Genomic DNA, 72089 nt, shown 5'->3' on the forward strand with positions numbered 1-72089 from the left:
TATTGACCAAAAGCGGGATATTGTCTGAGAATTGAGACATGCGGCGCAAATAATACTTCAGATGGGCCTTAAGACATCCGGTCCCATTATACTTCCTCACAAAATCAGGTTCTTTGTAATTAGAAGGAACCTAGATTTTCTCGAATGGCTTCACTTTATCAAATCGAGAGAGTTCGTATCCTTAACTAGCCAAGCATTCTTTGATCTTGGTGAGCTTCTTAATCTCTTCCTCCATCTTGAGGGCTTGTTTTTCTTTCTTTTCTAGATCAATCACAACCGGAGGGTCCTTAGGTGGCCGTTCCGGATTTGAAGAAGGGTTCACAACAGGCGCCGGATTAGTACTTGTACCATCTAATGCGTTCGGAGGAGCTTAAGAATTCAGATCAATGGGATATTTTCCTTGACCGGCAATCAGCATTGCCTTCATCTCTACCACCATTGTGGCGATCATGTTCATCTAGTTCTCCAGATTACTCACGCGAGACGCGAGTTCTTCTTGCTCCATTCTTATAAGTCGCATTTTGCTACTAATTCTCATGATTTTGAGTCACCTGTTTTTCATGACATTAATCAGTATTGAGAGCATTCAAAATTTGAAAGGATTGATCCGTGGTAATTGTATTTCCTATATGATGATGCATATGCATGCAACGCGCATAAAAGAAATAAGTTGCATTCATCACAACTCAAATTTGTTCCAAAGTGTTTAAGAGATAACAAATATGAAAAACTAAATGGGGAAATTGATCTATCTGAGCCGAGGACGTTTGCATTCTTCTTGTTCCTCCGACCCATCGGAATCCCACAAATAAGGATCTTCTCCCTCTTCGGACATCCAAAGCTCCGGATCTTCGGGGATGTACGGCTCCACTCCCGGGACATACGGTACTATGTACTCGGGTACATAGGACTCCACTTCTTCAATGCGGGGAGATACGCACTCAAGTACATAAGGCTCGACCAATGATCTGCGGTACTCCTTGAACTTTTGAATATACTCCTTAGAAGCCCTATGGATGTTCATCTCATCATCTAAGTAGTCGGGCCATTCAACTTGTTGCAATGGGAAATTCTTCAGAGCATGAAGGATAAGCTTGATTTGGGCCCGATAGAGCTTCTTTGCTTCTTTGGTGAGCTTTCCATGTGACATGTCAAATGAGAAGATCCCAAGACAAGTATTTGGTGCCACTTGTTGTAAAATGCCGAATTGCCTCACCACGCGAATAAGATAATATGCTACTTCACCGATATATCCTAGTAGAGGAATAGGGCTATCATCAATGCCACTAATGCGGGCCTCCAGGATCTTAGGCCAAGTCGGACGCCATCGGATATGCTCGGGCTCCAGATCTCTCAAAAGCTCAACCCATTTCTTGAAGGAATGCTTAGGTAGATGGATTGGCACTTAAGGAAGGATTTTAGAGGGTATACATGTTCATTGATCTCATAACATCCCACTCGGAGTTGAAAAGTTTTTATGTGAGAAACGAACCACATGTGAAGTAGTCCGTTGGATGCTTGAAAAATAGCTTTTTTGGAAGTTTTAAAACGATTTAGAGAGAGGAAAGTTTCAGCTAGGATCATGTAGAAGTAGTTCCATCGGCAACGGGCTTGTCGAGCTATGTGGAGTATGGAAGGATCAAAAGTAGTCCTAGAAGTGAAATAGGACAAATGCAAAGAAAGTTAGAACGAACACCTTTCCCGATTTATGACCGGTTTCGGCAGATAGAGAAGAATAATTATCGAAAAGAAATGAGAAAGTGAATCCGGTGGAGTTGGATTTGTAGACCTTTTCTATCTCGGAAGTTTTGAGGCGGAGGAAACTCGATAGAGAAAGGGTAGGGTCCATGTATAGAGGAGGTTGAGCTATATGATCATCAAAATTGTCCCTGTTGATAGCAGAATATTCTTCGAGCGTAGGGGTAATCTCGAGGCCTTGAAAGTTGAACGTCATCGTGTGCATATCCCATGTCTTGGCCAAAGCTTGAATAAGGGCCGGTTGATACTCCACTCTAATCGGATTCACTAGTCGGCCTAATCGTCCTTCAACATATGCTTTGTTGACCGGATTGAGGCGATCCCACCATTGAGAGAGTTCTTTGCGAGGCACCAGAATGATCTTGATATCTCCATTCCCCATGATCTAAAACATGCAAAATGATGATTCTAATGTCAATTACCATAGATTATGATGGGTATGCATGAAATGTAATGCAAATGCACTAACCAAATTCCATGTCATCCTTTAGTAAAATAAGGGTCAACTACTCCCATTTGACCAAAATAAATCAAATAGGGTAGCTATAGACCAAATCCCACCTAAAGATAGCATGTAATTGATTATGATCGTTTAAGTGTAATCGGGGGAGAAAATCACTATTACAACTTTGAACTTGACAACTCACGAAGCTCACAATTCTAACACGGTTAAGTTCAAAGAAACAAGATGTAAAGATACCTAAAGATGTTCGACCAATACATGTCAAAGAAAAATACGCAAACAACTCAGGGGGAATGTAATAAACCCTAAAAATGCCCCAAAGTCCAACTAAAACTAACTAGTCGAAGCGACATCTTCATCCGACGATATCTCTATCAACTCGAGAGGATCAACTTCTTTTTCATCATCGGAGGATATGAGGACAATTTATCTCTTCTTGCTTGGAAAGTAACTCGGGACCGTCTTGATCGCGCGAGGCCACCTCATCAATTTTGCGTATAGCTCTCGAATCCTTTCCTTTCCCCATTTGAACTCCAAATGTCGTGCGCAACTTGTATAGTCACAGTTTTCACCACAGATGCAGTTGTGTCCATTAAGTTCCCTCCCAAGGATAAATCCGAAGACTTGGAAGGTATCCGGCTCTCAATCCTTGCGTCGAATGCTCCTTCGCTCCCACATGAACATATTGGGGACATCGGTCCAACCTTAGGGCGTCATCTAAAAAATTGACCTTCAACCCCAATCACTTAAACTATCTTACAATTTTTGATGATACGATTGTGAAAATGCATGCTATGCATAATTTAAATTTACAAGTTCAAAAGGAAAAAAGTCTTACCAACCAATGTTACTCTTTTTTTTTGGTTTTTGGTTTTAGGTATACCAACCTCCCATTCACATGCGCATGAGACAAGTAAGGTTTGACTCTAAAGAAATCAAAAAGGCTCGAGTATGGACCTAAAAAGGTTCTCGCTATACGAATTGATGAGCCGCCCATAAACGCAATCAAACAACCAAGTGAGTAGAATCATAACCTCGCATAGCGAGCGGGATTAAATATGGTCAACCCCAGTGCAATCAAACACATGAGCTTTGCATACCAATCCCTATCTAAGGCGACCTAAAAGGGTGATTCACGGCTTGGGTTTAGGCGCTTGTGTGTGCAGTGTCGTGATCCTCAAAATATGCAATACATGTACAATAGTTTATATCAAAACACCGCTTCAACATGTGCATAAATAAACATTCAAAACCCAAAATACCTTATTTACAAAATAAAATTGGTTAGCATAAACGTCATCCCTTATAACTCCCATCTGCATCAACATTTAACACTTATTGTTAGTGAACATACCTTGCCTTCAAGAGCATCTGTAGAAAACAAGGTCATAAAAATACTCTACTTTTTATCGGCTTAAGTCCTTTTAATGATTTCGCAACCATTCTTCCCCAACGGAGTCGCCGGTCTGTCGCGACCCTCTACCGGTGATTGAGGCGAGCGAGGTTAACGAGCCGCGCTTCCAACCCGGTTGGAAAGTGGATCTTAGCGCGTAGGTCCCTCCCGAGACTCATTACTCGAATCGCGATGTGAAGAAGATTTTTGATATCGGGGATCGACCTTAGTGTGGTCTGGCAACATGTGCATAGTGTACATGCATATGGAGTCGCCACCGATCAATTTTTGGAGGGTATGACTGGGAACCCTATCAAGCGATCGGGAGAAACCATTCGATTCTACGAGAACCGGAGATTTGGGTCCGGGGACTTGGTTACATCGAGATTCGAATCGACGCCCTTTCGGTTACCGAAGTTGAGTGATTTTTCTAACCTAAGAATTCATGCAGATAAAATTTAGGACGAGGTAGGCTCTAACAATCTAAGGTATCATGCAAACGAGAATTTGCTAACCTATCAGTCACAATCAAGAATATGAAAGCGCAATCAAGATAATCGCAATCAAATTAGTCAATCAATCAAAACGAGCATAGCACGTCTAATATGGCCCTATTGACCCATAGAAAGACCTACTCGAGTTCCGGGGTGGTTTGGAAAATTTTTGGGGCCAAATGCCCGGAAGGGTAAAATGGTCATTTTGAGAGTTCAAGACCCAAAAGCCACAAAATAGGGTCGGGCCAGTTGAATGTCGCCATTTCCCATTTTTGGTGATTTTCTAGAATGTTTTTGAATGCTTTTGGAATTTTCACTTATTTATTGAAAATCGGTAATTTTTCGAATCGATACAAATCGGCCCTCAGAATTTCAAAATTTCTCGATCCAGACTATAAGAGTCCCAAATTGACCTAAACATTTTTTAGAAATTTTTTGGAAAATTTTGGGTATTTTTATGAATTTTTTATGAATTTTATTGATTTTTTTAAAATTTTAGAAAATTTTTATCAATTTTTTATTAATATTTCGGACCGGATCAACCCGACCCAAACCCGGATCAGACCTGCTTGACACTAAAACGACACCGTATCCTATTTATCTAATATTTTCCAATTTTTCAAAAACTATTTCCTAATATTCAAAAATACAGAAAATAAACGGATGGCTAAGATTAATCCTAGAAATGATCTCGACCATCCATTCACTCGAGCCCACGTATACCTCGCCGCACCAGATTGCGTCTGCCCCGTGTGCTAAAACGACGTCGCGTTATGACTAAAGGGACGACCACGATCTAATCCTAGGTCTAATCTCGACCGTCGACTCACTCTTAATCAAAACGGCGCTCGCTGACACCTAAATTTTGATTTTTCTTAAATTATTCATTTTTCATAAAAAAAAATGAGAATTAACTTTAGTTCTCGCCAAAAATAATTTTCATGCATAACATATTTAATTTTTCTCAAGCATTGCATTAACATTTATCCTGGATCGACGGCAGAAAAATGGAGCTTAAATTGACAAGCAGTGGACCCGAGTTTCCATGTAATTTTTAGCAATAATTGGAGGAAATCCTCGAAATTTACAATGCCATTAGGGGGTTACTTTCATTGTCGGTATATAGCCACACAAAAAAAAAAATTGAGAGGACGGAAAGAAATATTGCATAGACATAATTCACCCTATTATTTGAGCAATACATCTTTTATGAAAGCATGGCACGTTCTTCTTGTGGGCATATGGACTTGCAATACACAAAAAAATAAAATAAAGAAAAGAGATATCTTCACGTGTCCATGGGCTTGAGCAGAAAGAAAAAAAGCCACAAAAGGAAACAAAATCTTCTTTCTTTCTCATTAACCTACACTCTGCTGCTTATAAAAGAGACCCATGAGCGATTGAAGAGGGGATTTTTTTATCAAAGATACACATCCAAAAGGATATGTGAATATTGCATTCTTGCCCATCAAGCTAGGCCAATTCTCTCTATAAATACAAGGTCCTAGGAAGAGGTTAGGGGGATGGCAGAGGCACTAAGAAAAATTCCGTTCGAGAGCTCGGGTAAGAAACACACGAGCGACAAAAGAGCGAGAGTTGTGGATTCAAAGCCTCCTTTGAAAGAGTTTGCCCAAGTTCCTCTCGACGGATTCCTTTTTTGCTATGGCCATCATCTCGTCCCTTCTCGACGATCTCCCTTGGTGGTCTTGACATCTCAATCGTGGGACCAATCCAACCACGAGTCTTAAAGTTGACGTTCTCGCTGTCCCGGAGAAGACAAAACCGTGAATAGAAGCCATTGTTTTTGCCCAATATTGCTACCGCACCTTCCCGATCTTGCCATTGTCAAAGGTTTGATGTTGCTCGAGAATTTTTCTGCTATTGATCGTGTCTTCTAGTGCTGTTTTTGCAAGTGATCTATTGGTGCCCACCATTATCCAAGACGCCAAAATATTGTTGTGGCTTCAATTCAATTTTGGAGCCCCTATACTAGCTCTTGGACTTATTGGTCACCACTGCCTTTACATGCTATTTGAGTTATCGATCTTGCAGCAATCATCCATGTTGTCAAGCCGGCCGTAGATCAAGGTCCAGCCTCGCGTGTTCCCATAGTTAATCGGTCCAAAGGTACAAAGATTGGAGTGTGATTTTCGCGTGGAATTCAAATTAGGAAATTGAATTTTGCAAAACAAGGTAAATTTCCTATCTTGAACTTTCATATATTCACTTGCTTATTTTGTGATTTATTTGCATATCCTGAATATTGCATCGAAGTGGATATTTTTTTTCAAAATACAAGTTGATTAGGAAAATTTTCTTTCCTAATCCGCAACTTGTCACACGATCGAGAACGTCCACCTTTAAGATTATTGATAGAATACTCGATTAGGCAAGGATTTGATTTCAATCGTTAATCGTAGGATTACGAATTAAAGATTGACTCAAATATTCGCGAAATATTTCAAAATGTGATTGATATATCCACTTTTCTTGATTGGCATTGATTGACATATTCACTTTCCTATTTTGACTTGATTGTTTGATTGTCATATTTTTTTTAGAATAAGTCCGTCGCATGATGTAATCTTGAAAATTCTAAAAAAATTGCATTCATTCACTTTGCATATCTGAAAATTGTATCTTTAAAAAAATAACATCATATAGATATTGCATATCTATTTTTTTTTTATGTAGGTAAGATTGCATACTAGGATAGAAATTACATGTTTAAATAGAATCTTATGTTTAAAATAATATATCTTCAATATATTAGGGGTTAGGTCAATATAAACTCTAAAATATGCAAGATAAAAATTATTTTGGCATAGTTCTATTTTAGGAAATAAATCCATCCGAAAATAAAAAAATTCATCTTTGCCACGTCATCTTGCCATGTCATCCATGCCACGTCATACACGCCACGTCATTCATCTTTGCTATGTCATCTCATACCATGTCATATAGGTTGCATGCATTGCATGTAAAATTGTATGCTTAGGTTAATTTAATTGATTCCAACATCACGTAATCAATTTAATTAAACTATGAGCATATATTTATACATTAGTTTAAAGTTGCATGTTTAGAAGTTTAATTAATTCATACATCACGAAGTTAATTTTCATATGCATGTCATTTTTTGTATCTCATCTAGTTTAGTCTTGCATTTAATTCATAACATTGCATCGCATATAGTATAGTTTTTCATGCATTCATATAAAAAAATCAAAAATAAAAGAACTATCTTGTGTGGCGCATGCTCCCTTGATTATATTGATTTCTGGATGTTCATTAATTGATTGTGCACTCGCATGATAACCTTTGTTAGTGACTTAGGTTAAAATCAATTAATGTTGCCTTCTTAAATGATTTTTCATGAAATAAAATGGTACCGAAAGGGCGTTAGAGTAATCTGGCGTAATCAAGTCCCCGAACTCTTAATCTCTGGTTCGTAGAAATAAAATAGTTCTCCCGCTATTTTATTTAGGTTCCTAATCGACCTACCATAATTGATTAGTGGCGACTCTAAAATTAAAATACATTGCACATTAATCAATTCAATCTCAAGTTGCGATTTGGTATGGACCTAGGAGAGTCCGAGTTAGGTTAGTTAAATAATTAACCCGATAATCAATTAGCCTGGAAAATTTTCTAAATTTTTAGGTCGCGGCAGCGACGCATCTACCTCCCTGCTCTAAATGACACCGCATCACGCCTAAGGGGGACGGTCACGATTTAAACCTAGACTCGATCTAAACCGTTGGTTCGCCTAATCTGCAAAACGACGCCACATCTACCTCGGCTACCAAATGACGTCACCCACGACTTATACAAAACATCATTGTTTCCCATTTTTTATTTTCTATCTAATATTCAAAAAATTAAAAATCTGATCTAACGATCCACAATCAAACTAGCCTATTTATCGTGATTGTTGGATCGGATCTGAGTCGCCTTATTCGCGCTAACGGCTAAGCGGATTTGGACACGAGCTGGACCAATTGCAGCTTGCCAACTTAAACGCTGACCTATTGACCTACCACCTCAACATCATCTTCAACCTCTCGACAATGACGCAACCAACGGCCGACACTTCTCTGGTGAGATCTAACGGTGAGATCTCCCCGGAATGACACAAAACCAGCATCGGTCAACTCGGCTGAACTTCCTCTACAACATATCCTAAGATTGTACAATTACACCGGCCAAACCACGAGATACATACTACGCACAATCAACCATTGCAGAGTTCATACAAACAGATTCGGAGCATATCATAACAATTCCTTCACAGGCAAGCATAATCGGAGGTTTAGAAGACTTACCTCGAGCTCCGATCGAGCTCGCGGTGGCTAGAAATGCCTGGTCGGTGTTCGACCGGACCGAGGTGTGTTGGAGGTTCGACTTGAGGTACTCAAGCAAAATCAATGCGAAAATAGGATACGATTGTGGTTAGTGATGTTCTAGAAGTAAAACGCACACATCAATTGCAAGAATCAGGTCCGAGGAGATATAATGCCATGAATGCACAGTAATGAAATTTGAAGCTCGACTTACCGATTTAGGAGATCGCAGACCAATTGAGCTGGTGCGATTGCTTCCTCCTAAGGCAAGCGAGCTTCCGGTGATGATTCGCCGCCTCGATTTGGCCTGGATTGGCCGGGCTAAAGTTGCGGAATCTCGGTTGAAGCTCCGGCTATAGCGTCGCGTGAGAGCTTCTCTCTCTACTTTTCTCTCTTTCTCTCTCTATTCCGTTGCTCGGCGAGCACAAACGAGCCTCTCCTCCGATTCGCGAAGCTTCTCATCCTTTTATACCTATTTTGAAATTGAGAGCGCACGGGAGGAACTCGCCGACTCACTTCGCACGTACTCACGCGTGCGAAGTGAGTTGGACGGCGTCTGGAACGGAACAGGATTCCGTCCGGTTCCGTTTGGCACTCCGGCGATACGAATTGAGCACGAATTTCACTCGTTTTTGAAAATGTTGACTTTTTCGTGCACCAAGGCTTTGACTGCTCCGTCCGCCGCACTCCGGCGACCATTGGCTGTGATATTGGTGGCGATCGACGAGTATTGACCTAAGGAACAAAACACCCAAGGTAATTGGTTCGGTTATGATCGATTAGCCTATTGTTGATACCTGATTCTTAGTTAAGTTTTCATTAGTTTTATTTTCTAAAATTCACAAAATTTCACAAAAAAAATCAAAAAATTGAAAAATCAAGTTTGGTAGCCTTGGCCAAGCATAAGGAACCATTTTTGAACAAAAAATTATTTTTCATATTTTTCACATTTTTTAATATTTTCGAAAAATAGGAAAATACTAGAAAATTCATAAAAAATACTTCCCGAGGTCACAAAAATATAGAAAAATGTCCAATATTTTTATTTTAATTCTCTCTTCATATTGACCTCAAGAAAACTCAAAAATTGAATTCAATTTTAGGTGTTCCTTCACAACACTAAAAATTGAATTTGCCTAAAAAATACAATTTGAGTCTTTTTATTTGCAATTTTTGCACATCTTAAGTCAAGACATTCAATTTCAGTCCTTTGTAGCTTCAATTTGATCAATTGCACCTCCAATTACACGAATTGCACGAATTGGGCAAGAATTCCTAAAATTTTTGCAATTTAATCCCTCAACTTTCTAATTTTTTAAATTATTTTTAATCTAGGGACTTGCAATTCAAAATTGCACTTCCCCCTAAGGTTTTCACATATTCTGAATCGAATGGTGGGGGTGGTTTGATCCAATTTGACCAATTTGGCACTCAATTGAAGTTTTCCCCAATTTGCATTTTAGAAAAATTTGGGGTTTTTATAGAAATTGATGAAAACTTTTGGGCAAAACCACATTTCTAGATAATATTCAGGCCCCTAAGTGTAATTTTGAGGTTTAATTGTGAAAATTCCCCACTGATTTTGATTAATTTCGAAAATTGCATGTATGAACCGGTTCAGACCGGTCGGATCGGTCGAACCGGTCCCGAGCAGTGTCGTCTTCCCCAACTCACTCACCCAATTCTGTAGATTTAACGATAGATTTCAACGACCAAATTGAGGATCAATTCGGCCCTAATTGAATCAATTACCTTGGACATTTTACTCCTTAGGTCAAGACGCATCGATTGCTACCGGTGGCATGGTCAATGGTCGCCGGAGCACGGCGGAGGAGCCGATCAAAGCCCCGGTGCTCGGAAAGTCAACATTCTTGAAACCGTGAACAATTTGTACTCATTTGTGGTCAACGGAGGCCTAACGGACTTGGACGAAATCACAACCGATTCCGTTACCGTTCGGCGACCTAATCGCACGTGATTTCACGTGTGATTGAGTCGGCGAGCCCTTCCCCGACGAGCCAAATTTTCAAAAACAAGGATAAATAGCCCGAGGAAGATTCGCGAGAAAGGAGGGTTCATTGTGCTTGCAACCAACTTAGAAAGCTAGAGAGAGAGAGAGAGAGAAAGCGAGAGGGAGCTCGTCTTCTCGCCCGTGCGATCGAAGACTTGAGCTTGGATTGTGAGTTCTTCGCGGTAGCAATCCAAGGAGAATCAAGGCCTACCGCCACTTCCCGAAGCTTGTCCGCACCTCCAGGAAGCGATCACACTAGCTCAATCGACTTGTGAGCTTCGAAATCGGTGAGTCAACCTCTCGGTCTCGGCTCTGCACGTTCATGGCATCGCACTGTTACGGGCACGATTCTTGCAATTATTGTGTGCGTTTTAGTCCTTGAGCATTGTTGACCATCTTTGCATCTTCATTTTGCTTCGATTTCGCATAAAAACCACCAATCGAGTCCGTCAACTTTGGCCTCCATTGCCGACTATTGTCGAAGCCTATCTAGGCGATTCTAGACCAAACCAAGTCAATTTGACCCGTAGGTAAGGTTCCTAAACTTCATTCGAGTGTTCCCGTGATTCAATTGGCCTATTATGCATGACATGGTGTGATCGAACTTTGTGACATTGATACTGTGCGAAGCTTGTTATTCACGATTTAGCCCATAGAGATGCTCAAATCTGAGATATGTTGATCTAGAGGTTACGGCGAGTCGATTCGCGGTGGTCCCGTGTCATTCCGGCGAGATCCCACCATTGGATCTCGCCGGAGAAGTGTCGACCGTCCATTTGGTGTCGTCGCGAGGAAGAAGACAAAGTCGACGTGGCGGTCAACATGTCAAAGAGTCTGAGGTGTCGTGATGTTATTGGTCCAGCTTGAGTCCTGTCAACTCGGCCGTTGGCGCGAGCGAGCCGACTTGGCTCGGATCCAACGGCCGAGATAGTTAGGTAGATTTGATTCTCGGCCGTTGGATCAATTTTTTGTATTTTCTAATATTATGTTTATTAGATAGAAAATAAATAAAATCAAAAGCGTCGTCGTTTAGGCGTTAATAGGGACGAACGGCCCGGATCGAGTCCGGGATTAAATCGGGGCCGTTCACTAAGTCCCAAAGCGGCGTCGTTCGGAGGGCCGAGTCAAATGCGTCGTCGTTTGAGGTTCGGGTGAAGCGAACGGTCCGGATTAGATCTAGGTTTGAATCGTGGCCATTCGTTTGTTAATTGATGTGGTGTTGTTTTGTGTGAGGGGGCTAGAAGCGTCGTCGTTTTGGTCTGCAGGTGAGTAGACGGCCTAGATCGAGTCTGTGAGATTTAATCGTGGCCATCCGTTCGATTTAATTAATGCGGTGTCGTTTAAGGTTTAAGCCAAGCATGTCATCGTTTTGTTCCTGAGTGAATCGACCAGTGAGATCAATTTCGAGATTGATCTTGATCGTCCATTTATTTTCTTTATATTCAGATAATAGGAAATCAGTATAAAAAAATCAAAAATAAATAAAAATAAATACGATACGGTGCCGTTTTTGGTGTCGAGTGAGTGCGACCGGGTCTAGGTTGGGTTGATCGGTTGTTGACCGGTTTGACTCGGTCTGAAATATTAATAAAAAATAAATAAAAATACTTAAAATTTTCTAAAAATCCAAAAAAAAATAATAAAATTCATAGAAAATCCATAAAAATTCCCGGATTTTCCCAAAAAAATTTCTAAAAATATCTAGGTCGATTCGGGACTCTTATAGTCTGGATCGAGAAATTTTGAAGTTTCAAGGGTCGATCCAAATTGATCCGAAAAATTCCTGACTTTGAGAAAATAAATCAAAATTCCAAAAAAATTAGAAAAATTCCAAAAAATTCTAAAAAATCACAAAAAATGGGAAATGACCACGTTCAATTGGCCCGACCCTATTTTGTGGTTTTTGGGTCCTGAACCCCCAAAATGACCATTTTACTCTTCTTGGCCATTCACCCTAAAATTTTTCCGAACCATCCCGACACTTGATTGGATTTTTCTATCGGCCGATATGGCTATTCTAAACATGTTTATCTTGATTGATTGATTTGATTGCAATTACTTTAATTGCGCATTTAAATTCTTGATTGTGAGTGATAGGTTAAAAAATTCTCGTCTGCATGATATTCTTATATCGTTAGAGCCTACCTCACCCTAAATTTCATCTTCATGAATTCTTAGGTTAGAAAATTACTCAACTTCGGTAACCGAAAGGGCGTCGATGTAAATCTCGGCGTAACCAAGTCTCCGGACCCAAATCTCTGGTTCTTGTAGAATCGAACGGTTTCTCCCGACCACTCGATAGGGTTCCCGATCATACCCTCCAAGAATTGATTAGTGGCGACTCCGTATGCATATACACTATGCACATGTCACCCGACCATACTAAGGTCGACCCCGATAAAAATTTTCTTGACATCGCGATTCAAGTAATGGGTCTTGGGAGGGACCCGCGCGCCAAGATCCACTTCCCAACCGGGTCGAAAGCGCGGCTCGTTAACCTTCCCTCAACCCCATATTCGCCCGGAAGCGGAGGGTCACGACAGACCGGCGACTCCGCTTGGGACTCGAATGGTTGCTAAACCATTAAGAGGACTTAAGCCGATAAAAAAGTTGAGTGTTTTCTAACCTCATTTTCTGCAGATGCTCTTGAAGGTGAGGTACGTCCACTAACAAAAAGTGTTAAATGTTGATGCAGATGGGAGTTATAAGGGGTGGCGTCTATGCTAACCAATTTTGTGCAGATTTGGTGTTTTGGATTTTGAATGTTTATTTATGCACATATTGAAGCAGTGTTTTGATATACACTGCTGTGCATGTATTGCATATTCCGAGGATCACGACACTGCACATACAAACGCCTAAACCCAAGCCGTGAATCACCCTTTTAGGTCACCTTAGATAGGGATTGGTATGCAAAGCTCCCTGTGTTCGATTGCTTGGGGTTGACCATATTTAATCCCGCTCGCTATGCGATGTTGATGATCCTACCCACTTGTTGTTTGATTGTGCTTGTGGGCGGCTCATCAATTCGTATAGCAAGAGCCTTTTTAGGTCTTTACACGAGCCTTTTTTATTTCTTTAAAGTTAAACAACACTTGTCTCATGCGCATATGAATGGAAGGTTGGTATACCTAAAACCAAAAAACCAAAAAAAAAAGAGTAACATCGGTTGGTAAGGTTTTTTACCCTTTTTATTTTGAACTTGTAAATTTAATTTGTGCATAACATCCATTCTCACGAACATATCATCAAAATTTGTAAGATCGTTTAAGTGATCGGGGTTGAAGGTCAATTTTCCTTTTTTAGGATAGATGACGCCCCATGGTCAAATCAATGTCCCTAACATGTTCACGTGGGAGCGAAGGACCATACGATGCAAGGACCGAGCACCCGATACCTTCCAAGTCTTTGGATTTGTCCATGGAAGGGAACTCAACGAACGTAACCGCATCCGTGGTGAAAAATGTGATTATACAAGTTGCGTACGACGTTTGGAGCTCAAGCGGGGAAAAGAGAGGATCCAAGAGTTATACACAAAATTGATGAGGTGACCTTGAGCAATCAAAATGGCCCCGAATCATTCTCCAATCAAGAAGAAGGAAGTCATTGTTATATCTTCCGATGATGAGGAAGAAGTGGATCCTCCCAAGTTGATAGAGATATCGTCAAATGAGGACGTCGCCTCGACTAGTTAGTTTAGTTGGACTTTAGGGGCCATTTCTAGGGTTTATTATATTCCTTTTGAGTCGTTTGTGTGCTTTCCTTTCACATGTATTGGTCGAATATTTCTAGATATTTTTATCTTGTATTATTAGACTTGTGAATTTTGTGAGTTCCCAAATTTAAAGTTGTAATAGTGGTTTTTTTCCCCGATTACACTTAAACGATCCTAATCAATTACATGCCATCTTTGGGTGAGATTTGGTCCATAATAGCCTCATTTGATTCATTCGGGTCAAATGGGAGCAATTGACCCTCATGTTACCAAAAGATAACATGAAATTTGGTTAGTGCATTTGCATCACATTCCATACATATTCATCATAATCCGTGGTAATTGACATTAGAATCATCATTTTGCATATTATAGATCATGGGGAATGGAGATATCAAGATCATTCCGGTGCCTCGCAAAGAACTCTCTCAATGGTGGGATCGCCTCAACTCAATCAACAAAGCATATGTTGAGGGACGTTTGGGCCGACTGGTGGATTTGATTAGAGTGGAGTATCAGTCGGCCCTTATTCAAGCTTTGGCCAAGACTTGGGATACGCACACGATGACGTTCAACTTTCAAGTTCTTGAGTTGACTCCTACGCTCGAGGAATATTCTGCTATCATTGGGGGCTAACTTTGATGATCATATGGCTCAACCCCCTTTAGACATGGATTCTACCCGTTCTCTATCGAGCTTCCTCCGCCTCAAAACTTCCGAGATAGAGAAAGTCTACAAATCCAACTCTGGTAGATTCACTTTCTCATTCCTTTTTGACAATTACTCTTCTCTACCCGTCGAAACCGGTCATAAATCGGGAAAGGTGTTTATCTTAGCCTTCTTTGCATTCGTTCTATTTCCCACTTTCATGACTACTTTTGATCATTCCATAGCTCATATAGCTCGTCAAGTATGTTGCCGATGGAATTACTCCTACATGATTCTAGCTGAAACTTTCCTCTCTCTAAACCGTTTAAAACTTCTAAAAAAGCCATTTTTCAAGCTTCCAACGGACTACTTCATATGTGGTTCGTTTGTCACATAAAAACTTTCCAACTTTGAGTAGGGTGTTATGAGATCAATGAACACGTACATCCTCTTAAATCCTTCCTCAAATGTCAATCTCTCATACCTAAACACTCTTTCAAGAAATGGGTTGAGCTATTGAGTGATTTGAAGCCCGAGCATATCCGATGGTGTTTGACTTGGCCTAAGATTTTGGAGGCTCGCATTATCGGTATTGATGATAGCCTTATTCCTCTACTAGGATGTCTTGGCGCGGTGGCTTATTATCATATTCGTGTGGTGAAGCAATTCGGTGTTTTACAACAAGTGCCACCAGATGTTTGTCCTGGGATTTTCTTATTCGATATGGCACATGGAAAGCTCACCAAAGAAGCAAAGAAGCTTTATCGGGCCCGAATCAAGCTTATCCTTCATGCCTCGAAGAATTCTCCGTTGCAACAAGTTGAATGGCCCGATTATCTGGATGATGAAATGAATATCTATAGGGCTTCTAAGGAGTTTATTCTCAAGTTCAAGGAGTATCGCAGATCATTGGTTGAGCATACGTACCTAAGTGCGTATCTCCTCGTATTGAAGAAGTGGAGTCCTATGTACCCGAGTACATAGTACCGTACGTCCCGGGAGTGGAGCCATACATTCCGGAAGATCCGGAGCTTTGGATGTCTAAGGAAAGAGAGGAACCTTATCTCGTGGGATTCGATGGATCGGAGGAGCAAGAAGAATGCAAATGTCATCGGCTTGAATAGATCCGTTCCCTATTTAGTCTAGCATATTTATCATCTTTTTGATACTTTTGAACAATTTGGGTGACTGTTAAACACGAGGACTCATAGCAAGACGCGCCTGCCGAGAATGGAACAAGAAGAGCTCGCACCTCGTGTGGGTAATCTAGAGAATCAAATGAACATGATAGCTACAATGGTAGCAGAGATGAAGGCGATGCTGATCGCTAGTCAGGGGAGATATCCCATTGATCCAAATTCTCAAGCTCCTTCGGGCTCGTCGGATGGTACAAATGCTAATTCGGCCCCTCCTACCGTGAACACCGCTTCAAATCCGGAGCGACCGCCTAAGGAGCTTCCAATTGTGATTGACTTGGAGAAGAAAGAGAAACAGACCCTCAAGATGTATGACGAAATTAAAAGACTCGCCAAGATCGAAGAATGTTTGGCTAGTCGGGGATATGAACTCTCTAGATTTGACAAGGTGACACCGTTCGAGAAAATCGAGGTTCCTTCCGATTATAAGGAACCAGACTTTGTGAGGAAGTATAATGGGACCGGCTGTCCCAAGACGCATTTGAAGTATTATCTGCGCCGCATGTCTCAATTCTCGGATAATATTCCACTATTGGTTAATACTTTCCAAGAGAGTCTATCCGAGGTAGCTTTGGCGTGGTTTATTGAACTGAAACCCTAAAGGCTCGCCGATTGGGACAAACTAGCCGACGAGTTCCTTCGATAGTACAAGTTTAATACTTTGACAACCCTTACTAGAGAAGACCTCTTGGGGACCACTAAAGGGAAGAACAAAGTTGTTCATGCCTACACTCAAAGGTGGAGAGCCTTAACTGTCCAAGTGAAACCACCTGTACCTAAAGAAGAACTGGTAGACCTCTTCCTCAAGGCATTGCCCTTCGAGTATTTTGATAAATTAAACACCTCTGGGTGTCAAACATTCGCACACTTGATAAAGGTGGCAGAACGTCATGAATGGGTGTTGCGGGAGAAGAAGATACCCGAATCACCTTTTAGACGCCAATACCCCGTAAGGAGAGATAGGGAACAAAGCGGCGATGTGGCGTTCGTCCCTAACCCACCTAAACCCAAAAAGTTTTCACCTTCTACCCCTACTCAAGGAACTTCTTCCTGGACCGCTCCTAAACCGCCGTAACCAAGAAGAAGGAACCAACCTGTCTTTACTCCACTACCTCGACCTTTGTCTAAACCGCTACCCATCTTGCTGGAAAATCGATTGGTTGCTAAAGAGCCTCCAAGAGCGAATCCCCCTAGGTTCGTTGGGTTTGATGAGACTCGGACTTATATGTACCATATGGGAGAAAGGGGGCACAATGTGGACAACTGTCTCGCTCTCAAGTATAAGGTGCAAGCTTTGATTGACGGTAAAGTCCTGGAATTCAATAGGATCGAACCAAATGTGCAACAGAATCCATTACCAAAACATCGCGAGGTAAACGCGATATTTGAGAGTGAAGATGAAGAAACTCTAGAATTCATAATGGATGTGGATAAAATGCAAGACATCCTAGCGCTGGCTTCACAATACCCTAATGGAGAGACTGTTTCCAAGGAAGAAAAGAAGGCATGTCTGGATCGGCTGATTGATCTAGGTGTCATTGGGAGAATGGAAGATACTACATTCAAGGGAACTTATGTGACCATTGACATGGCGGCTGAGGAGTTCATGATGAGAGCTACTAGAGGAAAGACCTAGAAGGTTCCTTCGGGATACTTGACGAACGTCCGAGGTGGCAAAGAAATTGAAGAACTAGATGATTATGAAGTTCGCCTTGAGAAAGCTCGCCGAGGTGACAGAAGATTCATGTAGAAAGCCCTTGAAAGAGGCAAGATAGTTGACAATCTCGGAGAAGATAGCGGCGGTTACAACTTTAAAGTCTTGTATTCAGCACCGCCAAGCTTTTTCGTTCATTCGGGAGATATAGTTCCCAATAGTTGGGGTGGCATGGATGACCCAAATAGCGAAGAATTCGCGAGAATAGTTGAGGAAGTCAAGAAACAAGAGGCCCCTCGGAATGAACAAAAGAATCAAGAGTCCGACATGCGAATTTCTAATCTGGAGACCCACATACTCCATTTGACGAATATGGTGGCGGAATTATCTCAATTGGTGGCCAAGAATAGCACCACGGTAGTAGAAGAAAATATGCAAATATTGGAGATATAAAGAACTATTGAAGCACGGAATCGACGGATCATGTTGCTACAAGAGCAAAGCGATGATGTGTCAAGGAAGATAGATGAATTTAAAGAGATGATCGTGCCAATCACCCAAGTTAGAAATGTTACGCCCCAAGGCGTGAACCCGAGAGTGACTTTCCATGTGAAATATGATGGTGCTGGGTGTCCTTTAGCACATATTTCGTATTATCTCCGCCAAATGGTGGGTCATCATGAAGACGACGAAACGCTAATCCAGAATTTTAAGCATAGTTTAAGCGGCCACGCATTGGCTTGGTTCCAATCGATTGACCTGGAATGGGTTCCAAACCGGGAAGAATTATCAGAGCATTTCATACGGCACTTTGAAGCTGGAATCGGATGTTACTTCACCAAAGCCAACTTGCTGAATATTAGAAAAGGGGAGGATGAGAGTTTTGAACTCTTTGCTAGGAGGTGGAAGAAGCATGCTATGATGGTACAACCGCCGTTATTGGAAAGGGAAATGCTGGAGTTCATGCTCAAGTCGCTGTCGGCAGAGTATTTTGACCGTATATATGCATACATGTATTCCTCCTTTCAACACATGGTGGATGTTGGTATGAGAATAGAGGGCATCATCATGAGAATCAAGAGGGAAAGGCAAAGGCGCTTTGATGAAGAGAACATCACTAATGCAACACCTGCGAGGCCAGGTCCCGAACACAATCCTGAAAGCGTCCATGAAAATGAAATGATTGGGATGGTGGATCTCCCGATCCGTTTTGTAATCGATCCGAACAAGGTAGATAACTGGGAAGCTTCTAGTTCGGAAAAACCGCCAACATTGGAATCACCTCATGAGGAAGTTAAGCTGGTAAAGATCAAACTCCCACCTGTAGAGGAATATGACCCAAAGGCGGTACACTAGGATTATGGGACTGGTGAGATTGACGCTATCATGAGGTCTGGAAGATGTTATCCTCCGAGGGAGGCGGATTCCGAGAAGAAAGCACCAACCGCGGAAGAAGTTGAAAAGCTACAATCCATTGTGAGAACCGGTGAGTACGAAGTCGTAGATCAACTTCGGAAGATGCCCGTACAAATCTCTTTGCTAGACCTCTTCAAGAATTCAGAGAAGCATAAGAATGCCCTCTTGAAGGTGCTAGATGAAGTTCATGTTCTGAAGACCATTAACGAAGTTCAGGTGAGAGACTTCATGGGTGTCATCCTTTTGAAGGACAAGATCTCTTTCTCGGATGAAGATTTCTCGAGGGAAGGGCGTGTTCACAACAAAGCCCTCTATATCACCGTAAGGTGCCATGGAAAGGAGGTACCTTATGTTTTAATTGACAACGGCTCAGCTTTTAATCTGTGTCCTCTAAGCACTCTGAAGAGCTTAGGGATAACTAAGGATTTCATCAAGACATCCAAAGCCACTAATATGTCATTCGAGGGAGTTTCCAAGAATGTGGTGGGAGAGATTGAACTGGACGTCTCCATTGGACCGGTAACCTTTTCCATATCGTTCCAAGTATTGGATATTCCTAATGCCTTCACCTTGGTTCTTGGAAGATCGTGAATTCACATATCGGGAGCAGTACCTTCTTCCCTACATTAGAAGGTTAAATTTGTGGTCAGAGGCCAAGCGATCACTATTCATGGTGAGATAGGACATCGTGCTTCATTAAAAGGAATGGTTCCATACATTGAACCCTCAAAAGAGGATGACCTGAGCTATCACACCTTTGACATCGTATATGTCATGCATGTAACATTTGATGCGAAAATAGCTACTCCGGAGCTGTCGAAACCCGCAACTATGGCGGGAAAAGTACTCCTCACTAACGGTTTTATTCCTGGCACCGGGTTGGGAAAATATGGTCGGGGAATCCGTAACGCCTTAAATCTTGATTCGAATGACCACAAGGTTGGTATGGGATATAAGAGAATGATGAAGTATGATACGGGTCGAAGCCGAGGTCGAAACAAGTGTTATGGAGACCAAGGATGCTGTCGACACCGAAATGGTCATTTTATCGGTACCGATACATGGAGAGCTAGAGGGAAAATGTTCGGTAATCCCTTATTTGAAGTATTCTCCAAGGGAGGAAAATGGCTGGAAGATGAAGATATTTCGAAGGCTGCGGAACTAGACCTGTTTAACCCATTTTTGGACAATCGAGTGAATGTGATCATTGAGTGGCCCGATGACGACTTTCCCACCCCCGAGTAAAAGGCTCTTTTTTAACTTTACTTTTCAATGCATTTCAATTACGCATTTGTTTCTTACAGACTAAAGCTTTTCACTATTTCTTCTCTTTAGCACCCTTTGGGTCTCATACTGTGATCTAAGAAGTGCGATATTGTATTGCCATTAGTTGTATCTATCAATGAAAATTATCTCTAGTTTTATTAAGGATATATAGAACAACAGATTGGTCCAATGATGACAATTGTCCCGACCATATAACTTGAGGTCCGATCCGCCATATGATCCCGAGTTTTAAAATGGTACTTTGAGAACCAGGATGTCCGAAATGTCAAGGACTAGTTCTCTTTCCGGTTCTTTTCCTTCAAAAAGTGAATTCGAAAATGTTTTCCTATCAAAATAGATCATGCATTCTTTAATTTTGTAATTTTTGTATACTAACCTTTCTTGATGCATTTCGGGCATATCATTCCACCCATGCATAACAGGTTAATATGTGACTCGGATAAGCTCGATGACTACTCATATGAAATTGATGAAGAAGAAGCAGATGTGAGTGACATCAAGAAAGAATGAGATTGTTTTGAAGAGTCTAAACCTCTTATCTCTGAAGAACCCATTACTATTAATCTAGGAGATTCAGTCTGTGTTAACGAGGTAAAAATAGGGGGCACCTATCTCGAACGGATGTTTCAAAGATGGCAGCATTGTTGAAAGAATATCAAGATATCTTCGCCTGGTCATATGCTGACATGCCGGGGTTAGACCATGAAATAGTGGAACATGCCTTGCCCACAAATCCTACTTGCACACCAGTTAACCAACCATGTAGGAGAATGAACCCTGAATTGTCTAATAAGATTAAAGAAGAAGTGATGAAGCTTCTCAAAGTAGGGTTCATTGAGGCCGTCCTATACGTTGATTAGGTGGCCAACATCGTACCGGTTAAGAAGAAGGATGGGAGAATCCGGATATGTGTAGACTACCGGGATCTAAACAAAGCCAATCCAAAAGATGATTTCCCTTTACCGCATATTGATGTGCTCGTTCATAGCACCGCGGGTTTTGAATTATTCTCATTCATGGATGGTTTCTCGGGATATAACCAGATCATGCTTAAAGAAGAAGACAAGATCAAGACCTCATTTGTCACCCAATGGGGAATTTTCTGCTATAAAGTTATGCCTTTCGGATTAAAAAATGCGGGGGCAACATATCGTAGAGCTATGGTGACTCTATTTCACAATATGATACACAAAGAGGTAGAGGTCTATGTGGATGATATGATCGCCAAATCCAAACTTGGAGAAGACCACGTTCGAGTCTTGAGAAAGTTATTTGATCGGTTGAGGAAGTATAAGCTCAAGCTGAACCCCGCAAATTGCGTATTCGGCGCCAGATCTGGAAAACTACTTGGATTTATCGTAAGCGGTCGTGGTATTGAAATTGACCATTCTAAAATCAAAGCCATATAGGAAATAGGGACTCCCTCCATTGTTAAAGAAGTAAGGGGTCCACTTGGAAGACTGAATTACATATCCGGATTCATATCGTAACTGTCAGAAACAATGAAGCCCTTCTTCAAACTTCTAAAGAAAGGTACAAAAGTGAAATGGGATTCCGAATGTCAGCAAGCATTCGAGAAGATCAAGGAATATTTGGTACAACCTCCAGTCTTGGTACCTCCTACCCCCAATGTTCCGTTGAGTTTATATTTAACAGTTCATGATGAGTCCTTGGGAGCTTTCTTGGCCCAAACAAACCCCAAGGATCAAAAAGAACAAGCCATCTACTATCTGAGCAAAAATTTTACCACATCTGAAGCCAAATACTCATCGGTGGAGAGAACCTGCGTAGCATTGGTATGGGTTCTCCATAGACTAAGGCAGTATACCTTGCATTATCATATCTAATTGGTCACTGAAAATGACCCTATCAAGTACCTCTTAGAAAAACCTGCTTTGTTGGGAAAGATGGCCAAATGGTAAGTGCTCCTTTCGGAATTCGACATCAAAACCTCTCCCCAAAAATCTGTCAAGGGAAGAGCGATCGCCGACATGTTGGCCAAAAATCCTCCTAAGGATATTCCAGAGCAAAATGGGGGAGGTCAAATCTTGAACATATCTGAAGACAAATGAACAATGTACTTTGAATGAGCTGTAAATCTCTTTGGATCGTGTACCGGAGCGGTTCTGATATCCCCCGAAGATCAGCATTATCCTGTCTCGGCCAATTTGGTATTTCCATGCACCAACAACATCTCCGAATATGAAGCTTGCATCCTTAGGTTACTGCTGGCTATTTCATTGAAAGTAAAGAAGCTGCTGGTGTATGGAGATTCTATGCTCATCATCTTACAAACCTAGGGAGAGTGGAAAACAAAGGATCCTAAACTTATCCCTTATCATAAATTTCTTAAAGAGCTGATACAACATTTTGAGGATGTCACATTTGAGTATCTACCAAGAACTCGGAACCACTTCGCTGATTCTTTGGCCACACTATCAGCCATGTTACAAGTACAAGATGGTCTTGAAATAGAGCCGTTGAGGATCGATATCCTTAATCAACCAGCATCTTGCATGGTCATTGAAGAAGAACCTGACAAGGAACCATGGTATCATGATATTAAGAATTATCTACTGAAAGGCGAGTTCCCACAAGACAGCCAGCCGGAAGATAAAAAGTACATCAGCAAGATGTCTTCTAAATTCTTCCTCGGTGGCCGGATCCTATACAAGAGATTCTTTGATTCAACCTTGCTAAGGTGCATAAACTCCAACGAAGCAAATCTCATTATGAAAGAGATCCATGAGGGAGAATGCGGACCGCACATGAACGGTCATCTCCTCGCCAAGAAGATCATGAGACTCGGGTATTCTTGGATGACTATCGAGTTAGATTGCAATCAACATGTCGGATCTTGTCATCAATGCCAGGTATATGGCGACAAGATAAATGTGCCGCCAAATGAACCGCACTAGATGTCAGAACCTTAGCCATTCTCTATGTGGGGGATTTACATGATTGGTCCAATCAACCCAAAGGCCTCAAATGGACATCGTTTTATTCTGGTGGCAATTGATTACTTCACCAAATGGATTGAAGCCAGCTCATATGCCAACGTCACCGCAAATAGTGTGGCTAAATTCATCGGACGGGATATCATCTCGAGATATGGAGTTCCAAGAGCTATCATTACAGACAATGGCTCAAATTTGAACAACAAGGTGGTCGATCACTTATTGGATCAATTTAAGATACGACACCTCAATTCTTCACCTTACTGCCCACAAATGAATGGAGTCGTAGAAGCGGCAAACAAGAACATCAAGAAAATATTAGCCAAAACCGCTGAGAAATATCGAGACTGGCATGAAAGATTGCCATATGCGCTCATGGCCTATCGAACATCGATTTGTACTTCAACCGGGGCAACTCCTTATTGTTGACACCTGAATTTTTAGTCGATTTTCCTTTAGTTTTATTTTCCAAAATTCATTAAAAATTCACAAAAAATCAAAAAATTAAAAAATCAACATTGGAAGCCTTGGCCAAGCTTAAGGAACCAATTTGGAACAAAAAATAATTTTTCATATTTCTCGCATTTTTTTTTAATATTTTCGAAAATAGGAAAATACTTGAAAAAATTCATAAAAAATACTTTTCGAGGTCGCAAAAATACATAAAAATGTTCAATATTTTTTCTTTTAATTCCCTTTTAATATTGACCTCAATAAAAATCAAAAATTGAGTTTAATCTTAGGTGTTTCTTCACAACGCCTAAGGTTGAATTTGCACAAAAAATACCAATTGAGTCTCTTTATTTGCAATTTTTGCACATTTGTTGTCTAGACATTCAATTGCAGTCCCTTTGAACTTTAATTTGATCAATTCCACCCTCAATTGCACGAATTGCACGAATTAGGCAAAATCCCCAAAATATTTTCAATTTAGTCCCTCAATCGGTCAATTTTTGAAATTACTTTTAATTGAGGGACTATCATTGCAAAATCGGACTGTCACCCTATGTTTTCATGCATTCTAAATCGATTGGAATGGGTTTCGGGATCCAATTTGGTCAAATTGACACTCAATTGAACATTTCCCCAATTTGGGATTTTAGAAAAATTTGGGGTTTTTGTGCAAATTGATAAGAAATTTTGGGCGAAATTGCATTTCTAGATAATATCCAGGCCCTAAGTGCAATTTTCAAATTTAATTGCAAAAATTCCAAGTCAATTTTGTTTAATTTTGAAAATTACGCGAAGTTCATTGTCTCGAACCGGTTCGGACCGGTCCGATCACGGCCGGTCGGACCGGTCGAACCGGTCCCGGCTGAAGGCTTCGTCTTCCTCGTAACGCCCGTGCATATGAACAGTGAATGGCATGATTTGGACGATCAAATTGACAGGCCAATTGGTGATAATCGAAGCAATTAATTTAGGCGTTTTGTTCCCCCAGGTTGATACGCGTTGATTGAGCCAAGTATCAAGATCAATGGCCGCCGGAGGAGCTCCGGCGAGCCGATCAAAGTCACGGCGACATGAAAAAGTCAACAGCCCGCAAATCAAGTGCAATTCGCGCGTAATTGACATCGCCGGAGCACCAAACGGAGTCCAACGGAATTGCATTCCGTTCTTGACGCCGTTTAGACCATTTGGCACACTTGAGCACGTGCGGAGGAAGCTCGGCCAGCTCACATTCGACGCGCGCAAATTCGAAAGTGGGTATAAATAGCTGGGAAGCTTCGCGAATGAGGGAGGTTCATTTGCTCGCCCGGGCAACAGAATAGAGATAGAGAGAGAGAGAAAGCGAAGGAGAGCTCACCTTCTCGCCCGAGCGATCGAAGGTTTGAGCTCGGTCGCGTGAGTTCTTCGCGAAGGCAATCCGGAGAGAATCGAACCTCGCCGCTACTTCGGGAAGCTTGCCCGAACCTTGGAGAAGCGATCGCGGCCTCTGGATTAGCTCGAAACCTTCAAAATCGGTGAGTCGACTTCTCAAGCTTCTTCTTGTGCAATCATGGCGTCGCATCATCCCGAGCATGATTGTTGCAATTAGTTTGTGCGTTTTACTCCTTGAGCATCACTCGACCACAATCGCACTTCGTTTTTGCATCGATTTCCCTCGAATCACGCGAGTCGAACCCCCAACCTTGCTCGGTCGGCCGAACACCGGCCAGGCTATTTCGGACCTTGCGAGCTCGATTCGAGCTCGAGGTAAGTTCACTTACCTCTTATTACGCTTCGTGTGATATGATTTGATTGTTATGCTATATGCTTTGTGCGTTTGAAGTTCGGGTTGTCGCGATTGTGATTGATCCGATTCTCGCGATTTAGTGGATAAAATACTTAGATTTTTGGATATGTTATAGAGGAGGTTCGGGTGAGTTGTTTGGCGTTGGTTTCACGTTATTCCGGCGAGATCTCACCGTCGGATCTCGCCGGAGGGATGTCGGCCCGTCCGTTTAGTGGTCGTCGCGAGGAAGAAGAAGAAGGTGACGTGGCGGTCAACGTGGTCGGCGGTCGACGTGTCGGGCGCTGGTTGGTCCAGCTACGTCGGCCGACTCGGCTCGGCCGTTGGCGCGGACGAGCCGAGTCAGATCTCATCCAACGGCCCGGATTATTAGTTGAGTTTGATTACGGGCCGTTGGATCTTTATTTTTATATTTTTGGATATTAGATATATTAGATTAGAAAATAGAAAATGTAAAACGGTGTCGTTTAATGTAGGCGATTCGGCGTCGTTTTGGCTATAGAATGGATGGACGGTCCAGATCAAGTCTAGGTTAGATCATGACCGTTCATGCATTTAACTGATCCGGCGTCGTTTTAGCAAGAGTAGGACGAATGGCTGAGATGAGATCTAGGTTAGATCTCGGCCGTTCATTCGATAAGCGGATACGTCGTCGTTTTGGTTCCGAAAAGATTGGACGGTGCGGATCGAGGTTTAGAATTAATCGCAGCCGTTCATTGCTATAAGTGATGCGGCGCCGTTTAGACTAAGACCCGGAAGCGTCGTCGTTTTGATTAGGGTAGAGTCAATGGCTGAGATTGATTTAAGAGTTGATCTCGGCCGTCCATTTCTTTTATATATTTTCGAATAATAGGAAATTAGTTTAGAAAATAAAAAAAATCAAATAAATAGCATACGGCGCCGTTTTTTAGTCAGTAGAGGGGTTCGCGAGCGGTCGGACCGGGTTGACCGGCCGTTGACCGGTTTGACCCGGTCCGGTTCATTAATAAAAAATAATAAAAAATAAAAAGAAATTTCAAAAATCCAAAAAAATTGTAAAAATACTTAGAAAATTCATAAAAATTCCCTGATTTTCACAAAAAATTTCTAAAAATTCCTAGATCGATTCGGGACTCATAAAGTCTGGATCGAAAATTTTTGAGACTTCAAGGGTCGATTAATTTCGATCCGGAAAATTTCCAATATTTTTTAAAAATAAATAAAAATTCCAAAAAATAGAAAAAATTAGAAAAATTCAAGAAAATCACAAAAAATGAGAAATGGCCACATTCAACTGGCCAAATCGAAATTTTGTGATTTTCGGTCCCGAACCCCAAAAAATGACCATTCTACCCTTCCGGGCCATTCGCCCCAAATTTTTACCAAATCACCCCGATACCCAAAATTGATTTTTGTGTGGGCCGATAGGGCCATTTTAGACATATCAAACCCTGATTGATTGATTTGATTGCTTGTAATGATTTTGACTGCGCGTTAATTCCTCGATTGTGATTGATTAGGATAGAAAAATCCCATCCGTATGAATACTTAGATTTTTTAGGACCTACCTCATCTTATATCGCATCCGCATGAAATCTTAGGTTAGAAAAAACAATCAACATCGGTAACCGAAAGGGCGTCAAATATGAAACTTGGCGTAACCAAATCCCCGGACCCAAAATCTCGGTTTTCGCGGAACCGAACGGTTTCTCCCGACCGCTCGGTAAGGTTTTCCGATCGTACCTTCCAATAAATCGATCGGTGGCGACTCCAAATTGCATGTACATCTCGCACATGCCACCCGACCACACAAGGTCAATTTCGATATTTGAAAAATTTTACCCGACATCGCGATTCGAGTAATGGGTCTTGGGAGAGACTCGCGATCCCCCCATATATATGCCTATAAAAGGAGGGATCGGCTCGTTAGCCCTATTCCACCCCGGGAAGGAAATTTCCGGGAGGGTCGCGACAGATGGCGACTCACTGGGGAATACTTTAAGAGGATTTAAGCCGATAAAAATGCTGATTGTTTTCTAACCTCGTTTTCTGCGAGATGCTCTTGAAGATGAGGTACGTCCACTAACAAAAAAGTGTTAAATGTTGATGCAGATGGGAGTTATAAGGGGTGGCGTACGTGCTAACCATTTTTGATGCAGATATGGAGTTTTGGATTGTTTGTTTATTTATGCAAATTTTGAAGCGGTGTTTTGAATATAAATTGTGGTGCATGTCTTGCATATTTCGAGGATCACGACACTTGCACACACAAGCGCCCTAAACCCGAGCCGCGAAATCACCTCTTAGGTCGCCATAGATAGGGATCGGTATGCGAAGCTCTTGTGTTTGATTGCACTTGGGTTGACCATATTTGATCCCGCTCGCTATGTAAGATTGATGGTCCTACCCACTTGTTGTTTGATTGCGCTTGTGGGCGGCCCATCGATTTGTATAGCGGGAGCCTTTTTAGGTCCATACCCGAGCCTTTTTGATTTCTTTAGAGTTAAACCTCACCTGTCTCATGCGCATGTGAAATGGATGGTTGGTATACCTAAAACCAAAAACCAAAAAAGAGTAACATCGGTTGGTAAGGCTTTCTACCCTTTTATTTTGAACTTGTAAATTTAAATTTTGCATATCATACATTTCCACTACATATCATCACAATTTGTAAGATCGTTTAAGTGATCGGGGTTGAAAGTCAAATTTTCCTTTTTAGGATAGATGGCGCCCCAAAGTCGTGTTGATGCACCCGATGTATTCACATGGGAGCGGAGGACCATTCGACGCGAGGACCGAGTACCCGCTACATTCCGAGTTTTCGGATTTGTTCACGGACGAGAGCTCAACGGACGGAATCGCATCCGTAGCGAGAGTTGCGATTATACCCGATGTGGACGATATTTGGAGCTCGAGCGCGAAAGAAAGAACTGGGAATTGTACATGAAGTTGGCGAGGAAGCCTCATGCTACCAAGACGGCCCCAAAACATTCCCCGATTAAGAAGAAGGAAATCATCACCATATCCTCGATGATGAAGAAGATATCAAGCTTCCCGAGATAGTAGAGATTTCATCGGATGAGGATACCATTCTTACTTGTCTAGATTAGTACGACTTTGGGGCATTTTCTAGGTTTCATTATATTTTGAGTCTATTATGTACTTTCATCGACATTTATTGTCCGAACATCTCTAGATACTTGTCATGTTCTATCTTTTTTGACTTTATTGTATTAGACTTGTAAATTTCATGAGTTGTCAATTTGTGAACGACTTTTTACCCCGATTACGCTTAAACGATCCTAATCAAATTACATGCCATCTTTGGGTGAGATTTGGTCCATAATTACCCTATTTGGCTTATTTGGGTCAAGTGGGAGTAGTTGACCCTCATGTTACCAAAAGATGACATGGAATTTGGTTAGCACATTTGCATCACATTACATGCATATGCATATTAAACTGTGGTAATTGACTTTAGGATCATCATTTTTGCATTTTTTAGATCATGGGGAATGGAGACATCAAAGTCATCCCAATACCGCGCAAGGAACTCGCTATATGGTGGGATCGCCTCGACATCGTCAACAAAGCCTATGTGGAAGGACGTTTGGGACGACTTGTAGATTTGATCAAAGTGGAATACCAACCGGCGCTCATTCAAGCACTAGCCAAGGCATGGGACGCGCGAACAATGACGTTCAACTTTCGAGGATTGGAATTGACCCCTACGCTTGAGGAGTATACCGCTATTATCGGGGCCAAATTTGAAGAACGTATAGCTCAACCCCCTTTGGACATGGATTCCACTCGTTCGTTATCGAGTTTCTTTCGCCTTAAAACTTCTGAAATTGAAAAAGTTTACAAGTCCAATTCCAACAAGTTCACATTCTCGTTCCTTTTCGATAATTATTCCTCTCTACCCACCGAAACCGGTCATAAATCGGGAAAGGTGTTTATCTTGGCTTTCTTTGCATTCGTTCTATTCCCGACTTCTAGAACTACTTTTGACCCCTCCATAACCCATATAGCCGGACAAGCGTGTTGTCACCGGGATTATTCGTACATGATCTTAGCTGAGACTTTTCTCTCCCCGAATCGTTCCAAATCTTCAAAAAGGCTGTTTTCCAAGCGTCTAGCGGATTACTCCACTTGTGGTTCACCTCTCATATAAAGACTTTCCAACTCCGGGTGGGGTGTTATGAGATCAATGAGCACGTTCACCCCCTTAGATCCTTCCTTAAGTGTCAATCCCTTGTACCCAAATACTCATTCAAAAAGTGGGTTGAGCTATTGGACAATTTGAAACCCGAGCATATTAGATGGCGTTTGACTTGGCCCAAGATCGTAGAAGCTCGCATTTCGGGTATTGAAGATAACCCTATCCCCTTATTGGGATGTACTCGCGCTGTGGCATATTACCCCATTCGAGTGGTGAGGCAATTTGGAGTTCTACAAGAGATACCACCGGATGTTTGTCCCGGGATCTTCTCATTCGATATGATACGAGGAAAGCTCACTAAGGAAACAAAGGAGTTGTATCGGGCCCGGATCAAGCTTATTCTTCACGCTTTGAAGAATTCCCACTGCAACAAGTTGAATGGCCGGACTATTTGGACGATGAGATGAACGTTCACGGGGCCTCCAAGGAGTATATCCAGAAGTTTAAGGAGTATCGCCAATCAATGGTAGAGCCATATGTACCCGAGTGCGTATCTCCTCGGATTGAAGAAGTAGAGTCATATGAGCGTAGTACATAGTACCATATGTACCGGGAGTAGAACCGTACATTCCCGAAGATCCAGAGCAGTGGATATCGAAGAGGGAGAAGACCCATACTTGTGGGATTCCGATGGATCGAAGAGCAAGAAGAGTGGAAGCGTCCCCGACTTGGATAGATCCATTCCCCCATTTAGATTTTACATATTTGTTATCTTTTAGATACTTTTGAACAATTTGGTTTGTAATGAATACATACTATCTCTTTTATGAGCATTTCATGCATACATATAGAAAAGTCAATTACCACGGATCAATGTCTCCAATTCTTAATATTTCCCATACTGATTTGATATTCTGAAATCGGGTGAGTGATAAATACGAGGACTCGTAGTAAAACGCGCAAGTTAAGGATGGAACAAGAAGAGCTCGCACCTCGTGTGGGTAATCCGGAGAATCAAATGAATGTGATCGCCACAATGGTGGCGGAGATGAAGGCAATGATGATTGCAAGCCGGGGAGATACCCCGTTGACCCTAATTCTCAAGCTCTGCGGGGCCATCCGATGGAGCAAACGCTAATCCGGCGCCCGCCGCCAATCCAACTACGAATCCGGAAAGACCGCCTAAGGATCCTCCCATTGTGATTGACCTGGAGAAAAAGGAGAAGCAAGTCCTCAAAATGGAAGAGGAAATTAAGAGGCTCGCTAAGATCGAAGAGTGTTTGGCGAGTCAAGGTTATGAGCTCTCGAGATTCGACAAGGTTGCACCGTTCGAAAAGATAGAGGTTCCGCTGATTACAAGGAGCCGGGACTTTGTAAGAAGATATAATGGGACCGGGTGTCCCAAGGCGCACTTGAAGTATTACTTGCGTCGAATGTCGCAGTTCTCCGACAACATTCCACTCTTGGTTAACACTTTCCAGGAAAGCCTATCCGGGGCAGCCCCGGCGTGGTTCATTGAATTGGAGCCGGAGAGGCTCGCCGATTGGGATAAACCGGCGGACGAGTTCCTTCGGCAATACAAGTTTAACACTTTGACCGCCCTAACTAGAGAGGACCTTTTAAGGACAAGTAAAAGGAAAGAGCGAGGCCGTTCGCGCCTACGCCCGAGAGATGGAGAGCACCTTGGCTGTGCAAGTAAAACCGCCCGTCCCGGAAGATGAACTAATAGATCTGTTTCTCAAGGCCCTTCCGTTTGAATTTTTCGACAAGCTGAACACCTCTGGGTGTCGGACATTTGCACACCCGATCAAGGTGGCGGAGCGTCATGAGTGGGCACCGAGAGAGAAGAAGATACCCGAGGCGCCTTTCAAACGCCAATACCCTTTGAGAAGGGATATTAGGGAGCAAACTGGAGAAGTAGCTTTTGTCCCTAATCCGCCAAAGCCCAGAAATTTCTCGCCTTCAATTCCTACCCAAGGAACGTCCTCCTGGACCGCTTCCAACCCACCGGAATTCGGAAAGAAAAACCCAGTTGTTTTCACCCCACTACCCCGACCCTTATCCAAGTTGTTACCCATGCTTTTGGAGAATCGTTTAGTTGCAAAAGAGCCACCTCGAGCTCACCCGCCAAGATTTCTGGGTATGATGAGACCCCGGACATGCGTATACCATATGGGAGAAAGGGGGCATAACGCGGATAAACTGTCTCGCTCTGAAATTCAAGGTGCAAGCATTGATCGACGGAAAAGTTCTGGAATTTGATAAAGCCGAACCGAATGTGCAGCGGAACCCGCTACACGAGCATCGTGAGGTGAACGCGATCTTTGGAGATGAAGAGGAAGAGGTTCTGGAGTTCATAGTGAATATGGATAAAATGCGGGATGTCTTGACATTAGCCTCGCAATACCCGGAAGGAGAGAGTATTTCCCGGGAGCAAAAAGAAACTTGCTTGGAAAAATTAATTAGCTTGGGCGTCATAGGAAGAATGGAAAATGTCGCTTTCAAGGGGACCTACGTGGCGGTGAACATGCTTTGTCCGAGGAGTTCGCAATGAAACCTACGAGGGGAGCTCTTTTGAAAATACCCTCGGGATATTTGATGAGCGTCAAAGATGGTCAAGAAATTGAAGAGATAGACGAATATGAAGTCCGTCTGGATAAGGCCCGCCGGGGCGACAGGAGATTTTTGCGAAAGCCCTAGAGAGGGGCGAAATAGTTGATAACCTGGGGGAAGATAGTGGTGGGTACAACTTTAAAGTGCTATATTCGGCGCCCCAGAGTTTCTTTGTCAATTCGGAGATGTAGTCCCCGATGGGTGGGGTGGAATGGATGACCCCACAAGTGACGAATTTGTGGGAACGATCGATGAAGTTAAGGACCAAGCGGCTCCTCGGGATGAACAGAGGAACCAAGAGGTTGATATGCGACTTTCTAATCTGGAGACGCATATACGTCATTTGACGACTATGGTAGCAGAATTATCGCAATTAATGGCCAGGAACAACGCCACAAGAATAGAAGAGAATATGCAGATTCTGGAGATACGGCGGGCCATGGAAACACGAGAATCGAAAGATCGCTCTACTACAAGAGCAAGGAGATGACGTGTCGAGGAAAATGGATGAGTTGAAGGAGCTGATTACGCCACTCACCCAAGCGAGAAATGTCCCGCCTCAAGGTGTGAACCCGAGGGTGGTCTTCCGCACGAAGTATAATGGCGCCCGGGTGTCCTCGGCGCATGTCTCATACTATCTTCGCCAAATGGTTGGCCACCATGAAGATGACGAAACAACGATCCGGAACTTTGGACAAAGTTTAATGGGCCTCGCGCTGGTATGGTTTCAATCAATCGATCTAGACTGGGTCCCGAGCTGGGAGGATTTATCGAGCACTTCATACGACACTTTGAAGGCTGGAATCGGAGGTTATTTCACTAAGGCTAATCTGTTGAATATCCGGAAAGGGGAAGACGAGAGTTTTGAACTCTTCACTAGGAGGTGGAAGAAACACGTTGTGATGGTACAACCGCCTTTGTCGAGAGAGAAATGTTGGAGTTCAAATCTTGAAGTCACTTCCGGCGGAATACTTTGATCGCATGTATGCATACACTTACTCGTCGTTCCAACATATGGTGGAGATTGGTATGAGAATTGAGGGGATTATCCTAAGAGTCAAAAGGGAAAGGCAGAGAGATCCGGATGAAGAAAACGCCACGCCGATAAGGCCCGGTCCGAACATAACCCCGAGGAGGTTCATGAGGATGAGATGATTGGGATGATAGATGCCCCAATTCGTTTCGTGATTGATTTGAACAAAGTTGATAGCTGGGAGTTAGAAGCTTCTAGTTCGGAAAAACCATCAACATCCGAATCACTACCAGAAAAGATCATACCGGTGAGGATTAAATTACCTTTGTGGAAGAGTACAACTCAAGGGCGGTTCATTGGGATTATGGAACGGGCGAGATTGACGCCATAATGAGATCCGGAAGATGTTATCCCCCGAGAGAAGTGGATTCCGAAAAGAGAATCCCAAGCTGCGGAAGAGGTTGAGAAGTTGCAATCGGTCGTGAGGACCGGTGAATATGATGTCGTTGACCAAGCTGCGGAAGATGCCCGCATGCATTTCCTTCTTGGATCTCTTCAAAAATTCTGAAAAGCACAAAGACGCCCTTTTGAAGGTCTTGGATGAGGTGCATGTTCCGTAGACAATTAACGAAGTGCAATTGGGAGACTTTGTGGGTGCTATCCTTCCGAAGGACCAGATATCCTTCTCGGACGAAGACTTCCAGAAAGAAGGGCGAGTTCACAACAAAGCCCTTTACATAGGCTGTGAGGTGTCACGGAAAGGAGGTTCCTCACGTCTTGATTGATAATGGTTCCGCTTTCAACTTGTGTCCACTAAGCACTTTGAGAAGCTTGGGGATCAATGAAGATTTTGTGAAGACATCCAAGGCCACCATCCGATCATTTGATGGAGTCTCCAAGAATGTTGTAGGAGAGATTGAGCTGGACATTGACATTGGACCAAGTAACTTTCTCTATACCGTTCCAAGTATTGGATATTCCAAGCGCCTTCACCTTGCTCCCGGGAAGACCGTGGATTCATGTGTCCGGAGCGGTACCTTCCTCTCTGCATCAAAAGTTAAAATTTGTGGTCAAGGGTCAATTGATCACCGTCCATGGCGAGACAGGACATCGGGCCGCTTTAAAAGGGATGGTTCCATACGTCGAACCCTCAAAAGAGGAGGAGCTGAGTTATCACACCTTCGACATTGTATCTCGTCATGCATGTGTTACCGGATGCAAAGGTGGCTATACCGAGCTTTCAAGACCTGCAACTATGGCGGGAAAAGTGCTACTCTCGAATGGATTTATTCCGGGTGCTTGGATTAGGGAAATATGGTCGGGGAATCCGTAACCCTTTGAATTTGGGCTCAAATGACCACAAGGTTGGTCCGGGTTATAGCGGAATAGTGGAAAATAACATAGGTCGAGGCCGAGGTCGAAACAATCGTTATGGAGACCATGGACGCCGTGGACGCCAAGGTGGCCGTTTCATAGGTACCGATGTATGGAAAGCTAGAGGAAAAATGCTCCTAAACCCTTTATTCGAGGTATTCTCTAAGGGAGGCAAATGGCTGGAAGATGAAGACATCTCCGAGGATGCAGAGCCGGACTTATTCAACCCGTTCCTGGATAATCGGGTGAACGTGATAATTGAGTGGCTGGACGATGATTTCCCCACCCCCGAGTAAAAGGCTCTTTCGAACTTTATCTTTTAATGCATTTTGATTACTGCATTTGCTTTAAAGCTTTTTGATGTTTTAGCACCTTTGGGTCACATCTTTGTGATCCAGGAAGTGCGATCTTGTATTGTTCTTAGTTGCATTTATTAATGAAAAACATTTCAAATTTGATTACAGACATGTGGAGCAACGGATTGGTCCGATGATGACAATTGATTCTACCATGAAACTTGAGGCCCGATCCGCCATATGATCTAGGATTTTAAACAGCTTTTGAGAACCAGGATGTCCGGAAGATCGTGGACTAGTTCTCCTTTCCTTATCTAAGAAAATTGAAATTTGAAAAATGTTTTCATGATAGGAATCATGCATCCTTCAATTTTATCATCTTTGAATACTAACCTATCATGGTGCATTTCGGGCATGTCATCCCACCCATACATAACAGGTTAATATGTGACTCATATCAGCTCGATGACTATGCATGCGAAGTTGATATAGACGAGGTTGATGTGAGCGATATCAAGAAAGAATGGGATTGTTTCGAAGAATCTAAGCCTCCTATTTCGAAGAACCTATCATCATTAATTTGGGAGATTCTCGATTGCGTCAAGGAAGTGAAAATAGGAGGACACCTGTCGGCAGCGAGATATTTTAAGAATGACGGTGTTACTCAAGGAATATCAAGATATCTTCGCACGGTCGTATGCTTGACATGCCGGGTCTAGATCGTGAGATTGTGGAGCATGCTTTGCCCACGAGATCCTTCTTGCACACCAGTAAATCAATCACCCAGAAGAATGAATCCTGAGCTGGCGGATAAAATCAAGGAAGAGGTGATGAAGCTCCTTAAAGTTGGATTTATCGAGGCTGTCCCATATCTTGATTGGGTCGCCAATATCGTACCGAGTTAAGAAGAAGGATGGGAGAATTAGAATATGCGTGGATTATCGGGACTTGAACAAAGCTAGTCCCAAGGATGATTTTCCCCTACCGCACATTGATGTGCTCGTCGACAACGATCTTGCGGGTTTTGAATTGTTCTCCTTTATGGATGGATTCTCGGGATATAATCGGATCATGCTGAAGGAAAAAGATAAGATCAAGACCTCATTCACTACACAATGGGGAACTTTTTGTTACAAGGTGATGCCATTTGGGTTGAAAAATGCAGGTGCAACATATCGGAGGGCTATGGTGACCCTTTTTCATGATATGATACATAAGGAGATCGAGGTCTATGTGGATGATATGATTGCCAAGTCCAAGCCTGGAGAAGACCATGTTAAAGTGCTTGAAGAAGTTATTTGATCGATTGAGAAAGTATAAGCTCAAGTTGAATCCTGCGAAATGCGTATTTGGCGCAAGATCCGGAAAGCTGCTAGGGTTTGTGGTGAGCAGCCGTGGTATTGAAATTGACCCTTCCAAGATTAAAGCCATATGGGAAATAGGAACTCCTATTCTTGTTAAAGAAGTAAGGGGTTTACTTGGGAAGATTGAATTATATATCCAGATTCATATCCCAACTATCGAAACGGCAAAACCCTTCTTCAAGTTGCTAAAGAAAGGTACAAAGGTGAAATGGGATGCGGAATGCCAACAAGCATTTGAGAAGATCAAGGAATATCTCGGTACAACCTCCAAGTATTGGTACCTCCTATCCCCGACGTTCCTTTAACTCTATCTCGATTGTTAATGATGAGTCCTTGGGAGCTTTACTTGCCCAAACTAACCCCAAGGATCGTAAAGAGCGGGCCATATATTATTTGAGCAAAAAGTTTACAACATCTGAAGTCAAATACCCAACGGTGGAAAGGACTTGCGTAGCATTGGTTTGGGTCCTCCACAGATTGAGGCAAGTATACACTTGCATTATCATATAGAGCTGGTCACTGAAAATGACCCCATCAAATACCTTTTGGAGAAGCCAACATTGTTGGGAAAGATGGCTAAATGGCAAATACTGCTTTCGAGTTCGATATCAAAACCTCTCCCCAAAAATCTGTCAAGGGAAGAGCAATTGCTGACATGCTAGCCGAGAATCCTCCTAAGGACGTTTCAGAGCAAAACAAGGGAGGTCAAATCCTGAATATATCTCGAAGACAAATGGACAATGTACTTTGACGGTGCGGTGAACCTCACTGGATCGAGCACTTTGGGGCGATTCGATATCCCCCGAAGATCAACATTATCCAGTTTCAGCCAAGTTGGTATTCCCCCGCACCAACAATTTTCGAATATGAAGCCTCGCATACTAGGATTACAATTGGCTATCTCATTAAAGGTGAAGAAGCTCTTGGTATACGGAGATTCCATGCTAATCATTTTACAAACTCAAGGGGAGTGGAAGACAAAGGATCCCAAGCTTATTCCTTATCATAAATACCTCGAAGAGCTGATCCAACACTTTGAGGAGATTACTTTCGAATATCTGCGCGAGAACTCGGAACCATTTTGCTGATGCTTTGGCCACATTATCAGCCATGTTACAAGTGCAAAATGGTCTTGAGATAGAACCGTTAAGGATTGACATCCTTGAGCAACCCGCATACTTGCATGGTCATTGAAGAAGAACATGATGAGGAACCGTGGTATCATGACATCAAGAATTACCTCTTGAAGGGCGAATTCCCTTGAGAACGGTCAACCGGAAGATAAAAAGTACATAAGCAAGATGGCATCTAAATTTTTCCTCAAGCGGACGGATCCTATACAAGAGATCCTTTGACTCGATCCCCCGCTGAGGTGCGTGAATTCCAAAGAAGCAAATCTCATTATGAAAGAGATTCATGAAGGGGAATGTGGACCGCATATGAATGGCCACCTCCTCGCCAAGAAGATTATGAGACTCGGGTATTCTTGGTTGACTATCGAGTCGGATTGCAACCAGCATGTTAGATCCTGTCATCAATGCCGGGTATACGGCGACAGGATAAATGCGCCGCTAACCGAGCTACATCAAATGTCGAGCCATGGCCATTCCGCATGTGGGGAATTGATATGATTGGCCCTATCAACCCAAAGGCCTCAAACGGACATCGCTTTATTTTGGTGGCTATTGACTACTTCACTAAATGGATTGAAGCCAGCTCATATGCCAATGTCACTGCGAATAGTGTGGCTAAGTTTATCAAGCGAGATATCATCTCAAGATATGGAGTGCCAAGAGCCATCATTACGAGACAATGGCTCAAATTTGAACAACAAGGTTGTCGATCAACTATTGGAACAATTTAAGGTACGACACCTTAATTCTTCGCCTTACCGCCCGCAAATGAATGGAGGCGTGGAAGCGGCAAACAAGAACATCAAGAAGATATTGGCCAAAACTGCTGAGAAATATCGAGATTGGCACGAAAGATTGCCATATGCTCTCATGGCCTACCGAACTTCAATTCGTACTTCAACCGGGGCAACTCCTTACTCTTTGGTATACGGTATGGAAGCAGTCCTACCAATAGAGGTGGAAATCCCCTCTTTAAGGATTCTGTCTCAAGTAGGGCTCACAAAAGATGAATGGAGTCGACAGAGACACGAACAATTGAATTTGATTGACGAAAAGCGATTAAGGGCTATCTGTCATGGTCAAAGTTATCGGAAGAAAGTGGCCGAGCTTTTAACAAGAAGGTTAAACCTAGAAGTTTTGAAGCGGGGATGCTAGTTGTGAAGAAAATGCTCCCAAACGCACAACACCCAGGAGGCAAATTCATGCCAAATTATGAAGGCCCCTATGTGATTCAGAAGGTCTTATCCGGGGAGCTCTTATACTTGTAAACATGGATGGAGAAGAATTGGCAAGTCCGGTGAATTCGGATGCCGTGAAGAGATATTTTCCTTGAAATAAATTGAGCTTCGGAGCGGTTGATGAGCAGATATGAGTCACATGAAAATTTTGCATTTGCATGACATCTCGCATACATGCATTTGCATACGTTTGTATTTTGTAGGTGGACTGGGAATCATGAAGAACTTTGCGAGAGCAACCGATCAAAACAGGGAAGTTATACGTTACTTTGGATCACGGATTTTGAATATCTTGGACTAATTGTTTCCTTTTGTTCTTTACGGGAAACGGGAGTCGACACCCGAAAGAGGAGACAGGAGTCAACATCCGAAGGAGATAAGAAGAAATCACTTCGGGATTTGAAAATTTGAATATCTTGGACTGATTGTTTCCTTTTGTTTTTACGGGAGACAGAGTCAACGTCCGAAGGAGACGAGAAGAAATCGCTTCGAACTTAAAATTTTGAATACCTTGAACTGATTGTTTCCTTTTGTTTTTTACGGGGACGAAGCCAATATTTGAAGAAGACAGGTTTGAGGTTCTCTTTCTTTACAAAGAATTTTCATACGCCGTCGTGCTTGAAATTGAAAAAACTTGGAATTATAGAGCCACAAGGCCCTTTCAAAGAAATATTCCTTACAAATTACGAAACATCTTTTGAATATTATCTTTGATGAGAACATTTGGCAAACGATGAATTTTGACGAAAACGCCCCGAGTTTCTATAAAAGGGCATGCTTTGAAAGCTTTTCAAAAGAATGATCCTTCAAATGAAAAGAGGCAAACTTTGTCCTTAAACACGTCCACGACACACTTGAGTGATGAGTGAGAGTGATGGAGCGAAAGAGCTTAATTTTGGGACGTAGGGATCATTCGCGGTGATTACATGGATTAAAATGATGAAAGGCATTTCCATTTCAAAATTATCCATACACATTTGTATCCCTTGATAACCACTCCGAGCCAAAAAGGGAGAATTTTATGAATATAACCCTGTCAAGAACCACCCCACAATGGGGCATATTTGGAGGTTCATTGGATGATTCCTTGGAGAAAAGGTCGGGTAAGACTTTATTGTACTGACCGCATCAATCTTTTGTGATTAGCTTCAGGTGATTTCGGCAAAGACTTGGAACACCTCAAAGTGAAGAAAAGCATTTCATCTCTATATCCCAAACACTTACCCTTTGAAAAGCCAATTTGAGCCTTTGAATATTCATTTCTAAACCCTTGTTGGTGATCACCCCCCCCCACACTGGGGCAAAGCAAAGGAATTACCAGCAATGAATCAAAAAGCATGATCGGAAGAATTTTGATACTGGTCTCAAAAGAACCGGTCGGTGCGAAAATGATGAAGAATGAAAGGGCTAGAAAAAGCAAAGTGCCTGGTAAAAGCAAGGCCAAAGCCCATGAAAAGAGCATCCCGAAAAGGGGCAAATCCTAAAGAAAAATCATTAAGATGAAAAGAGGAAAATCCTCAAAATCAATTGGAAAAAGAATGATTGTGAATCTTACGCAAAAGGCAAATGAAAATTTGGAGAAATGTCAAGGTGATCACCAAAGTTCACCCTCTTTTGAAAATATGGCCGTTCTTAAAGAGCCCACCTTAAACCAAAATACAACCTGTCACGGAACTTTTTCGATCTAAGAGGTGTTTCGGGTTAATGCAAGAAATCATACGAGAAGCTACCGCTTAAAGAGGTAAGTACAATCCTGTCTTATCATGACTTCAGGGTTCTTGACTTGTAGACCCGAAGAAGCTATTTCGGATCAAAATTCATTTCTAAACTTCAAAATGAATATCCTTTGAAAAGCCTTTGACCTGGCCTGAATTACGGTCCCTTTTAAAATGCCTTCTACGATTAGTCGGATTGTATGAATCTCGAATGATCCCGAAACCTCGAGGTTAGGTTTCCTGTGAGCGATTTGAATTTTAAGAAAAGCCTTCCTAAATGGTGAGAAGCCCTCTTGGATGAAGGAAAATCCTTTTGAAAATTTTTTAAAACAACCTTTTTGAAGAACACTCGGGATGTGTCATTCAAAGTCCATCCCAGTGGAGATTTGAAATTGTGATTGGAGACATTTCCCTCACAAATACACTTTGAAAATTTGTCTAGAATTCTTGAATTTTTTCCAAGAACTTAAAGTTGTCATACTAATGATGTTTGATTGAACTTTCTGCGGGTTCCCTGGTGACCCCAAATCCTCGGAAAAGTTGCATTTTAAAGATTTGATTAACTTGGATTTTCTGCGGGTCTTTTGGCATCCCCGGGTCCTCGGATCCTCTGCTTATTTGAAAATTTGAAATAGGGTTTGAGCTCTGTAGGTACACTAGTCAACCTAGGTCCTCGGATGGCACCCTCTCGGACGGTTAGTAGCTGGAGAGACGAAAACCGATCCGCTTATTTGAAAATTTGAAATAGGATTTGAGCTCTGTAGGTACACTAGTCAACCTAGGTCCTCGGATGGCACCCTCTCGGACGGTTAGTAGCTGGAGAGACGAAAACCGATCTGCTTATTTGAAAATTTGAAATAGGGTTTGAGCTCGTAGGTACACTAGTCAACCTAGGTCCTCGGATGGCACCCTCTCGGACGGTTAGTAGGCTGGAGAGACGAAAACCGATCTGCTTATTTGAAAATTTGAAATAGGGTTTGAGCTCGTAGGTACACTAGTCAACCTAGGTCCTCGGATGGCACCCTCTCGGACGGTTAGTAGCTGGAGAGACGAAAACCGATCTGCTTATTTGAAAATTTGAAATAGGGTTTGAGCTGCTGTAGGTACACTAGTTAACCTAGGTCCTCGAGATGGCACCCTCTCGGACGGTTAGTAGGCTGGAGAGACGAAAACCGATCTGCTTTTTAGATGGTGAGTCCCCGCATGGAGGATAGCCAATCTTTTTAAATAGGTGAAACCCCTTTGTTACAAGGGTGAACCTCCCCCTCGAACGGTTAGTAGCTGGAGAGACGAAAGCCGATCTGCTTTTTAGATGGTGAGTCCCCGCATGGAGGATAGCCAATCTTTTTTAAATAGGTGAAACCCCTTTGTTACAAGGGTGAACCTCCCCCTCAGACGGTTAGTAGTTGGAGAGACGAAAGCCGATCTGCTTTTTAGATGGTGAGTCCCCGCATGGAGGATAGCCAATCTTTTTAAATAGGTGAAACCCCTTTGTTACAAGGGTGAACCTCCCCTTTCGAACGGTTAGTAGGCTGGAGAGACGAAAGCCGATCTGCCCCCTTTTTAAATGATGAATCCCTAGTGGATAGTCAAACCCATTTTAAATAGGTGAAACCCCTTTGTTACAAGGGTGAACCTTCCTTCCAAATCTTCAAACCACCACTCGACATCATACGGACCGACCATTGCAAATCTCGTCGCGCCATTCACGGAGTAATTCCATACACCGAATCTTTCAACCTCGGATCGACAAATCTCAAACCATAGACAGGTGAGCTACAGGTAAGTCTCTCTCTTCTCATTTCTCTTTCACATAAAATGAGCATGAACTGAAATAATTCCCCACGGAGTCGAGCTTAAAGCTGCTGAAGGTAAAGCAATCGAATGTCAAAGACTTATTTTCTTTAGATTTTTCCCCAGCGAGTCGATTAAGGATCCAGGTGTCACCTTGTCTTTGAAAGCAACCTCTAACCGAGATTACTTTCAAAGAGGGGCAGTTGTTGACACCTGAATTTTTAGTCAGTTTTCCTTTAGTTTTATTTTCCAAAATTCATTAAAAATTCACAAAAAATCAAAAAATTAAAAAATCAACATTGGAAGCCTTGGCCAAGCTTAAGGAACCAATTTGGAACAAAAAATAATTTTTCATATTTCTCGCATTTTTTTTTAATATTTTCGAAAATAGGAAAATACTTGAAAAAATTCATAAAAAATACTTTTCGAGGTCGCAAAAATACATAAAAATGTTCAATATTTTTTCTTTTAATTCCCTTTTAATATTGACCTCAATAAAAATCAAAAATTGAGTTTAATCTTAGGTGTTTCTTCACAACGCCTAAGGTTGAATTTGCACAAAAAATACCAATTGAGTCTCTTTATTTGCAATTTTTGCACATTTGTTGTCTAGACATTCAATTGCAGTCCCTTTGAACTTTAATTTGATCAATTCCACCCTCAATTGCACGAATTGCACGAATTAGGCAAAATCCCCAAAATATTTTCAATTTAGTCCCTCAATCGGTCAATTTTTGAAATTACTTTTAATTGAGGGACTATCATTGCAAAATCGGATTGTCACCCTATGTTTTCATGCATTCTAAATCGATTGGAATGGGTTTCGGGATCCAATTTGGTCAAATTGACACTCAATTGAACATTTCCCCAATTTGGGATTTTAGAAAAATTTGGGGTTTTTGTGCAAATTGATAAGAAATTTTGGGCGAAATTGCATTTCTAGATAATATCCAGGCCCCTAAGTGCAATTTTCAAATTTAATTGCAAAAATTCCAAGTCAATTTTGTTTAATTTTGAAAATTACGCGAAGTTCATTGTGCGAACCGGTTCGGACCGGTCCCGCCCGGTCGGACCGGTCGAACCGGTCCCGGAATGATGCTTCGTCTTCCTCGAACGCCCGTGCATATGAGCAGTGAATGGCATGATTTGGACGATCAAATTGGCGGGAGGCCAATTGGTGATAATCGAAGCAATTAATTTAGGCGTTTTGTTCCCCGAGGTTGATACGCGTTGATTGAGCCAAGTATCAAGATCAATGGCCGCCGGAGGAGCTCCGGCGAGCCGATCAAAGTCACGGCGACATGAAAAAGTCAACAGCCACTGCAAATCAAGTGCAATTCGCGCGTAATTGACATCGCCGGAGCACCAAACGGAGTCCAACGGAATTGCATTCCGTTCTTGACGCCCGTTTAGACCATTTGGCACACTTGAGCACGTGCGGAGGAAGCTCGGCCAGCTCACATTCGACGCGCGCAAATTCGAAAGTGGGTATAAATAGGCTGGGAAGCTTCGCGAATGAGGGAGGTTCATTTGCTCGCCCAGGCAATGAGAATAGAGATAGAGAGAGAGAGAAAGCGAAGGAGAGCTCACCTTCTCGCCCGAGCGATCGAAGGTTTGAGCTCGGTGCAGTGAGTTCTTCGCGAAGGCAATCCGAGAGAGAATCGAACCTCGCCGCTACTTCGGGAAGCTTGCCCGAACCTTGGAGAAGCGATCGCGGCCTCTGGATTAGCTCGAAACCTTCAAAATCGGTGAGTCGACTTCTCAAGCTTCTTCTTGTGCAATCATGGCGTCGCATCATCCCGAGCATGATTGTTGCAATTAGTTTGTGCGTTTTACTCCTTGAGCATCACTCGACCACAATCGCACTTCGTTTTTGCATCGATTTCCCTCGAATCACGCGAGTCGAACCCCCAACCTTGCTCGGTGCGGCCGAACACCGGCCGGGCTATTTCGGACCTTGCGAGCTCGATGCGAGCTCGAGGTAAGTTCACTTACCTCTTATTCGCTTCTCGTGTGATATGATTTGATTGTTATGCTATATCTTTGTGCGTTTGAAGTTCAGGTTGTCGCGATTGTGATTGATCGATTCTCGCGATTTAGTGGATAAAATACTTAGATTTTTGGATATGTTATAGAGGAGGTTCGGGTGAGTTGTTTGGCGTTGGTTTCACGTTATTCGGCGAGATCTCACCGTCGGATCTCGCCGGAGGGATGTCGGCCGTCCGTTTAGTGGTCGTCGCGAGGAAGAAGAAGAAGGTGACGTGGCGGTCAACGTGGTCGGCGGTCCGACGTGTCGGGCGGCTGGTTGGTCCCGGCTACGTCGGCGACTCGGCTCGGCCGTTGGCGCGGACGAGCCGAGTCGAGATCTCATCCAACGGCCCGGATTATTAGTTGAGTTTGATTCGGGCCGTTGGATCTTTATTTTTATATTTTTGGATATTAGATATATTAGATTAGAAAATAGAAAATGTAAAACGGTGTCGTTTAATGTAGGCGATTCGGCGTCGTTTTGGCTATAGAATGGATGGACGGTCCGAGATCAAGTCTAGGTTAGATCATGACCGTTCATGCATTTAACTCGATCCGGCGTCGTTTTAGCAAGAGTAGGACGAATGGGCGAGATGAGATCTAGGTTAGATCTCGGCCGTTCATTCGATAAGCGGATACGTCGTCGTTTTGGTTCCGGAAAGATTGGACGGTGCGAGATCGGGTTTAGAATTAATCGCAGCCGTTCATTGCTATAAGTGATGCGGCGCCGTTTAGACTAAGACCCGGAAGCGTCGTCGTTTTGATTAGGGTAGAGTCAATGGCTGAGATTGATTTAAGAGTTGATCTCGGCCGTCCATTTCTTTTATATATTTTCGAATAATAGGAAATTAGTTTAGAAAATAAAAAAAATCAAATAAATAGCATACGGCGCCGTTTTAGTGTAGAGGGGTGCACGAGCGGTCGGACCGGGTTGACCGGCCGTTGACCGGTTTGACCCGGTCCGGTTCATTAATAAAAAATAATAAAAAATAAAAAGAAATTTCCAAAAATCCAAAAAAATTGTAAAAATACTTAGAAAATTCATAAAAATTCCCTGATTTTCACAAAAAATTTCTAAAAATTCCTAGATCGATTCGGGACTCATAAAGTCTGGATCGAAAATTTTGAGACTTCAAGGGTCGATTAATTTCGATCCGGAAAATTTCCAATATTTTTTAAAAATAAATAAAAATTCCAAAAAATAGAAAAAATTAGAAAAATTCAAGAAAATCACAAAAAATGAGAAATGGCCACATTCAACTGGCCAAATCGAAATTTTGTGATTTTTAGTCCCGAACCCCAAAAAATGACCATTCTACCCTTCCGGGCCATTCGCCCCAAATTTTTACCAAATCACCCCGATACCCAAAATTGATTTTTGTGTGGGCCGATAGGGCCATTTTAGACATATCAAACCCCGATTGATTGATTTGATTGCTTGTAATGATTTTGAGTAGCGTTAATTCCTCGATTGTGATTGATTAGGATAGAAAAATCCCATACGTATGAATACTTAGATTTTTTAGGACCTACCTCATCTTATATCGCATCCGCATGAAATCTTAGGTTAGAAAAAACAATCAACATCGGTAACCGAAAGGGCGTCAAATATGAAACTTGGCGTAACCAAATCCCCGGACCCAAAATCTACGGTTTTCGCGGAACCGAACGGTTTCTCCCGACCGCTCGGTAAGGTTTTCCGATCGTACCTTCCAATAAATCGATCGGTGGCGACTCCAAATTGCATGTACATCTCGCACATGCCACCCGACCACACAAGGTCAATTTCGATATTTGAAAAATTTTACCCGACATCGCGATTCGAGTAATGGGTCTTGGGAGAGACTCGCGATCCCCCATATATATGCCTATAAAAGGAGGGATCGGCTCGTTAGCCCTATTCCACCCCGGGAAGGAAATTTCCGGGAGGGTCGCGACACTTACTCATTAGTATACGGTATGGAGGCGGTCCTACCAATAGAAGTTGAAATTCCCTCCTTAAGGGTCCTTTTTCAGGTTGAACTCTCGGAAGGTGAATGGAATCAATAGAGGCATGAGCGATTAAATCTGATTGATGAAAAGCGACTAAAGGCCATTTGCCATAGTCAAAGCTATCGGGAGAAAGTGGCCAAGGCTTTTAACAAGAAGGTCAAGCCTAGAAATTTTGAAGCGGGGATGCTAGTTGTGAGAAAGATACTCCCAAATGCTCAACACCCGGGAGTCAAATTTACACCAAACTATGAAGGCCCCTACGTGATTTAGAAAGTCTTATCTCGGGGAGCTCTTATTCTTGTAAATATGGATGGAGAAGAATTAGCGAGTCCGGTAAACGCGGATGCCGTGAAGAAATACTATCCCCGAAATAAGATCAAGCTTTAAAGTGATTGCTGAGCAAATCTGAGTCACATAAAACTTTGCATTTGCATGACATCTCGCATACTGCATTTGCATATGTTTGTGTTTGGCGGGTAGACTCGGAGTCATGAAGAATCCCGAAGACCAATGAATCAAACAGGAAATCATTTCTGAATTTCAAAGTTTTGAATGCCCATGACTGATTGGTTCCTTTGGCTTATCCAGGAAATGGGAACCGACATTTGAAGAAGACAGGTTTGAGGTGTTGACACTCGATTTTTAATCAATTTTCATTTAGTTTTATTTTCTAAAAATTCCAAAAAATTCCCAAAAAATCAAAAAAATTTAAAAAAAATCAACATTGGAAGCCTTGGCCAAGAATAAGGAACCAATTTTGAACAAAACATAATTTTTCATTTTTTTCGCATTTTTTAATATTTTTGGAAAATAGAAAAATACTTGAAAATTCACAAAAAATACTTTTCGAGGTCGCAAAAATACACAAAAATGTCCAATATTTTTCATTTAATTCCCTTTTCATATTGGCCTCATGAAAAATAAAAAATTGAGTTCAATTTTGGGTGTTTCTTCATAATGCCTAGGGTTGGATTTACATAAAAAATACTAATTGAGTCTCTTTATTTGCAATTTTTGCACATTTCTTGTTTAGACATTCAATTGCAGTCCCTTTGAACTTCAATTTGATCAATTGCACCTTCAATTGCGCGAATTGCACGAATTGCACAAAAGTCCCTAAAATTCTTTGCAATTTAGTCCCTCAACTTGCCAATTTTTGAAATTACTCTTAATTGAGGGACTTTCGTGGCAAAATTAGACCGTCCCCCTAGGTTTTCATATGCTCTGAATTGATTGGCAGGGTCGATTTGGTCCAATTTGATCAAATTGGCACTCAATTGAACTTTTCTCCAATTTGGGAATTTAGAAAATATTTGGGGTTTTTGCATAAATTGGTGAGAACTTTTGGGCAAAACCACATTTCTAGATGATATTCATGTCTCTGAGTGCAATTTTGAAGTTTAATTGCAAAAATTCCCACTCAATTTCAATTAATTTTGAAAATTCTACGAAATTCACTCTACGAACCGGTTCAGACCGGTCTGACCGACGGTCGGACTAGTCGAACCAGTCCCGAATAGTGTCGTCTCCTTCACGGGTTTGCGCGAGTTGCAGGTTTGGACAGCGAAATTCAACAGCCAAATTGGAGATCAATTCGTGCCTAATTGAGCTAATTGATGTGGGGCTTTTATTTTGCGGGTCAAGCCATATCGTTTGCCACCGGCGGCTCGATTAATCGTCGCCGGAGCACGACGGGACGGCCGGTCAAATGTTCAATAGCCCGGAAAGTCAAACTTTCACAAAATTGGTTAAATACTTGTTCATTTGCGATCGCCGGAGCACCAAACGGAGTCCAACGGAATGGCATTCCGTTCTCGATGCCGTTTGGACCTTTTGGCTCGCTCGGGCACGTGTGAAAGAAGTTCAACCAAGCTCGCTTGACGCGCCAGTTTTCAAAATGAGTATAAAAGGTTGAGAATCTTCGCGAACAAGAGGGGAAAGGCTCATTACGCTCGCCTAACTAACCGAATAGAGAGAGAAAGCGAGAGAGGAAGAGAGAGAAGCTCTCGTGTGAAGTTTGAGTTCAAGTTGCGGACCGAAGTTACGCAACTTTGCCGCCGCTGATTCAAGCCAAATCAGGCCGTTGCACCGCTGCGGGAAGCTTGCTCGCACCTCCAGGAGTCGATCGACCCGGCTCATTAAGCCCGAGATCTCCGAAAGCGGTGAGTCGACCTTCCGATTTTAACTCTGCACGTTCATGGCATCTTACAATCACGAGCTCGATCCTTGCAATTCTTGTGTGCATTTTAGCCTTTAACTATGCTGATCACTTTCGCATATCCATTCTGCTTTGATTTTGCATAAAACCTGTCAATCGAGTATGTGAACCTCAACTTCCATGGTCGATTGCTGTCAAAGCTCGTCTAGACAAATCTAGACCAAACCAGGTCAATCGGACCTGCGGGTAAGGTTTCTAAACTTCATTTGAGTGTTTCCTATGGCTTAATTAGCTTATTATGGTGGATATGGTGTGATCGAACTCTGCAACTACCAAACTATGTGTGCTTGATTAGTCGTGATTTTGTGGATGAAATTATTTGATTCTAAGATATGTTAAACTAGGGGTTAAATCGAGTCGATCGGCATTGGTTTGAGGCCATTCCGGCGAGATCTCACCGTTGGATCTCGCCGGAGAGCTCTCGGCCGTTCATTTGTCGTCGTCGAGGGGAAGAAGACGAAGGTGATGTTGCGGTCGGCGCGGTCAGCATTCTAACGTGTCAAGTGCTGGTTGGTCCAGCTAGTCCCTAACTCGGTCTAGTCGAGCGCGCGAACAGGCTAAGTCGGCCTTGATCCGATAGCTAGGGAAAATAGATGAATTTGATTTAGAATCGTCGGATCTGATTTTTGTATTTTTAAATATTAGATATATTAGATAAAAATATAAAAAATGAAAAATGGTGCCGTTTTTCCTAAGCTTATGCGTCGTCGTTTAGGGCAATTGATGAATGGACGGTCTAGATTAGCTTTAGGATCAATTGTGGCCGTTGAAGGTAATAAGGCGTGCGGCGTCGTTTCGACCTAAGTGGAATGAACGGCTTAGATTGAATTTAGGACGGATCGTGGCCGTTCAAGGGTTTAATACACGCGACGTCGTTTTAGTTGAGTGTGAGTGAACGGTTCAGATCGAGCCCCGAGTCAATCCCGGCCGTCCATTTGAGGTGTGATGCGACGTCGTTTAGAGTAAGCAAGCAGATGCGGCGTCGTTTTGCTTCGGAGTGCATGGACGAGCGAGATTAATCTTCAAGGTTGATCTCGGTTGTTCATTTCTTTTATATATTTTCGAATATTTAGAAATTAGTTAGAAATTCAATAAAAAAATCAAATAAAATAGTAGGCAATGTCGTTTTTGAGTTTAGCGAGTTTTCGGGCGGTCTAGACCGGGTTGACCGGTAGTTGACCGATTCGACCCGGTCCAGAAATATTATAAAAAATAAATAAAAATACATAAAAATTTCCAAAAAATCCAAAAAAAAATTTAAAAAATACTTAGAAAATTCATAAAAATTTCCAGATTTTCCCAAAAAATTTTGTAAAAATTTCTAGATCGATTCGGGACTCTTATAGTCTGGATCAAAAATTTTGAGACTTCAAGGGTCGATCTATGTCGATCCGGAAAATTCTCAATTTTTTTTAGAAAATAAATAAAAAATCCAAAAAAATAAGAAAAATTAGAAAAATTCTAGAAAATCACAAAAAATGGGAAATGGCCACATTCAACTGGTCCGACCCCAGTTTTTTGATTTTCGGGTCCCGAATCCCCAAAAAATAGCCATTCTACCTTTCTAGGCCTTCCACCCCATATTTTCCCGAACCACCCCGGAACTCAAATTCAACTTTTACGTGGGTCGATCGGGCCATTTTAGATATGACTATATGATTGATTGAATGGATTGATTGTGATTATCTTGCTTGTGCATTAATTTTCTGATTGTGACTATTAGAGTAGAAAAATCCCATCTGCATATATACCTCGGATCGCTAGGGCCCACCTCACCCGAAATTTCATCTGCATGAATTCGTAGGTTAGAAAATCACTTGACATCGGTAACCGAAAGAGCGTCAATGTAAATCTTGGCGCAACCAAGTCCTTGGACCCAAATCTCCGGTTCTCGTAGAACCGAACGGTTTCTCCCGACCGCTCGGTAGGGTTTTCCGATCATACCCTCCAATAAATTGATCGGTGGCGACTCCAAAATGCATGTACACTACGCACATGCCACCCGACCACACTAAGGTCGATATCGATAAATTTTTCCCTACATCGTGATTCGAGTAATGGGTCTTGGGAGAGACCCGCGATCCTAAAAAATCCCGCCGACAACCGGGGTTATACCCATATAAAAAGGATCGGGTCGTTAACTCTCTCGCCTTCGACCGGAAATAGAAAAAAATTTCCGGAGGGTCGCGACAGATCAGCGACTCCATTGGAGAGCGAATGGTTGCTAAACCATTAAGAGGACTTAAGCCGATAAAATGTTGAGTATTTTCTAACCCCATTTTTTGTAGATGCTCTTGAAGGCAAGGTACGTCCACTAACGAAAAGTGTTAAATGTTGATGCAAATGGGAGTTATAAGGGGCGATGTCTTTGCTAACATTTTTTATGCAGATATGGTGTTTTGGGTTATGTGTTTATTTGTACACATATTGAAGCGGTGTTTTGAATATAAACTGCTGTGCATGTCTTGCATATTTTGAGGATCACGACATTGCACGCACAAGCGCCTAAACCCAAGCCGCGAAATCACCCTTTAGGTCACCATAGATAGTGATCGGTATGCAAAACTCCTGTGTTTGATTGCACTTGGGTTAACCATATTTGATCCCGCTCGCTATGCGAGATTGATGATCCTACCCACTTGTTGTTTTATTGCGCTTGTGGGCGGCTCATGGATTCGTATAGCGGGAGCCTTTTTAGGTCCATACCCGAGCCTTTTTTATTTCTTTAGAGTTGAACCTCACTTGTCTCATACGCATGTGAAATGGACGGTTGGTATACCTAAATCCAAAAACCCAAGAAAAAGAGTAACATCGGTTGGTAAGGCTTTTTACCCTCTTTATTTTTGTAAATTTAAATTTTGCATATCATGTATTTTCATGAGCATATCATCACAATTTGTAAGATCGTTTAAGTGATCGGGGTTGAAGGTCAATTTTCCTTTTTAGGATAGATAGCACCCCGAAGTCATATTGATGTCTCCGATACATTCGCATGGGAGCGGAGGACTATTCAACGCAAAAACCGAGTACCCGCTACTTTTCGAGTCTTTGGATTTGTCCATGGATGGGAGCTCAACGGACGGAACCGCATTCATAGTGAGAGTTGCGATTATACTCGTTGTGGACAACATCTGGAACTTAAGCGCGAAAAAGAGAGAATTTGGGAGTTATACATGAAATTGGCAAAGAAGCCTCGTGCAACCAAGACGACCCCAAAACACTCCCCGATTAAGAAGAAGGAAATCATCACCATATCCTCTGATGATGAAGAAGATGCTGAGCTTCCTGAGATAGTGGAGATCTCATCGAACGAGGACACCATTTCGACTATCTAGTTTAGCATGACTTTGGGGCATTTCTAGGATTCTTTACATTTGGAGTCAATTATGTATGTTCAATTCGCATGTGCTGGTCGAACATCTTTAGATGCTTGCATATCCTATCTCTTTGGGCTTTATTGTATTAAACTTATAAATTTCATGGGTTGTCAAATTTTAAGTTGTAAGAGTGACTTCCTACCCCGATTACACTTAAACGATCCTAATCAATTACATGCCATCTTTGAGTGAGATTTGATCCATAATTACCCTATTTGGCTTATTTGGGTCAAATGGGAGTAGTTGACCCTCATATTACCAAAGGATGACATGGAATTTTTTTGGTCAAAAAAAAATTTCCATGTCATCCTTTATCATACTCCCATTTGACCCAAATAAGCCAAAGGATGACATGGAATTTGGTTAGTGCATTTGCATCATATTTCATGCATATTCATATTAAATCCGTGGTAATTGACTTTAGGATCATCATTTTGCATTTTTAGATCATGGAGAATGGAGATATTAAAGTCATCCCGGTACCGCCCAAGGAGCTCTCTCTATGGTGGGATCGCCTCGACATAATCAACAAAGCATACGTTGAAGGGCGCTTGGGACGATTGGTGGATTTGATCAAAGTTGAATATCAACCAGCCCTCATTCAAGCCTTGGCCAAGGCATGGGACATGCGCACAATGACATTTAATTTCCAAGGTCTCGAATTAACTCCTACGCTTGAGGAGTATACCGCTATCATTGGGGCTAAGTTTGACGATCATATAGCTCAACCCCCTCTCGACATGGATTTTACTCATTCTCTATCAAGCTTTCTTCGTCTCAAAACTTCTGAAATAGAGAAAGTCTATAAGTCTAACTCCGACAAATTCACATTCTCATTCCTTTTTGACAACTATTCCTCTCTACCCACCGAAACCGATAATAAATCGGGAAAGGTATTCATTTTAGCCTTCTTTGCATTCGTCCTATTCTCAACCTCTAGAACCACTTTTGACCCTTCTATAGTCCATATAGCCAAACAAGCATGTTGTCGTTGGAATTATTCATACATGATTTTAGCTGAGACCTTTCTCTCCTTAAACCATTCCAAAACTTCCAAAAAGGCTGTTTTCCAAGCATCTAATGGATTACTCCACATGTGGTTCACATCTCACATAAAAACTTTCCAACTCCGAGTAAGATATTATGAGATCAATGAGCACGTCACCCTCTTAAATCCTTCCTCAAGTGTCAATCTCTCATACCCAAAAACTCTTTTAAGAAGTGGGTTGAGCTGTTGGATAATTTGAAGCCTGAGCATATTAGATGGCGTTTGACTTAGCTTAAGATCGTCGAGGCTCGCATCATTGGCGTTGAAGATAGCCCTATTCCTCTCTTGGGGTGTACTGGCGCTGTGGCGTATTATCCCATTCGTGTGGTGAGGCAATTTGGAGTTTTACAAGAAGTGCCACCGGATGTACGTCCCGGGATTTTCTCATTTAACATGACAAGGGGAAAGCTAACTAAAGAGGCGAAAAAGCTGTATCAAGCTCGAATCAAGCTTATACTTCATGCTTTGAAAAACTCCCCGCTGCAACAAGTTGAATGGTCGGACTATTTGGATGATGAGATGAACATTCATAAAGCCTCCAAGGAGTATATTCAGAAGTTTAAGGAGTATCACCAATCATTAGTTGAGCCATACGTACACGAGTGTGTGTCTCCTCGCATTGAAGAGGTGGAGTCCTACGAGCCTGAGTACATAGTACCATATGTTCCGGGAGTGGAGCCGTACATTCCCGAAGATCCAGAGCAATGGGTGTCCGAAGAGGGAGAAGACCCATACCTATGGGATTCCGATGGATCAAAAGAGCAAGAAGAGTGGAAGCGTCCTAGACTTGGATAGATCTGTTCCCCATTTAGATTTTATATACTTGTTATCTTTTTAGACACTTTTGAACAATTTGGTTTGTAATAAATGCATATTATTCCTTTTGTGAGCATTTCATGCATACATGTAGAAAATGCAATTACCACGGATCAACGTCTCCAAATCCTTTAATATTCTCCATACTGATTTGATGTTTTGAAAAATAGGTAAGTGATAAACACGAGGACTCGTAGCAAGACGAGCAAATTAATAATGGAACAGGAAGAGCTCGCACCTCGAGTGGGTAACTTGGAGAACCAAATGAATATGATAGCCACAATAGTGGCAGAGATGAAGGTGATGATGATCGCTAGTCAGGGGAGATACCATGTTGATCCTAATACTCAAGCCCCTTCGGGCTCGTCTGATGGAACAAATACTAACCCGGCGCCTACCGCAAATCCCACTATGAATTCGGAGCGATCACCTAAGGATTTTCCAGTGGTAATAGATCTGGAAAAGAAAGAGAAGCACGTCCTCAAAATGGAAGAGGAGATCAAAAGGCTCGCTAAGATCGAGGAATGTTTGGCGAGCCGGGGATATGAACTCTCGAGGTTTGATAAGGTCGCGCCATTTGAAAAGATTGAGGTTCCCGCTGATTATAAGGAACCGGACTTTGTGAGGAAGTATAATGGGACCGGGTGTCCCAAGGCGCACTTGAAGTATTATTTGCGCCGAATGTCTCGGTTCTCGGACAACATCCCACTACTAGTTAATACCTTCCGGGAAAGCCTATCTAGGGCAGCCTTGGGTGGTTCATTGAGTTGGAGCCAAAGAGGCTCGCCGATTGGGACAAGCTGGCCGACGAGTTCCTTCGGCAACACTGTCGCGACCCTCCTCCGGTCGGTCCCGGCGGGGCGAGGGTTAACGAGCCGATCCCTCTTTTACCATATTATATTTTTTATGGGATCGCGGGTCTCTCCCAAGACCCATTACTCGAATCGCGATGTCGGGTAAAATTTTTCAAATATCGAAATTGACCTTGTGTGGTCGGGTGGCATGTGCGAGATGTACATGCAACTTGGAGTCGCCACCGATCGATTTATTGGAAGGTACGATCGGAAAACCTTACCGAGCGGTCGGGAGAAACCGTTCGGTTCCGCGAAAACCGGAGATTTTGGGTCCGGGGACTTGGTTACGCCAAATTTCATATTTGACGCCCTTTCGGTTACCGATGTTGATTGTTTTTCTAACCTAGAAATTCATACGGATGTAATATCGGGTGAGGTAGGCCTTAACAATTCTAAGTTTTCATGCGGATGGGAATTTTCTATCCTAATCAATCACAATCGGAAAAATTAATGCGCAATCAAAATCATTACAAGCCATCAAATCAATCAATCATAGTTTGATATGTCTAAAATGGCCCTATCGGCCCACACAAAAATCAATTTTGGGTGTCGGGGTGATTTGGTAAAAATTTGGGGCGAATGGCCCGGAAGGGTAGAATGGTCATTTTTGGGGTTTGGGACCCGAAAATCACAAAATTTCGATTTGGCCAGTTGAATGTGGCCATTTCTCAATTTTTGTGATTTTCTTGAATTTTTCTAATTTTTTCTATTTTTTTGGAATTTTTATTTATTTTTCAAAAATATTGGAAATTTTCCGGATCGAAATTAATCGACCCTCGAAGTCTCAAAAATTTTTGATCCAGACTTTATGAGTCCCGAATCGATCTAGAAATTTTTAGAAATTTTTTGTGAAAATCTGGGAATTTTTATGAATTTTCTAAGTATTTTTACAATTTTTTTGGATTTTTGGAAATTTCTTTTTTATTTTTTATTATTTTTTTATTAGCAAACCGGACCGGTCAACCCGGCCAACGGCCGGTCAAACCGGTCCGACCGCCTACAGACCCACTCTACGTCTAAAACGGCGCCGTATGCTATTATCTATTTATTTTTTTTTATTTTCTAAAATTATTTTCTGAATATCCGAATATATCGAAAATAAACGGACGGCCAAGATCATCCTTAAGATTCGTCTCGGCCGTCGAACACATACTAAATGAAACGGCGACGTATCGACCTCGCCTACAAAAACGACGACGTATGCCTGTTAAACGGACGGGCGGTCATGATTTCTTGCAGATTTAATCTCGGCCGTCTATCTTACTCGAGATCAAAACGACGCCGTGTTCATTAACTAGACGGACGGCCGGGATTGACTTCGGATCTGATCCGGACCGTCCACTCTCCTATGACTAAAACGACGCCGCACTCTTCAGCACAATGAACGGTCACGATTGGAATCTGAGGCTCGATCTGAGCCGTTGACTCGCTTATACTACTAAACGACGACGCATATGATCATGCCTTATACGTCGTCGCACACTACTTAACCTAAACGGCGTCGCTTTTCAAAATTTTTGTTTTCTAACATATAAACCGATTATCTAAAATTCGAAAATTCTAATCTAACGGTCTAAAATCAAACTAACCTAATTATTTCGACCGTCGGATCAAAGCCGAGTCAGATTAACCGCGCCAACGGCCATGCCAACTCAGACTCTAACCGGACCAATGGGGGAATGACACCTGGACCTTTGACTCGTTGACCACGACACGTCGACATCGTCTTCCTCGTTGCGACGACGCAACACGGACGGCCGAGAGCTTCCCAAGCTCATCGGACGGTGAAACCTTGACGAAATCTTACGAAACTAACTCCATTCGACTCGCCGGAACATCCAGATCCACATACTTAAAAATCATGCAATTTCATCCATAGAATCACTAAAAATCAAGCTATCACAAGTTCGACATCTCGGGATACAATCTCATCACACAGAGCATAACTATCTAATTAAAGCTTCAGGCACACTCGGAATGAGTTCGGAAGACTTACCTCGGGTTCAGATTGAACCCGCAGCTGTTGGATTCGCCTGGCCGAAGTCCGACCAGGTCGCGAAGTATTGAAGGCTCGACTCGGGGTTTTCACGCGTAATCAATGCATAAGAAGGATGCGATTGAAGTTAGAGATGCACGGGGATGAAAACGCCTAGATTAACTGCAGAAATCACACTCGGAACGGTGAGAAGCCATGATCGTGCCGCGGGGAAGTTGGAAGCTCAACTCACCGTTTTAAGAGGTCCCGGGCGTAACGAGCTTATGCGATCGTCTTCTCCAAGCTCGGGCGAGCTTCCGGCGGCAGTCCGATGGTCCAATTTGGTCCGAATCGCGCGGATGAAGTACTCACGATAGAGCTCCGGCGGCGACACGACGAAGCTCACGAGAACCTCTCTCTCTCTCCTTTCCTCTTTCTCTCTCTATTCCGGTGCAAGAGCGAGCCAAATGAGCCTCTCTCGTTTCTAGAATCCTCTCTACGCTTTTATACTCGGTTTGAAAACATGCGCGCGCGGGAGCTTGAGTCGGCGAGGTGAATCTCGTGCCATTCACGTGACTTTTGGCTCGCCGGACGGTGACGGAATCACTAGGATTCCGTCCAAGTCCGTCGAGCCTCCGTTAATCACAAAACGAACGTGAATTGCAACTTATCTTGAAAACGTTGACTTTCGCCTCGCCGGATCTTTGACTGGCTATTTCGCCGTGCTCCGGCGATGATTGACGGTGCCACCGGCGGCGATCGATAGCCCTAGACCTGAGGATCAAAAGCCCCAAGTTAATTGATTCAATTAAGGGCGAATTGTACTTCAATTTTATCACTGAAATCCGGCCTTCAAACCTGCAATTCGCGCAACAAGTTGGGGAAGACGACATCATTCCGGACCGGTTCAACCGGTCCGACCCAATCAGGCCGGTCCGAACCGGTTCGGACGTGTAATTTTCGAAATTAACCCAAATTTACTAGGAATTTTTGCAATTAAACTTCAAAATTGAACTTAGGGGCTTGGATATTATCTAAAAATGTGATTTTGCCCAAAAGTTCTCCTCAATTTCTATGAAAACCCCAAATTTTTCAATTTGCCCAAATTAGGGAAATGTTCAATTGGATGTCAATTTGATAAAATTGGACCATGAGACCTATGCCAATCAATTTGAAATGTATGAAAACATAGGGTAACAGTTCAATTTTACTATAATAGTCCCTCAATTAAAAGTAATTTCGAAAATTGGCCAATTGAGGGACTAAATTGCAAATAATTTGGGGATTTTGCCTAATTTGTGCAATTCATGCAATTGAGGGCGCAATTGATCAAATTGAAGTTCAAAGGGACTGCAATTGAATGTCTAGACTCCAAATGTACAAAAATTGCAAATAAAAAGACTCAATTGGTATTTTTTATGCAAATTCAACTCTAGGCATTGTGAAGAAACACCTAAAATTGAACTTAATTTTCAATTTTTCTTGAGGTCAATATGAAAAGGGAATTAAAAGAAAAATATTGGACATTTTTTTGTATTTTTGTGACCTCGAAAAGTATTTTTTTTTTATGAATTTTCAAGAATTTTCCTATTTTTCGAAAATATTAAAAAAAAATGAAAAATATGAAAAATTATTTTTTGTTCCAAATTGGTTCCTTATGCTTGGCCAAGGCTTCCAATGTCGATTTTTAATTTTTTTGATTTTTTTGTGAATTTTTAGTGAATTTTGGAAAATAAAACTAAAGGAAAATCGACTAAAAATTCGGGTGTCAACATTTGCCCCTCTTTGAAAGTAATCTCGGTTAGAGGTTGCTTTCAAAGACAAGGTGACACCTGGATCCTTAATCGACTCCTTTGGGGAAAAATTTAAAGAAAACTAGTCTTGACATTCGATTGCTTTACCTCTGCCGTTTACGCTGTAACTCTGTGGGGAATTATTTGAGTTCATGCTCGTCTTATGTGAAAGGGAGATGAGAAGAGAGAGATACTTACCTGTAGCTCACTTGTCTATGGTTTGAGATTTGTTGATCCGAGGTTGAAAAGTCGAGTGTACGGAATTACCTGTGGACGGTTTGGCGCGATTTTGTAATGGTCGGCGTCCGTCCGGTGTCGAGTGGTGGTTTGAAGATTTGGAAGGAAGGTTCACCCTTGTAACAAAGGGATTTCACCTATTTAAAATGGGTTTGACTATCCACTAAGGATTCATCATTTAAAAAGGGGGGCAGATCGGCTTTCGTCTCTCCGGCTACTCACCGTCTGAAAGGGGAGGTTCACCCTTGTAACAAAGGGGTTTCACCTATTTAAAAGGGATTGGCTATCCTCCATGCGGGGACTCACCATCTAAGAAGCGGATCGACTTTCGTCTCTCCAGCTACTCACCGTCTGAGGGGGAGGTTCACCCTTGTAACAAAGGGGTTTCACCTATTTAAAAGAGATTGGCTATCCTCCATGCGGGGACTCACCATCTAAAAAGCAGATCGGCTTTCGTCTCTCCAGCTACTCACCGTCTGAGGGGGGGAGGTTCACCCTTGTAACAAAGGGGTTTCACCTATTTAAAAGAGATTGGTTATCCTCCATGCGGGGACTCACCATCTAAAAAGCAGATCGGCTTTCGTCTCTCCAGCTACTAACCGTTCGAGGGGGAGGTTCACCCTTGTAACAAAGGGGTTTCACCTATTTAAAAGAGATTGGCTATCCTCCATGCGGGGACTCACCATCTAAAAAGCAGATCGGCTTTCGTCTCTCCAGCTACTAACCGTCTGAGGGGGAGGTTCACCCTTGTAACAAAGGGGTTTCACCTATTTAAAAGATATTGGCTATCCTCCATGCGGGGACTCACCATCTAAAAAGCGGATCGGCTTTCGTCTCTCCAACTACTCACCGTCCGAGAGGATGCCATCTGAGGACCTAGGTTGACTAGTGTACCTACTGAGCTCAAACCCTATTTCAAATTTTCAAATAAGCGGATCGGTTTTCGTCTCTCCAGCTACTAACCGTTTGAGAGGGTGCCATCCGAGGACCTAGGTTGACTAGTGTACCTACAGAGCTCAAACCCTATTTCAAATTTTCTAAAAAACAGATCGGTTTTCGTCTCTCCAGCTACTAACCGTCCGAGAGGGTGCCATCCGAGGACCTAGGTTAACTAGTGTACCTACAGAGCTCAAACCCTATTTCAAATTTTCAAATAAGCAAATCGGTTTTCGTCTCTCCAGCTACTAACCGTCCGAGAGGGTGCCATCCGAGGACCTAGGTTGACTAGTGTACCTACAGAGCTCAAACCCTATTTCAAATTTTCAAATAAGCAGATCTGAGGACCCGGGGATGCCGGAAGACGTGCAGAAAATCCAAGTTAATCAAATTTTAAAAAGCAACTTTTCCGAGGATTTGGGGTCACCGGGGAACCCGCAGAAAGTTCAATCAAACATCATTAGAATGACAATTCTAAGTCCTGGGGAGAAACTTAAGAATTCCGAACAAGTTTTCAAAGTGTATTTGCGAAGGAAATGTATCCAATCACAATTTCAAATTTTCTCTGAGGATGGATTTTGAATGACACATCCTGAGTGTTCTACAAAAAAGGTTGTTTTAAAAGTTTTTCAAAAGGGTTTTCCTTCATCCAAGAGGGCTTCTCACCATTTGGGAAGGCTTTTCTTAAAATTCAAATCTGCTCACGTAAAACCTAACCTTGAGGTTTCGGGATCATTCGAGATGTATACAATCCGACTAATCGGAGAAGGCATTTTAAAAGGGACCGTAATTCAGGCCGGGTCAAAGGCTTGTCAAAGGATATTCAATTTAAGGTTTAGAAATGAATTTTGATCAACAATAGCTTCTTCGGGTCTACAAGTCAAGAACCCTGAAGTCATGATAAAACAGGATTGTACTTACCTCTTTAAGCGGTAGCTTCCTGTATGATTTCTTGCATCAACCTGAAACACCTCTCGGATCAGAAAAGTTCCGGTGACAGGTTGTATCTTGGCTTAAGGTAGGCTCTTTAAGAACGGCCATATTTTCAAAAGAGGGGTGAACTTTGGTGATCACCTTGATATTTTTCCAGCATTCATTTGCTTTTGCAATAAATTCATGACCATTCTTTCTTCAATTGACTTTGAGGATTTTCATCTTTTCATCTTAATGATTTCTCAAACTTTGCCCCTCTTGGGATGCTCTTCATGGGCTTTGGCCTTGCTTTTATCGGGCACTTTGCTTTTTCTAGCCCTTTCATTTCTTGTCATTTTTTGTATTGACTGGCTCTTTTGATACCAGTATCAAGAATTCTTCCAAATTATGCATCTTGACTCATTGCTGGTTATTCCTTTATTTTGCCCCAGTGTGGGGAGGTGATCACCAACAAGGGTTTAGAAATGAATATTCAATGGCTCAAATTGGCTTTTCAAAGGGTAAGTGTTTGGGATATAGAAATGAAGTGCTTTTCTTCACTTTGAGGTGTTCCGAGTCTCTGCTAGAAATCACCTGAAGCTATCACAAAAAGATTGATGCAGGTTAGCACAATAAAGTCTTACCCGATCTTTTCTCCAAGAAATCATCCAATGAACCTCCAAATATGCCCCGGTGCGGGGTGGTTCTTGACAGGGTTGTATTCATAAAATTCTCCCTTTTTGGCTCGGATTGGTTATCAAGGGATATAAATGTGTATGGATAATTTTGAAATGGAAATGCCTTTCATCATTTCAATCCATGTAATCACCGCGAATGACCCCTACGTCCCGAGGTTAAGCTCTTTCGCTCTAGCTCTTTCGCTCTATCACTCTCACTCATCACTCAAGTGTATCGGGGACGTGTTTGAGGATAATGCTTGCCTCTTCTCATCTGAAGGATCATTCTTTTGAAAAGCTTTCAAAACATGCCCTTTTTATGGAAACTCGGGGCATTTTCATCAAAATTCATCGTTTGCAAAATGTTCTCATCAAAAGATATATTCAAAAGATGTTTTTGAAACTTGTAATGAATGTCTCTTTGAAAAGGCCTTGTGATTCTATGAATCCAAGTTTTTCAATTTCGAGCACGGCGGCGTATGAAAATTCTTTGTAAAGGAAGAGAACCTCAAACCTGTCTTCTTCAAATATTGGCTTCTGTCCCCTGTAAAAACAAAAGGAAACAATCAGCTCAAGATATTTAAAATTTTAAATTCCGAAGCGATTTCTTCTTGTCTTCTTCGGATGTTGACTCCTGTTTCCTGTAAAAACAAAAGGAAACGATCGGTTAAAGATATTCAAAATTCCAAATCCCGAAGCGACTCCTTTCTACCTCCTTCGGATGTCGACTCCCGTTCCCTGTAAAAATAAAAGGAAACAAATCGGTTAAAGATATTCAAAATTTTCAAATCCTGGAGCGACTCCTTTCTACCTCCTTCGGATGTCGACTCCCGTTTCCTGTAAAAACAAAAAGAAACAAATCAGTTCAAGATATTCAAAATTTTCAAATCCTGGAGCGACTCCTTTCTACCTCCTTCGGATGTCGACTCCCGTTTCCCGTAAAAACAAAAGGAAACAAATCAGTTCGAGATATTCAAAATTTTCAAATCCTGGAGCGACTTCTTTCTACCTCCTTCGGATGTCGACTCCCGTTTCCTGTAAAAACAAAAGGAAACAAATCAGTTCGAGATATTCAAAATTTTCAAATCCAAAATAAAAGATAACTTCCCTGTTTTGATTAATTGCTCTGCAAAGTTCTTCATGATTCCCAACTCACCTACAAAATACAAACGTATGCAAATGCATGTATGCAGATGTCATGCGAATGCAAAATTCTGTGTGACTCGGATCCGCTCATCAATCGCTTTGAGGCTCAATTTTATTTCAAGGGTAATATCTCTTCACGGCGTCTGTATTTCTTGGACTCGCCAATTCTTCTCCATCCATGTTTACAAGTATAAGAGCTCTCCCGGATAAGACCTTCTGAATCACGTAGGGGCCTTCATAATTTGGCATGAATTTGCCCCCTGGATGTTGGGTATTTGGGAGCATTTTCTTCACAACTAGCATCCCCGTTTCAAAATTTCTGGGCTTAACCTTCTTGTTAAAAGCTCTGGCCACTTTCTTCTGATAACTTTGACCACGGCAGATAGCCCTCAACCGTTTTTCGTCAATCAAATTTAACTGTTCGTGTCTCTGCCGGTCCCACTCCTCTTTCGTGAGCTCTACTTGAGACAGAATCCTTAAAGAGGGGATTTCCACCTCTACTGGTAGGACTGCTTCCATGCCGTATACTAAAGAGTAGGGAGTTGCCCTAGTTGAAGTACGAATTGAAGTTCGGTAGGCCATGAGAGCATATGGCAATCTTTCATGCCAATCTCTATATTTCTCAACGATCTTAGCTAATATCTTCTTGATGTTCTTGTTAGTTGCTTCCACAGCTCCATTCATTTGCGGGCGGTAAGGTGAAGAATTAAGGTGTCGTACCTTAAATTGTTCCAATAGTTGATCGACAACCTTATTGTTCAGATTGGAGCCATTGTGCGTAATGATGGCTCTTGGCACTCCATATCTTGAGATGATATCTCGCTTGATAAACTTAGCCACACTATTCGCAGTGACATTGGCATATAAGCTGGCTTCAATCCATTTGGTGAAGTAATCAATAGCCACCAGAATAAAGTGATGTCCGTTTGAGGCCTTTGGGTTGATAGGGCCAATCATATCGATTCCCCACATGCAGAATGGCCACGGTTCTGACATTTGATGTAGCTCGGTTGGCGGCGCATTTATCCTGTCGCCATATACCCGGCATTGATGACAGGATCTAACATGCTGGTTGCAATCCGACTCGATAGTCAACCAGTAATACCCGAGTCTCATGATCTTCTTGGCGAGAAGGTGGCCATTCATATGCGGTCCACATTCCCCTTCATGAATCTCTTTCATAATGAGATTTGCTTCTTTGGAATTCACGCACCTCAGCGGGACCGAGTCAAAGGATCTCTTGTATAGGATCTGTCCGCTGAGGAAAAATTTAGATGCCATCTTGCTTATGTACTTTTTATCTTCCGGTTGAGTCGTCTGCGGGAATTCACCCTTCCAGTAGGTAATTCTTGATGTCATGATACCACGGTTCTCCATCAGGTTCTTCTTCAATGACCATGCGGTATGCCGGTTGCTCTAAGATATCAATCCTTAATTGCTCTATTTCAAGACCATTTTGCACTTGTAACATGGCTGATAATGTGGCCAAAGCATCAGCAAAATGGTTCTGAGTTCTCGGCAGATATTCAAAAGTGATCTCCTCAAAATGTTGGATCGGCTCCTCGAGGTACTTATGATAAGGAATAAGCTTGGGATCCTTTGTCTTCCACTCCCCTTGAGTTTGTAAAATGATCAGCATAGAATCTCCATATACCAATAGCTTCTTCACTTTTAATGATATGGCCAATTGTAACCCAAGAATGCAGGCCTCATATTCGAAATATTGTTGGTGCGGGGAATACCAACTTGGCTGAAACCGGATAATGTTGATCTTCGGGGGATATCGAAGCGCCCGGTGCACGATCCAGGTGAGGTTCACCGCACCGTCAAAGTACATCATCCATTTGTCTTCGATATGTTCGGAATTTGACCTCCCTTGTTTGGCTCTAAAACATCCTTAGGAGGATTCTCGGCTAGCATGTCGGCAATTGCTCTTCCCTTGACAGATTTTTGGGGAGAGGTTTTGATATCGAACTCGAAAGCAGTATTTGCCATTTAGCCATCTTTCCTAACAACGTTGGCTTCTCTAAAAGGTATTTGATAGGGTCATTTTCAGTGACCAGCTCTATATGATAATGCGGCGTGTCTCGCCTCAATCCGTGGAGGACCCAAACCAATGCTACGCAAGTCCTTTCCATGCCTGGGTATTTGACTTGAGATGTTGTGAACTTTTTGCTCAAATAATATATGGCCCGCTCTTTGCGATCCTTGGGGTTAGTTTGGGCAAGTAAAGCTCCCGGGGACTCATCATTAACCGTCGATATAGAGTTAAAGGAACGTTAGGGATAGGAGGTACCAACACTCGGAGGTTGTACCGGGTATTCCTTGATCTTCTCAAATGCTTGTTGACATTACGTATCCCATTTGACCTTCGCACCTTTCTTCAACAGCTTGAAGAAGGGTTTCGCCGTTTCGACAGGTTGGGATATGAATCCGGATATATAATTTAACCTTCCGAGTAGGCCCCTTATTTCCTTAACAGTGGAAGGAGTCCCTATTTCCCATATAGCTTTGATCTTGGAAGGGTCAATTTCAATACCACGATTGCTCACCACAAATCCTAGCAGCTTTCCCGATCTTGCACCAAATACGCATTTCGCAGGATTCAACTTGAGCTTATACTTTCTCAATCGATCAAATAACTTCTTCAGCACTTTAACATGGTCTTCTCCAGTCTGGACTTGGCAATCATATCATCCACATAGATCTCAATCTCCTTATGTATCATGTCATGAAAAAGGGTTACCATAGCCCTTTGATATGTTGCCCCTGCATTTTTCAATCCAAATGGCATTACCTTGTAACAAAAGGTTCCCCATTGTGTGGTGAATGAGGTCTTGATCTTATTTTCTTCCTTCAGACATGATCTCGATTATATCCCGAGAATCCATCCATAAAGGAGAATAGTTCAAAGCCCGCAAGATCGTCGACGAGTACATCAATGTGCGGTAAGGGAAAATCATCGTTCGGACTAGCTTTGTTTAAGTCCCGATAATCCACGCATATTCTAATTCTTCCGTCCTTCTTCTTAATCGGTACGATGTTGGCGACCCAATCAGCATATGGGACAGCCTCGATAAATCCAACTTTAAGGAGCTTCATCACCTCTTCCTTGATTTTATCCGCCGGTTCGGGATTCATTCTTCCGGGCGATTGATTTACTGGTGTGCAAGAAGGATTTGTGGGCAAAGCATGCTCCACAATCTCACGATCTAGACCCGGCATGTCAGCATACGACCGGGGCGAAGATATCTTGATATTCCTTGAGTAACATCGTCATTCTTAAAATATACATTGCGCACGGGTGTCCTCCTATTTTCACTTCCTTGACGCCATGATCGAGAATCCCCCAAATTAATAGTGATAGGTTCTTCAGAAATAGGAGGCTTAGATTCTTCGAAACAATCCCATTCTCTCTTGATATCGCTCACATCAACCTCGTCTATATCAACTTCACATGCATAGTCATCGAGCTGATCCGAGTCACATATTAACCTGTTATGTATGGGTGGGATAATATGCCCGAAATGCACCATGAAAGGTTAGTATTTAAAGATGATAAAATTGAAGGATGCGTGATTTTTATCATGAAAACATTTTTCAAATTCCAATTTTTTAGACAAAGAAAGGAGAACTAGTCCACAATCTTCCGGATATCCTGGTTCTCAAAAGCTATTTAAAACCCTAGATCATATGGCGGATCGGGCCTCTAGTCTCATGGTAGAGTCAATTATCATCATCGGACCAATCCGTTGCTCCATATGTCTGTAATCAAATTTTGAAATGTTTTTCATTAATAGATGCAACTAAGAGTAATACTGATCTGCACTTCTTGGATCGCAAGCATGCGACCCAAAGGGTGCTAAAAAGCGAAAAGCTTAGAAACAAATGCGGTAATCAAAATGCATTAAAAGATAAAGTTCGGAAAGAGCCTTTTACTCGGGGGTGGGGAAATCATCGTCCAGCCACTCAATTATCACGTTCACCCGATTATCCAGGAACGGGTTGAATAAGTCTGGCTCTGCATCCTCGTAAATGTCCTCATCTTCCAGCCATTTGCCTCCTTTAGAGAATACCTCGAATAAAGGGTTTAGGAGCATTTTTCCTCTAGCTTTCCATACATCGGTACCTATGAAACGGCCACCTTGGCGTCCACGGCGTCCACGGTCTCCATAACGATTGTTTCGACCTCGGCCTCGACCTATGTTATTTTTCGCTATTGCATTATAACCCGGACCAACCTTGTGGTCATTTGAGCCCAAATTCAAAGGGTTACGGATTCCTTGACCATATTTCCCTAATCCGGCACCTGGAATAAATCCATTCGAGAGTAGCACTTTTCCCACCATAGTTGCAGGTCTCGAAAGCTCCGGTGTAGCCACCTTTGCATCCGGTGACACATGCATGACGGATACAATGTCGAAGGTGTGATAACTCAGCTCCTCCTCTTTTGAGGGTTCGACGTATGGAACCATCCCTTTTAAAGTCGCTCGATGTCCCGTCTCGCCGTGGACGGTGATCAACTGACCCTTGACCACAAATTTTAACTTTTGATGCAGAGAGGAAGGTACCGCTCCAGACACATGAATCCACGGTCTTCCCGGGAGCAGGGTGAAGGCGCTTGGAATATCCAACACTTGGAACGGTAAAGAGAAAGTTACCGGTCCCATGTCAATGTCCAGCTCAATCTCTCCTACAACATTCTTGGAGACTCCATCAAATGATCGGATGGTGGCCTTGGATGTCTTCACAAAATCTTCATTGATCCCCAAGCTTCTCAAAGTGCTTAGTGGACACAGGTTGAAAGCGGAACCATTATCAATCAAGACGTGAGGCACCTCTTTTCCGTGACACCTCACGGCTACGTAGAGGGCCCCGTTGTGGACTCGCCCTTCTTTCGGGAAATCTTCGTCCGAAAAAGATATCTGATCTTTTAGAAGGATAGCACCCACAAAGTCTCCTAATTGCACTTCGTTAATTGTCTACGGAACATGCACCTCATCCAGCACCTTCAAAAGGGCGTCTTTGTGCTTTTCAGAATTTTTGAAGAGATCCAGTAAGGAAATCTGTGCGGGCATCTTCCGCAGTTGGTCAACGACCTCATATTCACCGGTCCTCACGACCGATTGCAACTTCTCAACCTCTTCCGCAGTTGGGACTCTCTTTTCAAAATCCGCTTCTCTCGGGGGATAACATCTTCCGGATCTCATTATGGCGTCATCTCGCCCGTTCCATAATCCCAGTGAACTGCCATTGAGTTGTATTCTTCCACAAGCGGTAATTTAATCCTCACCGGTATGATCTTTTCTGGTAGTGATTCGGATGTTGATGGTTTTTCCGAACTAGAAGTTTCCAATTCCCAACTATCAACTTTGTTCAAATCAATCACGAAACGAATCGGGGTATCTACCATCCCGATCATTTCGTCCTCATGAACATCTTCGGGGTTATGTTCTGGACCTGGCCTCATCAACGCGACATTCTCTTCATCTAGATCCCTCTGCCTTTCCTTTCTGACTCTTAGGATAATCCCCTCAATTCTCATACCAATTTCCACCGGATGTTGGAATGAGGAGTAGGTATATGCATACATACGGTCAAAGTATTCCGCCGGAAGTGACTTTAGTACGAACTCCAGCATTTCTCTCTCCGACAACTGCGGTTGCACCATCACAGCGTGTTTCCTCCACCTTCTTGCAAAGAGCTCAAAACTCTCATCTTCACCTTTCCGGATATTCAACAGATTAGCCATAGTGAAATAACCTCTGATTCCAGCTTCAAAGTGTCGTATGAAGTGCTCTGATAAATCCTCCCGGCTCGGGACCCAATCCAGATCGATTGATTGGAACCATACCAGCGCGGGTCCCGTTAAACTTTGTCCAAAGTTCCGGATCGGTGTTTAGTCATCTTCATGGTGGCCAACCATTTGGCGAAGATAGTATGAGACATGCGCCAGAGGACACCCAGCGCCATTATACTTCGTGCGGAAGACCACTCTCGGGTTCGCACTTTGAGGCGGGACGTTTCTCGCTTGGGTGAGTGGCGTAATCAGCTCCTTCAACTCATCCATTTTCCTTGACACGTCATCTCCTTGCTCTTGCAGTAGAACGATCTTTCGATTACGTGTCTCCATGGTCCGCCGTATCTCCAGAATCTGCATATTCTCTTCTATTCTTGTGGCGTTGTTCCCGGCCATCAATTGCGATAATTCTGCTACCATAGTCGTCAAACGACGCATGAGCGTCTCTAGATTAGAAAGTCGCATATCGACCTCTCGATTCTCCTGTTCATTCCGAGGAGCCGCTTGGTCCTTAACTTCATCGACCGTTCCCACAAATTCATCGCTTACGGGGTCATCCATTCCACCCCACCCATCGGGGACTATATCTCCGGAATCGACAAAAAAGCTTGGGGGCGCCGAATACAACACTTTAAAGTTGTAACCCCCACTATCTTCCCCCAGGTTATCAACTATTTCGCCCCTCTCTAGGGCTTTCTGTAAAAATCTTCTATCGCCTCGGCGGGCCTTATCCAGACGGACTTCATATTCGTCTATCTCTTCAATTTCTTGACCATCTTTGATGCTCATCAAATATCCCGAGGGTATTTTCAAAAGAGCTCCCCTCGTAGGTTTCATCGCAAATTCTTCGGACAGCATGTCCACTGCCACGTAGGTCCCCTTGAAAGCGATATCTTCCATTTTTCCTATGACGCCCAAGTTAATCAATTTTTCCAAGCAAGCCTCCTTTTGCTCTCGGGAAATACTTTCTCCTTCCGGGTATTGCGAGGCCAACGTCAAGACATCCCGCATTTTACTCATGTCCACTATGAATTCCAGAACCTCATCCTCTTCACCTCCAAAAATCGCGTTCACCTCGCGATGCTCGTGTAGCGGGTTACGCTGCACATTCGGTTCGGCTTTATCAAACTCCAGAACTTTTCCGTCGATCAATGCTTGCACCTTGAACTTCAGAGCGAGACAGTTGTCCGCGTTATGCCCCCTTTCTCCCATATGATATACGCACGTCCGGGTCTCATCATACCCAGGAAATTTTGGCGGGTGAGCTCTAGGTGGCTCTTTAGCAACTAAGCGATTCTCCAACAGCATGGGTAACAATTTGGATAAGGGTCGGGGTAGTGGGGTGAAAACAACTGGGTTCTTCTTTCTGAATTCCGGTGGTTTGGAAGCGGTCCAGGAGGACGTTCCTTGGGTAGGAATTGAAGGCGAGAAATTTCTGGGCTTTGGCGGGTTAGGGACAAAGGCTACTTCTCCAGTTTGCTCCCTATTATCCCTTCTCAAAGGGTATTGGCGTTTGAAAGGCGCCTCGGGTATCTTCTTTTCTCTTAATGCCCACTCGTGGCGCTCTGCCACCTTGATCGGGTGCGCAAATGTCCGACACCCAGAGGTGTTCAGCTTGTCGAAAAATTCAAATGGAAGGGCCTTGAGAAAAAGGTCTATTAGTTCTTCTTCCGGGACGGGCGGCTTTACCCGCACAGCCAATGCTCTCCATCTCTGGGCGTAGGCGCGAACGGCCTCGCTCTTTCCTTTTACGGTCCTTAAAAGGTCCTCTCTAGTTAGGGGGTCAAAGTGTTAAACTTGTATTGCCGAAGGAACTCGTCTGCCGGTTTATCCCAATCGGCGAGCCTCTCCGGCTCCAATTCAATGAACCACGCCAGGGCTGCCCCAGATAGGCTTTCCTGGAAGGTGTTAACCAAGAGTGGAATGTTGTCAGAGAATCGAGACATTCGGCGCAAGTAATACTTCAAGTGCGCCTTGGGACACCCGGTCCCATTATATCTCCTCACAAAGTCTGGTTCCTTGTAATCAGCAGAAACCTCTATCTTTTCGAATGGTGCAACCTTGTCGAACCTCGAGAGTTCATAACCCCGACTCGCCAAACACTCTTCGATCTTAGCGAGCCTCTTAATTTCCTCTTCCATTTTGAGGACTTGCTTCTCCTTTTTCTCCAGGTCAATCACAATGGGAGGATCCTTAGGTGGTCTCTCCGGATTCAGAGTGGGATTAGCGGCGGGCGCCGCATTAGCGTTCGCTCCATCGGATGGCCCCGCAGGAGCTTGAGAATTAGGGTCAGGGGGGTATCTCCCCCGGCTTGCAATCATCATTGCCTTCATCTCCGCCACCATTGTGGCGATCACATTCATTTGATTCTCCAGATTATCCACACGAGGTGCGAGCTCCTCTTGTTCCATCCTTAATTTGCGCGTCTTGCTACGAGTCCTCGTATTTGTTACTCACCTGTTTTCGGAATATCAAATTAGTATGTAAAATTTTAAGGGATTGGAGACATTGACCCGTGGTAATTGACTTTTCTATATGTATGCATGAAATGCTCATAAAAGAAATAGTATGTATTTATTACAAACCAAATTGTTCAAAAGTATCCAAAAGATAACGGATATGTAAAATCTAAATGGGGGAATGGATCTATCCAAGTCGGGGACGCTTCCACTCTTCTTGTTCTTCCGATCCGTCGGAATCCCAATGGTATGGGTCTTCTCCTTCTTCTGATATCCACTGCTCTGGATCTTCGGGAATGTACGGCTCTATTCCCGGTACGTAGGGTACTATATACTCTGGCTCATATGACTCCACCTCTTCAATCCGAGGAGATACGCACTCGGGTACATATGGCTCTACCATTGATTGGCGATACTCCTTAAACTTCTTGATATACTCCTTGGAGGCTCTATGAATGTTCATCTCATCATCCAAATAATCCGGCCACTCAACTTGTTGCAGCGGGGAGTTCTTCAAAGCATGAAGAATAAGTTGGATCCGGGCCCGATACAACTCCTTTGCTTCCTTAGTGAGCTTTCCTCGTGTCATATCAAATGAGAAAATCCCGGGACAAACATCCGGTGGTATCTCTTGTAGAACTCCAAATTGCCTCACCACTCGAATGGGGTAATACGCCACAGCGCCGGTACATCCCAATAAGGGAATAGGGTTATCTTCAATACCCGAAATGCGAGCTTCTACGATCTTGGGCCAAGTCAAACGCCATCTAATATGCTCGGGTTTCAAATTGTCCAATAGCTCAACCCACTTTTTGAATGAGTATTTGGGTACAAGGGATTGACACTTAAGGAAGGATCTAAGAGGGTGAACGTGCTCATTGATCTCATAACACCCCACTCGGAGTTGGAAAGTTTTTATATGAGAGGTGAACCACAAGTGGAGTAATCCGCTAGACGTTTGGAAAATGACCTTTTTTGAAGATTTGGAACGATTCGGGGAGAGAAAAGTCTCAACTAGGATCATGTACGAATAATCCCAGCGACAACACGCTTGTCCGGCTATATGAGTTATGGAGGGGTCAAAAGTAGTTCTAGAAGTCGGGAATAGAACGAATGCAAAGAAAGCCAAAATGAACACCTTTCCCGATTTATGACCGGTTTCGGTGGGTAGAGAGGAATAGTTATCGAAAAGGAACGAGAATGTGAATTTGTTGGAATTGGACTTGTAAACTTTTTCAATTTCAGAAGTTTTAAGGCGAAGGAAACTCGATAACGAACGAGTGGAGTCCATGTCCAAAGGGGGTTGAGCTATACGTTCTTCAAATTTGGCCCCGATAATAGCGGTATACTCCTCGAGCGTAGGGGTCAATTCCAATCCTCGAAAGTTGAATGTCATCGTTCGCGCGTCCCATGCCTTGGCTAGTGCTTGAATGAGCGCCGGTTGGTATTCCACTTTGATCAAATCTACAAGTCGTCCCAAACGTCCTTCCACGTAAGCCTTGTTGACGATGTCGAGGCGATCCCACCATATAGCGAGTTCCTTGCGCGGTATTGGGATAACTTTGATGTCTCCATTCCCCATGATCTAAAAATGCAAAAAATGATGATCCTA

The sequence above is a fragment of the Rhodamnia argentea genome, chromosome 6 (genome assembly GCF_020921035.1).
Source record: "Rhodamnia argentea isolate NSW1041297 chromosome 6, ASM2092103v1, whole genome shotgun sequence".
NCBI lineage: Eukaryota > Viridiplantae > Streptophyta > Magnoliopsida > Myrtales > Myrtaceae > Rhodamnia > Rhodamnia argentea.